The sequence below is a fragment of the Balaenoptera ricei genome, chromosome 16 (assembly GCF_028023285.1).
Source record: "Balaenoptera ricei isolate mBalRic1 chromosome 16, mBalRic1.hap2, whole genome shotgun sequence".
NCBI lineage: Eukaryota > Metazoa > Chordata > Mammalia > Artiodactyla > Balaenopteridae > Balaenoptera > Balaenoptera ricei.
This window is the reverse complement of record NC_082654.1, coordinates 119,153,648-119,225,736: the sequence shown is the minus strand read 5'-3', so window position 1 is coordinate 119,225,736 and position 72,089 is coordinate 119,153,648. Positions and strand designations below refer to the sequence as shown.

Below are 72,089 nucleotides of genomic sequence, written 5' to 3'. Positions count from 1 at the left end.
GAGAGTCTTGATCCTGAATGGGGGTATGGGCGGTGCACCCACAGCGTCCACTGCACAAGCTTCACAATACTGCTTCCTTTTCCAGGGAAATGATTAGCCTTTCCTTTTATTCAATTTTTTTACATCTTAAATAACTTTTTGAGGCTAAAAATACAAAAGAAGACAATTGGAAAAATTGACTAACTTTTCTGTACAATGACTGCTAGTCAAAAAATAAACTCAGTAGACTGGAATAATGAGCCCAAATCAACAAGGGAACATAACAGAAATAAACAACCATCTTTTATTCAACATTAGCTAAAAGTATAACGTGGCCATTAAAAAAGACCAATTCTTTCCTTTGCTTCACTTAGGTTTTCTAAACTCTTTGCATCCCCCTTGGGTGACGAAGTAAACGTTAAGAGCTTCCTCTCTTTCTTTTTCCTGCTAAGTCTGCTTCTTTTGATGTAGCTAACAACAAACACCCAGCATTTGCCTGCACAAATATCTGCTGAACACCTCTTTCATCTCAGTATATTCATTATCTTTCTCCCTCCAACCCAGTCCTCCCTTGTGTTTTCTTGGGGCATCTCCAACTGTTCTCCCTCATAGCCTAGTTTCAGTTTGTGGTCAGGATTTACCACGTCTACCTGCCTCTTGTTTTTATTCTCAATGATACGGACAAAGTTCACATCAATGTCATTTGTTGCCCGGACTAATGTTGTAAATTTCTAATTGATTTCTATATCTGCAATTATTCCTGTCTATAACCAATTATGTCAGCGACAACACCATCATCGCCACCTAGGCTCAAACTCATTGATGATTCGCTATCATTCGTAGAACAATAAAATCTAAGTGTGTTAATATGGAATTCAAAGCTCTGTGCACTCTTGACCTCACCTAGAATTTTGTTCTACAGCCCCGCTTTATTGTACCACTTGCATTCTCATTCTTCTTGTTGGTACTCCTTTTCTATGTATCGTTATACATCTATAAATATAATTCTCCCTCTGTCCCTCTCTAAAGACAGTATATTTATCTTCAAGACTCAGCTCAAATGCTACCTTAGGGAAGTAGTCTTACATTTCCACAGCAGAAATTAATTGTGCATCCTTCTATTTTCCATAGTGGTTTGTTTATGCCACTTTTAACATGCATATTGCTTTATTTATGTTTATAAATATATTTATAATATATTTTATGTGTGTGTGTTTTCCTAACTAGACTGTGTTTTAGAAGGCAGATGTTTATTTATCTCTGTATGCTTCACAAAGCCTAGCCTAGTACGAATCTTCACTGTGCAAAATATATGATTGTGGAATATAATTCTGACGTTTAAAACAACAGGGATGCAGTTCTTTCATTCATTTGGTCCTCACTGGACTGCTTCTAGAGCTAAATTGTCCAATATGGTCACCACTAGCAAAATGAGGCTATTTAAATGAATCAAAATGATATGAAATGAAAAATTCAGTTCCTCGGGCACACCAGCCACATTTCACACACACTACAGCCACATGTGACGAACGGCTATTGGACTGCACGGCTATGGAACATTTCCACCATCACAGAGACAGAGTGCTGTTGGACAGCACTGCTCCAGCACGTTTGCAACAGAAAGCTTTCAGCTGTAAGTAACAGAATATACAACTTGTCTTAATTTGGGTTCCTCGAAAACAGACCCTAGACAAGGTCTTAGACACATGTGATTTATTTAGAAGGTGATCCCAAGGTCAAGGAAAGCAAATTTGAGGGGGAAAAAAAGTGAGACAGGGGGCCTCCCTGGTGGAGCAGTGGTTAAGAATCCGCCTGCCAATGCAGGGGACACGGGTTCGAGCCCTTGTCCGGGAAGATCCCACATGCCGCGGAGCAACTAAGCCCGTGCGCCACAACTACTGAGCCTGCGCTCTAAAGCCTGTGAGCCACAGCTACTGAAGCCCGCGCACCTACAGCCTGTGCTCCGCAACAAGAGAAGCCACCGCAATGAGAAGCCCTCGCACCGCAACGAAGAGAAGCCCCCGCTCGCAGCAACTAGAGAAAGCCCATGCACAGCAATGGAAGACCCAACGCAGCCAATAAATAAATAAATAAATAAAATAAATCTATAAAAGAAAAAAGTGAGACAAGGAAGGGAGACAACCCAGCAAAAGGTGAGTTAATAAGTGGGTTTCTGCTGTGGGCAACTTGGACTCTGTTGGAGCCCTTCGAGAAACCGTGTGGAATGCATTTCAGAGATGGGCCACCAGAGTGGGGGGAGATTTAACCCCCCAGCTCCACTAAATCCCATTCCCTATTGCTTGAGGCTCAGGGGGAAGGGACTTAAATTCCTCCTCACCTACCACGTTTAGCACAGGACCTTCAAGAAGAGAAGAGGTTCAGGCACCTGAGGTGGAAAACTATCAGAGTGCTGGCTACGACCAGATCATCTCAGGTGGGCAAAAGGGATGGGCAGGGGCTTCAAAAGGCAGTGCTACACTCCTAAATAGGGCTTAGGCAATAACTAAAATGGATTGCCCTACATAAAAATGGCTGCAAAATGGAAAAATGAACACTTGTTAATTCAGTGGCTTCATAATAAAGGAGCCCTGGGTTGGTGGTTCTACAATAATCTTGGCTTTCCTCCTAGCATTTCAGGTCGTCTGCAGCACATCCAAACATCACCCCACGGGCGGGAAGGGGTGAAGCCCGGTCTCGGATCTTTTCTAAAGAGTGAAGAGAACTTTTCTAAAGGCTCTCCTGAAGACTTCCTCTTGTATGTTAGTGGCCAAGATTGCATCACATGAAGGTGGCAGGGTAATAAAATTGCCATGATTGACTTAATCAATATTCACCTCTTGGGTCTGGGGGCGGGGCTGCCTTTCTTGAGCAACTACTACTACACCCTCCAATATCTGAACAAAATAGGCCTCTGCTGGCAAAGAGAAGGCACAATTGGAATGGAGATGTGTATGGGCTACGTGAGCAGGAGTCTGTCACAGGAACAGGCACCAAGTTTTGAGAAGGATATTAACAAACTCAAAGGAATCTGGAAGAAAAGGACCAGGATTTCCAGGGCTGGAAAATGCATATTTTCAGTAGAAAATGGAACGAGGTAAATCCAGATCTTGATGTCATTAAACAACCAAATTAACCAACCCTTGAATTTTCCTCTGTCATATACAGAATAGAAACCTTAAAGGGTATTATGATAACTATCATTATTGAAGAAATACCACTGGATAGTAGATCAAGTTTAATTCTGATGTACCAGGGGATATAGCTTGAATCAGTGTGGGAGTTGTATATTTTTTTCATATATTTTACAGTCTTTTCTCTTTAGCAATTAGAGCTGTTCATAATAATATGATAAAGTAGTAATATCCTCACCAATATTTAAATTGAGCAAAAGTTGAGTGATATTAACAATGTACATTCCAATAATGCTTTATGTTTCTAAGTATAATTTCATTTGACTACTCTTAAAATGCTATAAGGTGGTAGTGTGTAGATACTATTACTTCTATTTTCCTATGGAAGGAATGAAGTTCAGCAAGCTTAATGATTGCTCAAATCGTGCAGCTAATAAATGGCATAGATGTGACACACTCAGATTTTCTGACTCAGAAGTATTGACAATTTCTAAAACTTTATAACTGTTAGGCTATTTAAAAAGTCTTATGTAATTAAAAATAATTTCGTAATAGACCTGGATTTGACTCTCGTTCTGCTTTATTTCTTATAACTAGCACTATTTTCCCAGGAATGCCCATCATTAACCATTCTATTTCTCTCTTCCCTTGATAACTTAAACTTACATTTCTTACAGCCCCTGCTGCTATACTTTCATGTCTTACAGATTCCGCCTGTCTTCCCCTTTAGCTGAAGATGCTTTATTTGGTATTAATCATTATGTAGATTTTCCCCCCTTTCCCAGTATTCTATGGGGTCCAGTTTGTGAATAGATACAAACACAGCTAGAGGAAGTGCCCTTGTTTCTCTCCTTGATCAGTCTGAATTTTCTTTCTTTCATGGAGTGGTCTGGTTTATTTCATGATTCGTTGGAACATAATAAACCCTCTCCTTCCCTTCCTTTGTATGACATATGAAGGATTAGAACTGCTGTTCCAGTTACCCTGTCCTCTGTTCTTAACTTCCTTACTGGGTGGAGGTCAGTGCCTCTGTACAGCCAGCACTCATTGAGTTCTCTTCAAATCAATTAGGGAAGTCTAATCTGAGTTGTGGGATCTTTTGATTTAGTTCTGGATGTTGCTTTATGGCTCTAACTTTTATATTAGTGCAAACATACTATTTCTCTAGTTCTTGAGTTGGAATTTTTTAACAATCACCAGAGCTTCAAACTTTGCAGGATTTGAAGCAGCTATAGGTACAGGAAAAAAAAACCAACTTCCCATCTCCAATATGCTTGATGCAGGGGTTCCTTCAACTTCTTACAGGGGTTGCTTTTGAGCTAAGAAGAGTGATTGTTATACTGTACTGGTGATTTTGATATGTGTTATTTGGGGACTAATCCAAAGAGTACCTAAGAATCTTTAACTCCAGGTATATAGCAAAAAACACATGAAAAGATATAGATTAAGTAAATGACTTTCCAATTACTGCAGTGATGCTTGCTTGTTTCTTAATGTTCACTTTGATCTGCTATTTTCTACTAACCGGTGCTTTATTTTACAGTAGCAGTAACAAAAATAACAGTAAATAACAGTAACAGTTACTGAGAGTTTACTATGTCTGAGGCATGATTCTAAACATTTTACATGTATTAGCACAAAAACTTGGTCAACAGAGTACCATTGGTATCCTCATTTTACACATTTGAAAACTGAGGCACAGAAAGATTAAGTAATTGTCCTAAGTCACACAGCTCTAAGTGGTGAAGCCAAGACTGCCAGCCAGCCAATCTAGCTCCAGAAAACCGTACACTTATTCACTATACTATTATATTATTATTATTATTAAACGTACTCACCATGCTGGAATTTTTAGAGGTATGGCAGGAAAGCACAAAAGAAACTTGTGTCTCAGACTGTATTAATGCGTTTTTTATTCCCTTCAAACTCCTGCTGTTTCAACTTGCATGTTTATGCATTGGCCAACTTTATTTCATTTTTATTAATTTCTACACTTTGCTACCTACCTAAAGTGTGTATGTGTATATGTACATATATATAAAATAAATTGTTAAAGGAGATATTCTTGCATAAGTCCTCTGTTTAGACCTCTAAAATCTTTGCGGTTAGAGAGTGTGCCTTGTGAATTTTCTGAAAGGTTGACTTGACCTGTCTTTGAAGGAAGCCCAAACCAGGAAGTAAAAGAAACAAAAGGAGGATTCTCAGTAGTTGTATGGACAATGAAAGCAAGTGAATAAGTGAGATAAACGGTTTAAAACACAAGTACTAAAAAAAAAAATAGTTTACATAGTACCAATATTCTTATCTAGGGAGAAAAAATTGGGAATGTTAGGAAATAAAAGCTAGTCTAATGGGATTAGAAATTTAGGATTAATTTTTATAAATCAGAGAAAAAAGAAAAATTAAATTTCTACAAAGAACTATAGATATATGCAGGAAAGAAATTGGAATCATTACTACGGAGCTTCAGAAAAATAAAGGAGAAAGGAAGGAAAAGTCAAGGAGATGGATAGGAAAAAAATGTGACAAAGCAGTGAAAAAAAAAAACAAGAAAGAAAAATATTGAGGGTGCCATATGATCCAGCAATCCCACTACTGGGCATATACCCAGAGAAAACCATAATTCAAAAAGACACATGCACCCCAATGTTCATTGCAGCACTATTTACAATAGCCAGGTCATGGAAGCAACCTAAATGCCCATCGACAGACAAATGGATAAAGAAGAGGTGGTACATATATACAATGGAATATTACTCAGCCATAAAAAGGAACGAAATTGAGTCATTTGTTGAGACGTGGATGGACCTAGAGACTGTCGTACAGAGTGAAGTAAGTCAGAAAGAGAAAAACAAATATCGTATATTAACACATGTATGTGGAACCTAGAAAAATGGTACAGATGAACCAGTTTGCAGGGCAGAAGTTGAGACACAGATGTAGAGAACAAACGTATGGACACCAAGGGGGGAAAACCGCGGTGGGGTTGGGATGGTGGTGTGCTGAATTGGGCGATTGGGATTGACATGTATACAATGATGTGTATAAAATTGATGACTGATTAAAAAAAAATAATAATAATAAAAAAAAATTGAGGGTGCAATATTTACAAAGACATTCCCGTGATTTTTAATGACTAAAAGCCACAGATACGTAAAATGTGAGAGAAAGGCAGAATTGAGTCATTCCCACAGCTGGCTGCTGAAGGAAAGGCTGCAATGTTTCTTTATTATGACAATTGACCGGCCAGATAAATGATGATTCAGTAACTTACAGGTGTGGGAAATGGAGTGGAAATGTACAAGGGACTCAGCAAACTGTAAACCTGCATTGGCTTTATCAGTGGACTCGTGTTGAGTCCATCTACTTGATGAACATCCTTATCAGCCAGCAAATATAAATGACTTATGGGAATAATATTTCAAGGACTAATGACACAGCTATATCTAGTATTCTTCTAAGATCTGGCTTATTAAATATTAAATATCAAAGCTGTAAATTATAGTAGCAGCTTTATATAACTAAATTAAATTCAAACAAAACCTAATTTCCTTAATCATTGGCTGTAATCCTCCAGGAACATATGCTATTAACTCAACTACAAATGGCACTGAAATTGTATGACTTCAGCTAAGTTATTTGATATCAAATTCTAATCCAGGGCACACTGCTCTGTAAATCTCCTATAGGGATTTTAATACTTCTACAATTATATTGGCTTTTTACAGAGTAATCTTTTCATACTCTTATTTCTCAGTCTTTTATCCCATTTCTTTTTATTTTTTCTCTTTTTTTCTCTCAGAGCATATTCTAGGTCAATTTTTCAAAAGAAACTTCTGTGGAATTAAAAAAAATTATCCCAAGTGATCACCAGAGTTAATATAACCTAAGATTCTGCACAGAGAAATAATTAAACTTAACTGGGAGTATTTATAGATCCAATTAACTGTCTATGGCCATGTATGTCGGGGCAAACCCAAAATAGTAAAAAAAAAAAAAAAAAAAAAAAAAAAAAAAAAAAAAAAAAGTGATCCATATAATTCTGCTCATTGTCTCCATGGCCAAATGTTTACCTTGGAGTTTGCTCAGTGATGAAGTGCATTGCGTCTACTGTAATTACGAACAAATGGCTTAAGTGAATTTATTTTGTGCTCTTCTTGGACAAATGTTACCCATTTTTTGAATAGTCCATTATGGTCACAGAATAAATAATATATGATTAAGAATCTAAAATTGCTTAAAGTAAAAGATTTTGAGAAGGAGAGAAGAATTAGTTCATACTATGAGGATGTACACAGCAGTACACAGATGGCAAAAGTAGATGCCTGGGAGGTTTGGGCTTCTGTTCATAAGCAGTGATGTGATGCATGGGGTGATTGGTCTTGATAGACACTTAGAAGAAGGAGAGTAATTAGTTCAGGTTTTAACCCTAGATGTCAGCCTTCCTCAGCGTGAGGATGGGGCGGTCCAGGACTGCCTTGAATCCAACAAGATGGTAATTCAAGATAGTGGGCGTCAGCAAGAGGAGATGGTTGCCTTCCCAGAGAGCAAGAGGTCATAACTATTCCCCTCTGCATCTAAAGGTTGAAAATTCTTAAATGTTATTTTCTCCAGCTCAGACTTTCCCAGCCTTAAGGTTTTTCCAGACTCATTTTTGCTTGCCTATCTATATCTTCACTCGGATGCCTAATAGGAAGATCAACATGAAGTCGGCTCCTCTGACAGTCAGGGTCTCGTCATGGGATATCTGGCATCCTTGAAGGTTAACTTTTGTCTAAGCAGGCAAGTTTAATGAGAAAACAGTTTACAGAGGTGTGGGTAGAATTAATGGAGCCAAAAGCACCCAAGGATTGGTAACATTGGGAAGCTGTCATCTCCTTTAAGCCTGCATGTAGGGACAAGGGCAAGGAGGCCAGAGAAAGATTTGAGCCACAGAACAGAGTCTATTTGATTGAAGCAGTAATCCCAGAAGGCAGTCACTGGCAGAAATGAGGTTAGACAGGAAGGGATAAGAAGGAATAAATTCTCCTATTTTTCTTTTCTCCTGTCTCCTGCTGTTACCTCACATATATACACATCTATGGAATACACACATTATCTATCTATCTATTGGGGTGGCCAAAAAGTTCGCTTGGGTTTTTCTGTAACATCTTATGGAAAAACCTGAACGAACTTTTTGGGCAATCCAATATCTATCTATCTACCTACCTATCTATCTATCTATCTATCTATCTATCTATCTATCTACCTATATTGATCTCTTATCCATATAAATCATAGAGACAAATTCCTCATTCATATATATTTATATAAGCACGTATATATGTATGTATAAGTCAACTTTGGTCTATATTTTAAGTAAACATAAGAATCAATGTCTGTACTAGTTACTGTAGATATCTAGGCTGGTTGATCTTTACATGCGGCAACTGGCTTTGAACTCTTACTTCTAATAGGGTCCCTCCAATGCCTAACAGCAGAGTCCCCAAAGGCTGAGTCCTCAACCCTCAACTCTTTCTCCTTATGTTCTATTCTCAGAATTCAACTATTGCCTTTATGCTACTGTGGGCTCTGACCTCAAGGCAAGTCATAATTCATAGGAACAGTATTTGATTAGGAGTGCAGAATTTAAAATGAGGTCTCTCTTTTGCTATGAAAAGGTGTAGAATTAAAAATTAAATAGACTCACTTTTGCCCTTTCTTGATGAAAACTGAAGCAACCCAGACAAAACAAACAAAAAAGAGAAAGGGAGCAGGTGGTCCCTCAAGCTAGCAGTGAACGTCTAAATTGCATTCTTAACACCAGCCTTGGTTTGCTCTGGAATCATGAGTAAGTCTTGATCGAGTGTGGTTTAAGTCATACGTAACTCAAATGTTCCCAGGTCTCTCCAGCTTGTGGCTCTCCAGCTGATAGTAAAGTCACCAAAGGAGTCTTTCCTCAAGTCTCCGAGGGCCGATGGCTGTCAGGCATGACGGATACCCCCTCCGCCCTGTCTGGGGGTCAGTGCCCTTGAGACAGACGATCATCTCCGCAAGTGCCAGGACTGCACTCGGAGCTTCACTGCCACTTGCCTCGGACTCTCTGGTCCTCTTCTTTCAGACAGCAGGAAAACGCCTTTCCTTTCTCACCCCTCTGCTTACAGGGCATGTCCCATGGTGGAGTGGCTTGGCTCCCTCGTGACAGCCGGTTGTAATCCTCACCCAAAGCATACAGGTGACTCAGGGCTGCAGGACTTACCCAACAGCCTCACGGCACCCGGGACCTCTCCTTCCTCCCCTCCTTGGGCTGCTCACCTGAGTCTGACCCACAGAGGCAGAATCCTTCATCCAGCTTGGTAAGCGATTTCTCTCAGGGGCCCTCCTACGCTTTGTCTCCGAATTTAAACTCACGACCTCCAACCCCAAGCCGCATCAGGCTACATCCCTGCTGTGGATGAAATTCAAGTCCTTTGAGACTTAGGGGTCCCACAGAAGCCTGGAGCGTGGCTAGGTCTACGAGTTTGGAATGTACAGAGTTGGGGGTGACTGTGGAAAAGAAAGAATGAACAGCCTCTTTCTCTCTGAAGTCAGGAGAGCAAGTTTCAGCAGCTCTGTACAGCGTGGGGTTGGGAGGGGGTGGGGCAGGGGCAGGGGGATAGAGAGGGAGTTGGAGGTGTGCGGGAAAGGGAACATGCTGGCACACTCCGTGCCAGCGTGTCTAAGCCTCAGCTCTGCCCTCAGGATTCCTTGATAGGTTTCTGTGGCCAGCCACGCCGACGTTTCATTCCTTGTAATCACTTTTTAGCTTATTCCATTAAGGATATTTTCATCTGTGACTAAATTTTTCAGCTCTTAGTAGTTTGAGAAAATGGTAAAACTTGTCTTGAATGCCCTTGACTCAAAATTGGATTTGGTTGATTCATAAGAGACTATTTTTGAAACTTAATCTTGAGTTTCTTATAAAAAGTACCACTGTCTATTAACCTACTCCCGACTGTTTCATCATTCATCACTCATTTTTACCAACCCATCTCAGGGATTTTGCTGTTGCTGTTAGAAGGGCATCAATTTGATAGGAGTTAGTAACTTAGCAGGAGCTGTGTTGAGATACGATTTTTCTTGAGGCTCTATGGGAAACAAAGGCAGCATTGGTATAATTGTTGGATCTTGGGCTTGTTAAAAAATTCCTTTTTTTCCCCCCTACATTGGGGACTTTTAAAAAATGCAGCAGTAAGAATTGCAGTCAATTTCATGCTCAATACAAAATGTTATGAACTGAAAAGTTCTGGAGGCTTCAAAGAAAAGGAACACACGGCTCATTTTAAAGGCATAAAGCTTACCTATTCCATTAGGTAACTTGGAGAGTATACCTTCAGCCATTGCTGCAAAGTCTCCACAATTTCCTGAAGAAAGTTACTCCTCTTCAAACCACAAGTGCTGTTCAATAAAAAGAAAAGATGCCGTAGTCATGGTATTTGCGCAATATTTCTGCATTATCAACTTCTGACTCAGAAAGGAAAACAAAAAACAAGAAACCCTTTAGTTTCCCCAAGGAAAGTCTGTACCAATCTATTAAATGAATCTATCATTGCGCCTACTGGAGAGTTTAGAAATAGTGTCGGAGAAAAATTGTGCTGCTTTTATTTACAGCTTCATAGGTCATCTCCAAACGCTATGAAGGCAGTACAGTGAAAAACTGAAACAGTGAGGGATGCCGTAGACCCCACTCTGCTTGGCTTTTCTTTAGGACTTACAGCATAAAGGTGGTATATTAACATTGAAAATATTTCAAGAGCTCTCTTCAACTTAGTCAAAAAAGTAGTCTTGCCCAAAGAATGAAAAACAACTCCTTACAAATATAGGGGCCTTGCAACAAATTAGGGTCCTAGAAGTTGTGTGATTAAAAAACACACACATACACAGAGACACCAGACACTGTGTTTGTTAGTCTAGTTTATCTTCTAGGCATGTGTCGATTGCAAACTCCTTAGACCTAAATCAAATCTTCTACAACTCAGCAGGTAGCACAATGTCAAGACATCAGGATAACCAGGCCGTGGCACCTGCTAGCCCTGCCGACAGCCAAAGATGACAAGTGAAAAAGCGTACACTCTCCCCAGTGAGGGAGGAGTAACCTCCAGGTAAGCCTATATGTATAGTTGGGTTTCTGCTAGAACCTCCAAATAAACTTTTTAAAATCAATGTTTTTTGTCATAACAACCCTAAAGATTCAGAGGAAGAAGTCCCCTAGCCCCACCCTGGAACCTAGGTCACTCGCTAGAATACTACCTGCATCTTTTCCCCATTGTGTCGCAAAGGCTCAGCATATGGTAAGCTTTCCATAAAATGGACTGACCTTCTCCTCTCTTTCCCAGTCATCCCCCTACTATTAGCAACTTTGCCATGCTGCCCCTGAAACAGCATGGGAAGATTCAGCAATTTATAATTTATAATCCAGCCCTCAAAATATCAGGAAGGGTATTTTGGGTCTACGCCCAGCCTAGAAGTTTAACAGAATGGATTAGCACATGCAGACAATTATTGGACTGATATACTTTGAATAAATTCCCTCTTCTGTGATAGTAACAAACATCCTCAGGTAGGGCTGTGGTCATTACATTAGTCAGCTCAGGACAAGATACCACATACTGGGTGGTTTAAACAACAGCCATTTATTTTCTCATAGTTCTGGAGGCTGAAAGTCTAAGATCAAGGTGTCTGCAGGGTTGGTTTCTAGCGAGGCCTCTCTTCCTGGCTTGTGGATGGACACCTTCTTGCTACGTCCTCATGTGGGCTTTCCTCTGTGCATGCACAGATTGAGCGAGAGACCTCTGGTGTCTCTTCCTCTTCTTATAAGGACACCTGTTCTATCAGATTAAGGCCCTACCCTTATGACCTCATTTAACCCTAATCACCTTCTTAAAAGCCCTATTTTCAAACACAGTTACGTTGGAGCTTAGGGCTTCAGTATACAAATTTTGAGGGAACACAATTCAGTCCATGACATTCCACCCTCATAGTACTTAAGTTATGACATATCAGTGAGAAGAGTAAATATCACTCAAGGGTTTTCCGTCCTCTTCTGGCAAAAGGCTTAGTGTGTTTTGGCTGTACAGAGGACAATTGTGTCATGTTACGTATAAGGATGACATTGTTATTTACCTTATTTGGAGATTAAATATGGTTTAAGGAGAAGTATATAGATGACAAGTTGACAAGAGGTGGACTTGTGATGATTAATTTTGTGTGTCAACTTGATTGGACCATGAGGTGTCCAGATACTTGGTCAAACATTATTCTGGGTTTTTCTGTGCAGGTGTTTTGGGTTCAGATAACATTTAAATTGGCAGACTGAGTACAGCAGACTGCCCTCCATAATGTGGATGAGCCTCATCTAAGCAGTTGAAGGCACGCATAGAACAAAAGGCTGACACTTCTACAAAAAAGAGAGAATTCTCCTGCTTGAGAGCCTTCAGAGTGGAACCTCTGTTCTTCCTGGTTCTACAGCAGGCTGCCATTCTTCAGACCCCAACTGGGACACGGACTCTGCAGATTTTGGACGTGCCAGCCTCCATAAGCACATGAGTCAATTCTTTATAAGTAATACATACATACACACATAATACGTACATACATAAATCCTTTTTTTCCTGGAGAACTCTGACTAATAGTCATTCATGCATTTCAAAGGCTGGCTATCGCCCACTTGTCACTTAATCACGTACACACACATTTATTGTAAATGTTTCCCGTGTAGTCATGTTCAGCTTTTGTTGTTGCAAAATTTAGGAATCAGACGATCCTAGCCAGAGTTCCCACAGTTCTATGACTCCTAATTTGAGTCAGAAATTTGAGTGGTTACAAAATATTCAGATGACTGCAGAACATTTCCTTAATTCTCTAACTTACCAGCTGCATGAACTACGATGAATTATCTGCTGTGGAATCCAGTTCCTCATTTGGCAATGGGGATAAAAATACATCCCCTTTCTATACTGTGAGATCACTTTAGAATCTCATGGGATGACTCGTAAAAGCTCTTCTAAAGCTACAAAGTGTCCTCACATCACTGGGTGTATTACTATTACTGCATGACACGCATATGCATTTGTAACTGTGGGTTTATTTTGAATTAAAAATTCCCAAACCTTAGGAAACAGGTCTTATCTCTTATCATGACAAACACCTTAGGTTAAATGAAGGGTGGTTACCAGGTGTCTCAGGTGCTGCTACCCTCCCTGCCCACCGCCCTGGCCAGCATCCAAAGTCTACCGGGGATGCACTTTCCCACTGAGCTTGGGAAGAGCTTTAGAACTCTTCTCATGCCTTGTATTCCTGGCATGCCACTACCAGTGGACCTGAGTAGGCACACAGGTGGATACCTTGTTGTCATCTCTGAATTCGTTATTAATTAATCAATGCTGTGGGCCCTATGGACCTGCCAAAGGAATGTCTAGATTACTGTTAATTTATGAAATGCAACATAGATCTATGGAAGAGTGAGGAACATGTGTCCAACCTTAATTGCTGCATTTAGCAGCCATCAACTTTGCAGCTGTGTCCCACAGCCCCTGTGACCTTTGTGTTCGGAAATACAGACATGTCTGCTCTCCTCTGCAAATTTCTTTACAAATTCTGCAGGTCGTGGGAGCTGTCTTTGTAGAAGAGAGTTTTTTGAAAGGGAACAAGAAATCAGAGACACTGTGGCAAGAGAAGAGAATAGGCTAAGTTATCCACCTTCCTCACCAACCCTTACTCGCCTTCCTCCCCAACTAGAGGCACAACTAGTCCTTCTGGGGCTATTTTCCCGATTCTTCTTCAGATTACACAGAAAAAAGCAGAGTTCTCTGATTAAAGTTAGCCTAAGGTTTTATGTTTCTTTTTTCACTGAGTCATACAAAAGACACAAAACACATTCAGCTCAATCAAAATCTAACCAATCATATAGCGTTATTAAACATAGCGTCGACCGAAAGAAAATATGAACTCCTTGCCCAGGAAGGATGAATGCCAAGAGCAGAGTAATTTTCTGGCTTTGTCTTTCGTATCTATAAATTTTATTTTTGTGCAAGTCACTACGTTCCTGAATAGCTGTTGATGTTAAACATTGGGGGAAACTTACAAATGGGCAGTGAAATGCATTAGGGATTACCAGACCTTAGCTAGCCACACTCCGTGAGAACCTTACTCACATCTGTTTTTGACCTCCAGAGTACATAAAACACTTTCTTTTCTCTTCTCTTATTCAATCTCCTTATTTTTGTGGCCAAGTATATATTGGATGCAAAAACTTTTCAGACCAAAACTTGGCATGTGAACTCTTGATTTGGCTGCAGTTGGGTTACTACCAATTTGCAAAATAAAGTATGAATAATAATCCAAGCTGTAAGAGTGCAAGTAAAGTAAATCTTTACCATCTTATCAGGGAATATAAATCATTCTGGCACATACGTCAACCTTAATTTCTGTGTAAAAGTTCCAGATGTAGTTATGATTCTATTTTATAAACATAACCAACTTGTTAGGAATAATGAGAGCGAAAGACCCCATGGATCTCATGAATGGCCCTTCCTCATGAACACAATCTGAGCCCAGAGCCTTGGAATTCGATTGAGTTCACTTGACAATGTTGCCTCTATACAGGTTTTCCTGGTCTCTTTGTTCCTGTCCCTTACTCAATTAAACGCCTTTTCCCTCTACTTATTTTCTGCCATGTATATGCCTCCCCTTGACCTACAAACAATAGATTAGCCTTCTGGGGTGCAATCAGGGCCAAAAAGGGAATTTTTTTTAGAACACATATCTGCAGTAATGATTTAGGATACCAACCTCCACTACTTTTTGTATTTCAAAGTAGGCTTCAACATGAAACTCTTGCTATGGGTTTTCAAACCGAAGCTCTTGGTCATATCAGACTCCCACTGCAGCTCTCCCTGCCTGGCACCTGGGCATCACCACCTCTCTGTCCACTGTGTGCAGGTCTTGCGTAGACTGGTCAGACCACCTAGGATTCTCAGCCACAGTCAAAGTTGGCTCTCCTTTATTAGGTACCACTTACTGTGGTCCAGGTGCATTACCTTCTCCAGTGCCCCAACAGCCTGTTAGAGCAGAACTCTTAGAATGAGGAAAGGGAGGCCTAGATTCACGTACTTGCCTGTAGTTACATAGTTAGGTCACTCGGTACCTAAGCCCTTCACCGGGAGCTGCTTCTTTCCCGGCCATATTAGAAGCATCAATTCTGACCATTCCTCCCATTTCTGCGATCCTTGGTCATTGAACAAAATGTATTGCCACTCCATCTCCTCTCCTTGGTGTTTTTTTTTAATCCCCTACTGTTCTTCAATTCTGTACCCCTGAACAATCCCAACACCCCAGGTGCATTCTCCTGGCACCCCATCGGGCTTCTGCCTTCAGCTAAGTGTCACCCTCTGTCAAAGTCAATGTCATCTGGGTTGAAGGTCTTCTGCCTCTCTTAACCCTCCATACATCTCCTTTCTTTACTCAGAAGCTTGACGCATGGATTGGTTTTCTTTTCTAACAAATTTAGTTTTAAGAGACTGTGACTTTCTCTTATCCTTACAGGAACATCGGCTTTCATGTCGCCTTTTGTTTTCTTCCAGTCTGCTGACTTCCTCCTTTCCCTGTTTGCCCTGCCCGTGACCTTTACAGCTGAGGTCCGAACAGCAAATATTCACCATCCTTGGTTCTCTTAGATCCCCACACTCTGCTCACCCTGTCTGGGAAAACTGAACCCCAGATGAAGGCTACAACCTACTTTCTCTGTGCCCTCTCTACAGCTGGACAGCTGAAGGCTGCCAGAGGAAGCTGCATACTCCTGCATGTTGGTGCTAATGCTAGCTTGGAATGTTCATTAAGCCTTTACTTGCCTTTGACTAGAGTCCACTCTCTTCTCCCTCAGATACAGGCCCAAGGCTTTACCACACTCCTAAAGAGCCCCACCCAGAGCCCTCCCCTCACGGTCAGCACGCGGCCTCACGCCCTACTTCACTGTGACGACACGTCCTCGACCCTGATCTCTGTCAACTTCCCGTCTCCTTTCAGATTTTGCCTTATCTAAATCCACATGCTTCCTTCCTTCCTTGCAACCTCAGAGGACAAGAGGTCTCTTCTCTTCTCCCTTCCCCCTCTCTCTCCATTTGGCTAACTCCTCCCTCCTCTGTTAAGGCATCTCACATGGTCACTCTTCCAAGACAGGCTCCGGCGAGCTGGTCCCACAGTTGGGTCAGGTGACTCCCATCTACCCTCGTGCTTCTGACGTGCTAGTGTAAAGCTGCTTAGGTGTTTGCTGCCTGGACCAGGCTGGGAGGTCCCCAAGGTCAAAGACCTGACCCTGCTCACCTTTAAATCCTCAATATAGTGCAGGCCTGTCACCTAAAAGGGACACAGTTTTACTGATATGTTTTTGTTATCAACTTCCTTCCTTAACTGAGCTGGATGTGTTTCCGTAACAGTCTAGACAAAAAAAAAAAAAAACAAAAACAATCCCCCCTCATAAAAAACCCACCAGACTAACAGACTCAATAAGGACGTCCTATGCTTTTACATCTCATTTCTATTAAAAAGAAAGATTTTATAGATAATGCAGTATATAACATATATTATGTGTGTGTATATATATATATATATATATATATATATACACATATACACATACATATTCATAATTTTTCTATTACTTTATGTGCAATAAAAAATATCTTTTGTTTTCCATTCTTAACTCTATTATAAACTTTAAATAAGTCACCTGCCCATTCTGGGCCTCAGTTTGCAAAGTGAGGAGGCCGGACTTGGTAAACTCAGTGAACTCTTCAGTAATGAGATGATTGTTTGATGACAATGATAATCAAGCAGAGACTCTAGGCCTGGGCAACAGCAGAAAAATAATCGACTCTGCTATTCTAAAAGTATCTTCAAATTATCACATAATAATTCCCTTACCTGACATTTCTAAAGTGAGCTTTTGAATTTATAAGCTGCTTTCAAATTAAATGAAATAATCAGATAAATTCTTATATTAGTATATCAATTTCCTTTTTGAAAATACACTTTTAAATTTTATAATAATTTTAGATTTACGTAAAGTTTGCAAAGATAGTGCAGACAGTTCCTGTATACCCCTCATCTGGTTTCCCTCCTGTTAAAATCTTACATTACTACCAACCAAACTCTAGACCTCATTTGGACTTCACTAGTTTTCCACTGTCCTCTTTCTGTTCCAGGATCTCAATGAGGACACCACATTCATTCATCATGTCTCATTAATTTCCTCTGGGCTGTGAGAGTTTCTCAGTCTTTGCTTGTTTGTCATGACCTTGATGGTTTCGAGAAGTACTGGGAGGGTATCCTGCAAAATGTCCCTCAATTTGAGTTTGTCTGATGTTTTTCTCATGGTTAGACTGGGGTTATGGGTTTTGGGGAGGAAGACCACAGAGATACAGTGCTATTCTCATCGTATCATATCAAGGGAATGTATACCAATATGACTTATCACTGTAATGTGAACCTTAACCTCAGTGTCCTTTTATGGAGCAATTTCATATTCGTTACCTCATGTGACTCTTTTAAGGATCACGGTGTACGCAAGCCTGGCATCCCCAGCTCCATTTTACAAAGGAAGACCCTGAGTTGGGGGTTGGAGCCAAGGCATTATGACTGTCACCCTATCAATCTCTCCCTAGCCCCCTGACAATCTCTTCTAAGTCACACCTAAAAGAAGCATTTATAGGAAGCATCTTACGATGCTTTCCTGTATACATTCATTTTAGTGCTCCTGTGGTTAAGAATTTTCATGATTAAATGCTACATGGTATCTTCACGACTATAGCTATAATCCTAGGCTTACAATCCTAGGCTTATTCGGACAAATCCAAATTGGATCAACATGTCCAATCAACCAATCAAGTAACCAACTAATCATTGTTTAAATTCACATTTGGAATGAACTTTCTTTTTTCGAACGGATTACTTGGTGTTTGATAGTCATACTTTATTTTCTGAAAGATTCAAGCCTTCTTACCAGACCCCAAAAATCTTTAAAAGAAAGTTGTTTCTTCATCTGTGAAACAGGCTTGTGATTTACATAGAGATACAATATTTTGGGTGTGTATTTCAATATGATAGGAAGGGGGCCTGATAACTGTCCCTCTGGAGACACTCGTAACAATAATAATCATTGGTATTATAATGATAGCAATAATAATAATAGCTAACATATTTAGCTCTTACTGTGAGGCAGAATCTGTGCTAAATGATAATCTCATTTCATCATCAAAATCTATGGGTTAAGTGCTACTTAACCCATAGATTTATATCCTCATTTTGCAAATGAGAAAACTGAGGCTCAGAGAGATAAAGAAACACCAAAGTTTACACAGGTCATATTCTTGAAGCATTTACTTTGCTAGGGCTGCCATAATAAAATACCACAGACTGGCTTAAAGAACAGATATTTGGGACTTCCCTGGTGGTCCAGGGGTTAAGACTCCATGCTCCCAATGCAGGGGGCCCGGGTTTAATCCCTGGTCAGGGAACTAGATCCCACATGCCGCAACTAAAATATCCCGCATGCCTCAATGAAGATCCTGCATGCGGAAACGAAGATCTCACATGCCCCAACTAAGACCTGGCACAGCCAAATAAATTAAAAAATATAAAAATAAAAAATAAAAATAAAAAAGAACAGATATTTACTTTCTCACAGTCCTAGATCCCAGAGAGCAGTTTGCTTCTGTCTGAGGCCTCTCTCCTCGGCTTGCAGACGGCCGCCTTCTCGCTGAATCCTCACATGGCCTTTCCTCTGTGCATGAGCACTCCTGCCGTCTCTGTGAACCCAAATTTCCTCTTTTTATAAGGACACCATTCAAATTGGATTAGGACCCACCTTAATGGCTACATTTTAATTTAATCACCTCTTTAAAGATCTTATCCTGAAATCCACTTACATTCTGAGTTACAGTACTAGGGGTTGGGACTTTAACATATGGATACTGGGAGAACATAATTCAGCCCATAACAGCAATTGTGACTCAAACCCAAGCTGCATGACTCCCAAGCCAAAATCTTAACTATTTAGCTATCCTGGGAGATGAATCTTACACCTTCAGGGTAGCAAAACCACCAGCATTTTTAGACTTACTTATCATCACAGCCAATCATGCAGTGTTTCCACTGATCTGTGATCTCCCTCCATGTGATAGAATGAAGCACTGAGCTCATACCAATAACATTTACTACTTTATTATTTACCCCATCATTTACAAGCAGCTGGCCTTAGAAGAGGACTCAGCTATGATACCAACTGGGGAATAACATATTTCTGTTTTGGGGTGTTGCTTATTCAGCCCTTACTCGTATCTTCATTTATTTATTCAACAAATATTTACTGAGTGTTTGCTATAAGTTGGGCATTTTTCTAAGCACTTTAGAAATATCAGTCAATTTAATCCTCATAATACATGAAGGTATTATCATTATTCTTATCTTACAGATGAGAAACCAAGGCTCAAAGAGGTTAAGCAACTTGCCAATCACTTAAGAGGTGGTGACAAGGCTTGAAGAAGGCAACTTGAAGGCAGCCTCACTCCAGACCCTTTGCCTATACTTCAGATTTCTCTTCCTTGCTAGCTGTTAAAGTGTCTGAAGATTGATAATTACCTCTGACTTTTCCTTTTTTTAAAATAAGAGTAATTATTACAGTTATTAGTAACTTAGCAAAGATCTGTTTTTCCTCTACTATTCTATATAATGTGAAATAGTTGCAATTAGAGTTCCTATTTAATCCTTATGTTTCAGAACAGTAAATAAATCTGTGAGTTTTCTGGTTCAAATTTGTGATCTAGCAGCTAAGACTTCACCTTTGAAATAAAAGAAAAGATTTTTAAAGCCAGAAAGGATGCAATTAAAACAGTGCTAGAAAGCATGGGGGGACAGACCAAGTATTTTGAAGAATTTCAGGAAGATAGAATACAGATAGGATAGGGTCAATGGAGAAAGTAGAGCAGAAGAAAACAGCCTAAGAGAAAAGAGGTGAGCACAGATCTTTCCATGAGAGCTCCTAAGAAGCTGAAGTCATACCAGCAAGTGTAAAGAGTAGCTGTGCTCAAGGTATTTATTCAATAACTATATTCAGACCGTCTATATGGGGGACCATCGCTACTCCTTACCTAGAGCCCTCAATGATCTCGAGTTAAAATCTGAGAAATGTTCTTTAAAGAAAGAGGGGGGTGGGCTGGGTGAGACTCCTAGTAAGGGTGTAAAGAGAATCAGAACACTCTTGGGGGTGGATTTGGCTCTTGCAGCAGCCAGGGCTGGGGGATGGGGTAGAGGAGAGAAGTCAAGGCAGCTCTACCAAGGCCTGAGTGACACGCACTGAGCACTAGCTCTCAGAGGCTCAGGGGAACCCTCCTTACCCTGACACCACTGCCTGCTTCTGTGTGTGTGCGTGTGTGTGTCAGAGTGATGTCTGAATAGGATCAAAATGGGGCTATGGGAGAAATGAACATTATCAGGAGGTTGTGGCTTCTGAGACCAACCTGAAACGTTGATGGCTCTGGATGCAGACATGACTTTGGATTGCATCACTATTGGGAAGCCATAGGTGGGACCATAATTGCATGCACACTATTTGGATAGTATCAGGCAGGGACATCTCTAGCACTGTAGGTGGAGGAGATTTTTTTAATTGCTCAATGCTTTTTTCTTTTTTAAAGATTATTGGACTATTGGTTTGAAGGTTTCAAAATATTTTTCACAGCTTCCAGTTTTCTAAAACGGGTTTAGGAGAAAATTAAAAAGAACTAACCTTAAAGTTCTCGTTAATGACAGTTTTGTTTTTCAGATCCAGAGACAACAGAACCTATACTGAATCTAAACCTTCAAAACAGAGAAAAGAAAAGATGTGGGGAAGGTGTCAGATTGACCTCCTTTCTTTTTTGCTCACCTCTTCCCCTGGAGAGCCCTTCTCAGGAGACCTGAGAAAGAGAAAAGCAACCCCCTAAAGCAGGCAACTGGTCTGGCACTGTCAGCCAGGTCTCGGTCTCCTCCTGGTGAACACAAAAATTTCACGGCACGTCCACATCAAGCAAGGCCACTCTGTGAGCGTGATGGATCAAGACGAAAGTAGGACCACTCTACAATCATGTCTGAACACAGACAAAACATGAACATTGTCCAAACCACAAAGATGACCAAACATCCCCCACCTACCTAAATTACCTTTAAGACACTCAACTGTAGAATTATTAACCCTACTTCCCGATAGCATCCCATTTAGAGTGAAGCCCCACCTTCTTCAGCCCTCTTTAAAATCACCTAACACAAGCCCAGTCCTTTCTAGTAAGTCTTCTCTAAACTTTCTGACAGCTTCTTAGTGAGACACCCCACAGTTCTCCATGGAGTGTGTACTCCCTCCCTAAAAACGTAATAAAACCAACTTGTTCAGCAATAGACGTGTTCCTGGTGGTGTCGGATTTTGACAGGTCTTAGGAATGTCATGTTTCTCTCTGTGCTTTTATTACTACTTGTCTCAGATCATCAAAGAGAAGCTCCCTTGGACTAAGTTTCCTGGTCCAGGCAGTAATTGCCAAGGGTTACCAAGCTCTTAGGACCTGCCAGGAGCTTTATATGAACTAACTCATTTTACACTCACAATGGCCCTACGAGTTGAGAGGCTCAGTACCCCGTTTATAGATGAGGAAACTGAGGTACAAAGGTTACACACAACTAAGTGGCTGAGGCAGGAGTCCAGGACAGCCAGTTGACCCAGTGCTAGGGTTCCAATGTCCACACCACGCTGCTTCCCGCTGTACAGAATCACTGCTGTACAGTCACTGGTCACTGTGCCATCAGCCTACACTGAAGGGCACTATAATAAACAGCCCCAGGATATCACTGCTAGGTTTCCTGTAAGATATGGAAGAATGCACACCCACAGGAAAAAAAAAAATCTCCTTAATCACAGTACCAGAAATAACTGAGTTTCTTTGAAGTAACTGGATTTTTTTCACCTAACGAAGACAGTAATTGTATAATTCAGAGATTTCAACCTAATTTAAGACAGGTATGGGATGATCTTAAACTGCATAAACCTAAGCAAGAAAGATATTCTCTTTTGAGTTTTACTTTCCATTTTACTAATGTGGTCAAGAGAGCATTCCTGCTTGGTAGTAAGAGGACTAGCATTCTTTTTTTTTTGGCCGCATCACGAGGCATGGCGGATCGCAGTTCCCTCATCAGGGATGGGACAGAGCCCCCTGCAGTGGAAGCGCAGAGACGTAACCACTGGACCGCCAGGAAAGTCCCAGGACTAGCATTTCTTTATTTTCCCAGAAAGAGGGAAGTTGAGGCACAGAGGCTTGGGAGGTAATAATTAATATCTAGCAAGATCTCAATAACTTAGCTTCATTTTATTCTATTTATTTTTGGTAATTACCTTCCATTTATAGCCTACTACACTGATTTTCCATTTACAAGTGATAAAAAGATTTCTTTAGAAATTATTTCGGTAAAAAATTGAGTTGGTTTAAGGAAAAATGTTAATAGTGGTACAGGTGGTAGGAGACCAAACAAGGAAACAAAAATCATGAAGGTGCTTTGGGAAACGCTGACTTCAGTTTCCTCCTTGCCTTGGAGGCTGGCAAGTCGGAGTTTACTTCATGAGTCACTGATGTCAAGGGTACAGTTCCCTGCTCCATGAATTTCTCCATCTAACCTAAACCCAGCTTTATCTTCTGTCTCCTCCTCACTGTCCCCTCTGCCCTCTTGTCTTGCCACCCTGCTTCCTTTCAGAAAAAATAGTGGGTGGGTGGGGGGGGAGACATAATAAAGACTATCTCTTTGCTTTAATAACACCTTGTCCAAACAGTGGAAGTGGCCCGGGCTACCCGTCCGCTAAGGGAGGGGCAGGGAGCTCTGGGATAGCCCAGGGCACCTCATTTCCTCTAGTCCTGGGAAGTTTTAATTCTTCAAACTGGGCTGGAACCGTATTTCTAAACCTGCCTGCGCAGCAGATTCTCCGGCTCTCCTGCATCCCATCTCAGAGTCACCATGAGAGCCTGTTCCTGCAAGAAGTGTGAGTGAATTAAAGCACTTCAGTGGAAAAGTAAGGGAACCCCCCAGCCCCCGACGTCCCCCTCCCCCTTTCTGGCTATGCAGCCCCTCGACCTTCAGTCCGCCTCCCTCTTTCCAATTCCTCGGAGCGGCGAGGTTCTCGAGGACCCCACGGAGGCCGGGCAGCGGGGGTCGAGGGCAGGGACGGAGAGACGCCTCCCCACTCCCCGGATGGGACGGGGGATGGGCAAGCGCGGGAGAATAAGGCCTGGGAGCCCGAGCGGCGCAGCCCCAGACTCCCCGGAAAGCCCGAAAAGCTGGGTGCAGCATCTCCTCTCTTGCAAGAGTTCTCAGGAAGTTTGGGGGAGGGGCGCTCCGCTCGCTCCTGTTCGCGGGAGGGCGAGGGAGGGCGACAGCAGCGGCAGGTCTCGGAGCCGTCACGTCCCGCCCTCGGGCGGGCTCGGGTGCTCCCGGCGGCGGGGTCTGCGGGGCGCGGGGCGCGGGCAGAGCGCGCCGGGCGGCATGGAGGGACTGGTCCTGCTCAACGCCCTGGCCACCCGGCTGCTCTTCGTGCTGCACTCGCTGGTTGGAGTGTGGCGAGTGACCGAGGTGAAGAAGGAGCCGTGGTACTGGCTGCTGGCGCTGCTCAACCTCTTGCTTTTTCTGGAGACGGCGCTGACCCTCAAATTCAAGCGCGGCAGAGGCTACAAATGGTGAGCGCCCCCTGGGTGAGGGAGGGCACGCCGAGTCCCCGGGTGCTGTCCCCTGCGGCGCCCTCAGGCGGCCCAAGGGCCCGTCGCCCCGACGGTTCTTTACTGGGATGCGGACCCCCTGTGTCCTCGCTGGGAGCGTCTAAGGAGCGCGGGATGCTTGGGCGTCGCTGGGGCACAACGGAGTGCCCGAGGGTCCCAGGGCAACACGGGGAAGGCTCCAGTTGCAGCCACGCGCCACCCAACCCCAGGTCTGGCAACGTGAACGATGGGAAAAAAGAAGGGAAGCGCTTGCAGGCTCTGCAGAAAGTGCTCCAAAGTGGGAGAGTAGTGGGGCGAGGGGGGTGTCATGTGCTCTGAGTTCTGAATTTGGGGGGTGGGTGTGCACGGCTTAGCCTGAGTGCATGCAGTTATGGGAATGCCCTTCGCCGGGCATCAGCGACTTGTGTGAGGGCTTGCGCACATCGCGCAGCGCTGGGGGCAGCGCCTCCCGGGGTGAGAAGCCACTCGCAGCACGTCTGTGGTTTCAGCCGCTTCGCCGCACACCAGCCCCGGCATGGCACTAGCTTCAGGTGTCCTCCGGGCTTGGTTGCTTCCGAGCCTTGGTTAACGGTCAGCCCATCTTGTCAAAGATGGGTTACGATGCTGGTGAAGGTACTAGCAGGCAGTGGTTCAGCCTTCACCTCAACGTGCCAAACTGCAGACTCTGCCGTGATGTTTTATTTCCTCGCCAAAGACTTGGATGGCAATCAAAGAATTGAGAAAAAGATTCCCTGCCATTTACAAAGAGACTCTACCTCTATGGCTCCACTCCCAGGAAATTTTCATCCCAAACTTATCCGAGTTAGGCCTCTTTCTGTATTATTTTCTAAAACAATGAGTCTGTGTTTTCATATATGCCATATTTAAGAAGAATACCTAGTGCTGTGAGATAGAGGAAAATACTGTTAGCCAATTCAAGAATTATATACATGATGGCATATTAAGAAAAAATAAAAGAAAAAACCCCTCTGGACAGTTTTACATATTAAACTACAAAAGGCTGTGTATTTCACGACAATCCAAGGGCGAGAATGTGTTGTTTCTTAAAATCATGTGAGTCTTGCTTAAATTTTCCGCTGTCGAAAAATTTGTAGAATTATCAATGAAGAAATTATTCAAGTAGAATCTTAATTTAATACAACAAGGATTGGAGGAATGTCACTGCCCCTCCCCCCATTAACAGCTTATTAAGCAAGAGAGATCTGAGGTACTTTCCAGTATGCCTTTCGGAAATCTCAAAGAAGAATAGTATTAGTTCCCCAAATAAGTGTTAGGGTTAAAGAAACAAAAGGGAGAAAAGTGTTCACCCAGCAAGCAGATCACATGAGATTGATGTAGTTTTTACTGAGTAGCTTTAACATGCTAGGGTAAAAAATATCTTCAGTAACATGAGGATGAAGTCTGAGGCTTAAATATGTTCCATGGAAAGTAGTCCTGCCACCAGCCATCATCAGAGCTTCCGGGAGAAATGTCAACCTCAGAAGACGGACCAGCTCACCTGGCCCTGAAATATCCTCCTTCTTCTCCAAGAGTGAGGGCTTAGCTCACATTAAGTCAAAATTGCATGCCAGTTGTGTAGAAATACTGTAGGCAATGGAACCTTCATGTCCGTATCACCATTGACTGCTGATTGACTCAGATTGACATGTAACTTAAAACTGAGAGAGGAAAAAAGGTTAGGCCAAAGACTGGTGATGGTCAATATGGCAAATTAAACAGGAAACTGGGGACATGTTTGTATATAGAGCATGGATTCAAAATCAGACAGATAATGGAGTAAAAATCTGGGCTTTCCTACTTACTTGCTGTGAGGCACTGAATAAGTTACTTAACCTTTTTGAGTCTCAGTTTCCATATCTATAAATACTTATCTCATAGGTTGTTGTGAATTAAATGAAATAATATATGTTGATGATCAATGAATACAAAAGAAATGGTCTTTTCTAGATACTAGAGTTTTTCCTATTTTTCTTCTTATTAAAAAATATTCTGTGTCCAGTGGACATATTTTCTGTCTGTAAAAGTCAAAAAACTTTACTTGAGAGACTGGCCAATAAACCATTGGTTCAGAGCCAAAAAGCAGAAAATAATTCTCATCTTTATTTCAGAACAGGCCCATGATGTATATTGTATATTATAGCACTAACTGAAAAAAATTTTTGCTGGCTCAATATCAAGACTATATTTGAGAGTTAGCAAAAAAAAAAAAAAAAAATCCTTGATAGACTTGGCTATTATAAAATTTCAGGAACAAATGAGTCTTTGTAAAATGATCTAAACAGAAATGTGATTAGTAATTCTTTGTTCTACTGATGTTACCAAATAAAACCGAGTCTACAAATATCGTCATTTTCGTGATGGACAAAGGTCACATGCTGTTCTTTCATAAGTTTGAGAAAAAAATCAGAAAGTGGAATGCTAAAAATGTATAGAAAATTATCCCGGATATAACATGGTGACACTTAAAAAGGGTTTGATTTGGGACATACTTCATTTCTGGATTGAAGTTTTCTGAGTAAGGCAAAGCATAATTTTTTGTTGTTTTTGAACATCAAAAAAAGTTGTCATTAGAAAATCAAGGCTGATGGAATAAAAAAAAGATAAAGTAAAAATGATGGCAGTATCTGTACCTCTAAGTAGGAAAATGTTACTACAGAGATCTTTGTGTAGATCTACATAATATAAAGATATATGTATCTTTTTTTTTGGCTGAGTTGGGTCTTTGTTGCTGCGCGTGGGCTTTCTCTAGTTGCGGCGAGCGGGGGCTACTCTTCGTTGTGGTGGGCGGGTTTCTCAGTGTGGTGGCTTCTCTTGTTGCAGAGCACGGGCTCTAGGTGTGCGGGCTTCAGTAGTTGCAGCATACGGACTCAGTAGTTGCAGCATGCAGGCCCTAGAGTGCATGGGCTTCAGTAGTTGTGGCACGTGGGCTCAGTAGTTGTGGCTCGCGGGCTCTAGAGCACAGGCTCAGTAGTTGTGGCGCACGGGCTTAGTTGCTCCGTGGCATGTGGGATCTTCCTGGACCAGGGATCAAACCAGTGTCCCCTGCATTGGCAGGTGGATTCTTAACCACTGTACCACCAAGGAAGTCCCTATATATGTATCTTTCGATCCATTGGTCTTACATTTTTGACTCTACTCTATAGAACCAAAAGTACCCATATGCAAAGACACACATACAAAAATACTAATTTTCATTTTGTTAGTGGAAAATAAAGCTAAAAGCAACCTGATTATTCACCAATAGATTGGTTGAAAAATTGTAATATACCCATACTATAGAGTATTTTGCTGGTATTAAAAATAATGAGCTAGATTTTATCTATTGACTTTGAGGGATGTCCATGATATGTTGTCAGGAGAATAAAGTTACAGACTTATGTATATTATGGCCTCAATTTAAAAAAAAAAACAGACTTGTCAAAGAACCACCCTTTGTATCAATTGAATACATTGTCTATTTACTAGTCAAGAAGAAGAAGGAGGGGGGAGAGGAGGAGGAGGAGAGGGAGGTGGGGAGGAAGGAGAAGAGAATGAGAAGAAGAAGAAGAAAAAAAAGGAGACGAGAAAGAAGAAGGAGGAGGAGGAGGAAGAGGGACAACCCTCTCACACTGAAAATCAATCAATCAATCAATCAATCAAGGCCTGAATGGTGGACTAAACTCTGTTTACACATGAAGTGAAAATTTCTTTTCTGGAACATCAGATCCATGAAACTCCTTTAGACTGCTCCGGGCTAGTTTGAACATTGTTCTTTTTATTAAAATTTGCACCTGGCCCCAAATAAATCAAATCTATAGAAATCATGGTGCAATAAACAGAGCTATAGAGGAAAATGTGAAAAAAATTTCTTGAAACGTAGCAAACATATTACACGTGTCCAAAGAATGTTTCTTTAGCTATTCTTTGGATAGGAAAAATGGAACTAGAGCTGCTGAGCTCAGCGGTGCAGGGACAGGCAACATTACGTCAACACTAAGAACCTGCCAGTTGGAGGAGCTTAATTTGTTGGAATCCTATAGGATAAAGAGGGTAAGCCAACGACACATTCCTTGTGAAGTCCAACAGATGTGTGCTGGTGGAATTTGGCCCTTTTCCCCTAGTATTTATTAATTTCATCTGCTATTCACTTACATTTCATTAAGATGAAAATTAGTATCACTGCTTTATTTTTTCTTGATTTTGTTTTCTATTGTCTGGGCAACAGTCCAAAGGATCTGTGAATTACCATTTAGGTACAGTCAAACAGAAGATAAGATTTCCAGTTGCTTTCTAGCTAATGCTGATAAAATATTCCTCAGGAGATAGAAAAACGATCAAGATTGTGACAAATTTGAAGCCTGTTCACTTAAAAGCAGGTGGTATCTGAGAATAAGTAGAAATCTAAGTTGAAGTTATTGATAAAACTGTAGAATTGTAAGCACTGAGCTTTCTTCATCAAAATTTCAAGAATACAAGGTCAATATCATTGAGTTAATAAAACACCTCACTTATATGGTCACCTTTCTGCATTGTCTCTTTCCCTTTTCTTTTTTTTTTTTTTTTAATAAATTTATTTATTTATTTTTGGCTGTGTTGGGTCTTCATTGCTGCACGCAGGCTTTCTCTAGTTGCGGCAAGTGGGGGGCTACTCTTCGTTGCGGTGCGCAGGCTTCTTATTGTGGTGGCTTCTCTTGTTGTGGAGCACGGGCTCTAGGCGCACGGGCTCAGTAGTTGTGGCTCCCGCGCTCTAGAGCGCAGGCTCAGTAGTTGCGGTGCATGGGCTTAGTTGCTCCGCGGCATGTGGGATCTTCCCGGAACAGGGCTCGAACCCATGTCCCCTGCATTGGCAGGCGGATTCTTAACCACTGCATCAGCAGGGAAGTCCCCTCCCTTCTCTTTTATTAAGTTGAATCAGACAACTACTTGTTGACCTGCCTACTAAGTAAGCATGACACATGCTAGACACTGTGAAGAAACAGAAAACAGACACATTTGAGATTTTAAAATAAAACGTAGCATTTCAATGAAGTGTTCAAATGTGTGGGAATAAGAATAATTATGAATATTTAGCATTTTGTGATGTTCGGGCTCTTTCAAGTGTTTTACAGAACTTCCCACTTGATCCTGACGGCAGCTGTAGTTATTTTCTGTTTCTGTTTTCTCCCATTTTTAGGTGAGGAAGCTGAGGCACAGAGCTGTTAAACCATTTTAAGATCATTGAGTTGGTGATTGGGAAAGCAGGGATGTTAAGACTCTAACAATTTAGAGGAGAAAAGGATGTGAGAAGGAGTGATGGGGCAGGGTGGGGACGTGGGCAGGGGATGGTGAGTGGGGAGGGGGAGGGGGCTTTACAGCACTTGAGCTGGAGCAGGAAAAGCAGATATGAGAGAGAAGAGTGCCAAGGCTGGGTAAGTAAAGGACGTCCTGAGGGAGGTGAGTGTGGGGAAACGATAACAGATTTCTCTGGAGGAAACACAGAGCCTTATCATTCTTCATTCAGCAGAAATACCTGGAACATCTCAAGTGTGTTAGATGTTTTTTTTTTAGTGCCAAGAATACGGAGGTGAATAAAGCAGGTAAAATCCTGCCCTGAAAGAACTCGTATCTTAGTCAAGGGATCTTAGTCAAGGGAAAATAAAGGAGTAAATAATAAACAAGTGTGCTGAGGGGGAACTGGATAAAGGCAGTCAAAAGGTACAATCTTCCAGTTATAAGATAAGTAAGTACGAGGGATGTAATGTACAACATGATTAATATAATTAACACTGCTGTATGTTATAGATGAACGTTACTGAGAGTAAATCCTAAGAATTCTCATCACAAGGAAAAAATATTTCTTCCTATTTCTTTTATTTTGTATCTGTATGAGATGGAGATTCACTAAATTTACTGTGATAATCATTTCATGATGTATGTAAGTCAAATCATTAATGCTGTACACCTTAAACTCACACAGTGCTGTATGTCAATTGCACCTCAGTGAAACTGGAAGAAAAAAACCAGGTGTGCTGATGAGTAACAATAAGCAGGTAAACAAATGAGTGATCAGAACTATGAAGGCCTAAGTGGGATGGGTTATAGAGGGATGGAGGACCGGGGGAAGGTTCCACTGGGTGGAAAGAGAGATGTCTAGCTGGGGAGGCGACACCTGAGCTGAGTCTGGTAGAGAGAGAAGGAGCCAGGCGAGGGGAGAGCCAGGGAGACGATGAAAGAAGTGAGAGGAAGAAGAGCTATGCGTGCTTTGGGACACTTCTGACATCCTCCCAGAAGACAGAGAAATACTGACTTTCTCTTCTAGTCTTCATTGTCTCTTCTCCCCATGTCCCCTGCCTCCAAGTGAGAAATTCCTTCTAAATTTTATATTTTACCATATCTCATTTTAGAACATTGAAGTATAGTTGATTTATAATGTTTTAGGCGTACAGCAAGTGATCCAGTTATACACACACACATACATACATACATACACATATATGTGTATATATATAGTCTTTTTCAGATTCTTTTCCATTATAGGTTATTACAAGATATTGAATAGAGTTCCCTGCGCTATACAGTAGGTCCTTGTTGTTTATCTATTTTATACACAATAGTGTGTATGTTACCATATCTCATTTGAAACATCATGTGTTTGAAAATGTCTGGCTGGCCCCCAACTAAAAACAGGAAAGATAAATTAAGCATCAAAAGAGATTCCATCCTAAATTGATTGCAAATTCAAACCAATTGTATAAAAAAACTCAGTGAAATCTGATTTGATTAATCAATTGTATTTAGACGGTTCAACAGCAGAAATGAAAAACCTAGACTTGACAGGTATCATATGAAGTCTGATCTTGAACAAGTTTTGAGCAGTGTAGAAGAGCTCTGTAGGATTATAATGCTGTAGTATTTGATAATATGTATCTTCCTCTACCAAAACTGCTTACAAAAACGCCACAGAGGACGTTGGGAAATAAAAGCACTCTTCTCCTGATCTTGTTGGGTATCAGACAGGATAAAATGAAGGCATTTAGAAGGAGACCCTATGATTTCCATATGGCCAGCGTGGGCACCGGAAATCCTCTCAGCAGATAAACTGTTTCTCTTCTTATTCACATTTGCTGTCCAGATTTCCTGATATCTCTCCTTAACTTTTTAGTTATTCCAATAACACTTTCCACTGTGCACTGGACTTATCAGCACTGCCTGCAGTGTACATCCAGAGCTTTATAATATTCATTACCTTCACATGTGTTTGTGTGTATGCGTTTTCTATCCTGAGCCTTGAGCTCAACGCAAAAGGGTGACTTAAATTTGCATCCTTTTTGTAGGCATACACTGAATGTTACCAGCAAATGACTTTGCTTTTAGTGATCCGAGCCATGGTTTAGGAGGAAGAGTCTTAACCTATCTTGAGTTAGTACTATGCTTCGCTCCCAAGAAGAAGTCATATTTTCTTCCTTTATTTCACAATGAACTTGGGATCAAATCAATAATTATGGCTGCATTTAGAATGGGACCCCCAGGAAATTGAACCATTGAATGATGCCCATGTCTTTCTCCACCAGTATGTTCAAGTGAGACATTTAAAAGTGAAAATTAAGGCTATAATATTTTGTAACTTCGTGTACTTGACTGGGAGAAAAAACAAAGTACAAATTAGTGTGGGCAGCTCCTATGAGTCAGTGTATATGTGTATATCCCTACTTCTAAATGTCAAGCATTTCTCCTTCTCATAGCAGTGACATTATTATGCATACAGCATCAAGACGAATCTCAATAGCTTCACTTTTACAACAATGGAAAATTCACCTTTACATAGAGGTTTATTTTCCCCATGTGCATTTCCCTCCCTACTCCAGAAGTTCCTCTAAAGTACCAATATCAGGCGTGTTAGACCTGGAGTGTATAAATCATTTTGTTAAAGAAAACCCGTGGTTTTTAAAAAATAAAATAGTTTTTTTTAATATGCAGGTATGAAAAAATGAACTTTCTTTGAAAGTCACATTAATGATTGTTAACAGTCCACAATTTTAATATAAAATGCCAAGGTGGGCTTCCCTGGTGGCGCAGTGGTTAAGAATCCGCCTGCCAACGCAGGGGACACGGGTTCGAGCCCTGGTCCGGGAAGATCCCACATGCCGCGGAGCAACTAAGCCCGTGCGCCACAACTACTGAGCCTGCGCTCTAGAGCCCGCGAGCCACAACTGCTAAGCCCGCGTGCTACAACTGCTGAAGCCCGTGCGCCTAGAGCCCGTGCTCCACAACAAGAGAAGCCACCGCAACGAGAAGCCTGTGCACCGCAACAAAGAGTAGCTCCCGCTCGCCGCAACTAGAGAAAGCCTGCGCGCAGCAACAAAGACCCAATGCAGCCAAAAAAAATAATAATAATTAAATAATTAAAAAAAAAAAAGCCAAGGTGGGGCTGATTTATTTTTTCTGAATATAAACTTACCACCCATAGTTGTTCAGGGAGAGGGGTTATATTTTATCTTTGGGTTGTCTGACCTCCAAGAGGTAGCTGGTGTATGACTGACTTAATGTTGTATGCTTATTAGAATAAAAATTAGTAATTCTTAGAAAGAAAAGAAGTCCTCTCTATGACGGATGCCTCTGACAGCCTTGGTTGGGTCCTACAAGAGTCCTTTGCTATCTTATTTCCCTGATTGAGCCTCCTATTCCACACACCTATTTTATTATTAGGAATAATAGCCTCTTAATAAATTGGCTGTGCCATTTTCTGACAGTCTGCTAATAATGGGGATGAGGATGATGATGAAAGTGATGGTGATGGTGATAATGCAGGTGGTAACAGTTATTCATTACTGAGTACTGACGATGCTCCTAGCCTGCTTTACATCCGTTATCTCATGTAATCCTCACGATGACCCGATGAATCCGTTTTCATCTTTATTACTATTTTATGATGAGGACGCTGCCGCATAGCAAGGCTGGATCACTTACCTAAGGTCACGACTAGTCATAATAAATCACAAAAACAAGTCCTAGCATATGGTGAGCCCTCACTTTTATCGAGCCAGGCTTTTGCACTGAATGGATTACCTCGTTCACTCCTCACAATAGCCCTTGTGCTACTATTCTAGCTCCTACTTGCAAAGGAGGAAGCCAAACTCAGAGGAGTATTCCCATGCTCGGATTCAACTCCATCAGCCTGTTTGCTGTGCTCTGCATTCAGTAACCAAAGTGGGTTTTGCCTGTGGACAGTACAACTACATACATTTTTGGGGTCAAGGATTCCCTACAGTAGAGAAAGGGTCAAAGTATTTACTCTGTTTCAAAACTGGGTAGGTAAATCTCAGGTGACTTGCTAATGAGTACTAGGATGGTTTTGCTTAGAATGCAGAAAATTTCAGACTGCACATGGCCATGACTCAGAGACACTTGCACAAGCAGACATCCCTGTAAAATCAAAGCAGATGCAAAAGAAAATGGAAGAGGGGAAAAATTCTAGAGTGTCTTCATTTTTGGTCCTGAAGTGAAGAACCAATCTCTTCCACAGAACAGAAATAAATGCCATTGTCTTTTATAGAGTGAAATAAATTAAAGTATTATATAAATAACATCCATAATGCATTTAATCCTCTGAGAGACCATTAAAATTCCTGTAGTCATTAGTGCTTAAGTTCGCTTGTTCATTAAACAATCATTTATTACAGTGGGTGCTATGATGGTGTTCTTGAAGGAATACAAAACATACGCAGTTATATGAGGACAAGACAAAACAATACTCTGAGAACCAAATAATTTTCCACAAATTAAGTCCAAGAGTGCAGAAAGGCTTCAGAATAAAGGTATGGTCTGTATGGTAGACTTGTTGAACATGGAAAATTTCTCAGGTATGTGCTTTATGTCCTAGCCTTTAAAGTGGCTGGTGGTTTTACAAGAGTGGAGAGAAGAGAGAAAGGCTCTTCAGGTTGAGGGAATATCATGATGGTAATACACAGGGTTTCAGTTGGAACCAGTTCATTTATGAAGATGTCACGATTTTCTTTGCCTCAGAAATTCTATGAGAAAAACAGTAATGCAGATCCTAAAATCGATGCATATTTTGTCCCTATAGCTCGTTTAGTCATCCTGAAGCATTTTGCTGAGGTTTGAATGTGAGCAACTTCAATTTTAACAGAGTTTGTTCTTGCTTTAGATATCCTCTTGGAAATTCTTAAGTGAAGTGAAGTATGTAATACTAATTTTGCTAGTGGTTGATATTATAATTTGAGAATGTTACCTTATTGAAAAAACAATCAGCAACAATGAACAAAGAAAGTTATAATTAAGAGCCCTAGTATTCAGCTTCAGAAGTATTCTCCTTTTTACAAAACCCAGATGTGGGCATTCTTCAAGGGCTTTGGAAATCTAAAGACTGATTCCACTGTCATAGGTATTCCTAACCCATTTGAAGTTCCTCCCTGTCTCTTCTGTTCTCTTTATTAGTCTGCTCCCCCATAAGATCCTGGACAAAACAAACCCATCATCTGGTCTTGGTACCTACTGAAACATACACACTCCACATTCAATTTTCCATTTGTGGGGAGTTCTCACCAGCTTACGGCCATTTGGTTGTGGCCTCCCCTCCACCTGCTCCTCCCTTATGGGCAGGCACCGGCAACGGGCTCTAGGAGGGAGGTGACAGATTAGTGATTTCCCAGGCATTTGGGGGTCGTGTGTTCTAGAGGAGCGCTGGGTGCATTTTGAGGGGTGGCAGAGAGGTGGGTGCTATCTGGAGGCTGTCGTATTGGCCACCCTTCCCCCCTGTGCTAACAGAAAGCCCTCCTGAGCAGCCCAGATGGAAACCGTGGCTGTTAAGGCCCACTTCAAGAAACCAGTCTACAAGTAAGGAGGCCAGACAGTCCTTAAGTTGTTAGACACGGTTTAGGGGCTCATGAAAGGATATCTTGACCTAGTTTCTTGATTTCTATGAAAATAAGCCTATTAATATAAAGTGCTCCAGAAATTTTGAAGACCCTCGAGGCTGTTTAACGTGAGATTTTGAAACCTGGGTCTAGTATATCCTGACAACTCCACGCTGCCTTTGTAGAGTAGGAAATACTGAGAAGTGAAATATAAATAAAATCGCAGTTCGCATCAAAGTAATTTTGGAACATTATTTTTGCTCCATTTAAATATTATCTATCTTCAGATTTATGCGTATAATCATAAGATTAGAGTCCTCAGTGTTTGCAGAGAGAAAAGCTACACAGGGTAGTGGGTGATATTATGGTTAATTTTTCTTCTATTTGCCTACTTCTATTGTTGTATGTTTCTAAAGTGAATAAATGTTACTTTTTCAATAAGAAAACAATAATAAATATCATTTTTGGGAAGAGAAAAATGGAATCCTAATTCTAGACTAATGGTGAGTTGAAGTAAATATCCATTGCAGGGCTAAATTGCTAAATGTCATGACATAATCATTTTGTGAAAAACACTGTCATGTTGAAATGACAACTTTGTATGACAAATGATATTTTATATTTGGATGAACTGAACTGAAAATAAAGCAATGTGTATAGCTCTTTAAGAGCTCAGAGCAATGTCAGAGCATGTAGCAAGACCTACAAACATATTAGTGAACAAATAAGTAGGTAAACAAATAGAGAAAAACATCCTTTAAGATGGTGCTCCTGCTGTGTATTTAGAGAGAATTGGTGTGTTGGCTAAGGGCTGTGAAATAAAAAACAAACAAACAAATAAACAAAAATTTCTGTGGAGAAAAATTATCTTTAGGAAGGCTTGAATTTAGAAAAACTAGCTGAGCAAAGGGAAAGCAACTTGGCATTAAAGTATTAATGTTGGGCATCTTCTATATTGTGATAGGGTAGTGATAATTGGAACTGTAATAAATCTGAGTTTCCAAGGGCAGATAGCTCATCAGTAATCAGGTATTATCAATTTTGTAAAAATATCCCACCTGGACATGTCTTATTCATTTAATCATATATGTATCAGTTTTTGTCAGTCTATGAATAATGTAACATAATTTTATAAACAAGCAACCAGAAACCTGATTTATTTCTGAGATGGCTAGACCCCTCTCTGGTATTAGTGCTCGTGGTCGGCATCTACTTACTTTTGATACAATTAAGACATGAAAACTGGAGTAAAATGATTTGTAGCCCCTAAGAAAGGGCATGCAATTTGGTTAATTACCCAGAAAAAGGTGGGCTCAGGCTTAGTTTTTAATTTTTAGAATTCACATTCTCCTTGGTTCCAAAAATGAATTGCACTGACAATGAACTATCAAGAATATGACAAACCTTCAAAATAATAAGTAACAGCTAAATGTCATCTTGAAATATTAAAATACTTCATAGTGGCAAAAAATACCAAATTCATACAAGAACAGAATAATTAGTTTCCTTCAGAAAAACTTCCGATAAGAATCAATTTATGATGATATTTCAAAAAGAGATATCTAGTCAAACCAGCAACAGAGTGTCAAGAAAGTCGGAATTATAAATCAACTAGGACCTTATGAAATCACTAACTGTTTGGGGGAGCCCACCATGTGCCAAGCGCTGTGGAAGGAGCTGAGGGCATAATGTTGAGCAGACCAGACACAGTTCTGTGCTTGTACTAGGTTGGCCAAAACGTTCGTTCATTTAGCAAATACGTTGTTCAACAAAGGTCTTCATGAAAATGAAAAATGTCTTTTATTTTTACTTAAAACCGAACGAACTTTTTGGCCAATCCAGTATTACTCAGAATTGCTGGGAGACAATTAGTGACCACAGATACACATGCATATATATACATATACATATATATATAGTTATAAAATTTGAAACTGTATGGGGTGAAAGTGAAGAGTGCTACATATAGGACAAGCGTAACAAGGAGATCTAATTTAGGCTGGAAGGACAAGGAAGGTTTTTCTGTGGAGCCCTATAGAGCTGACATGAATTTTGAGGAGATAATCAGGTGAAAACTGAGGGAGAGAGGTATTTCAAGGGGGAGAAATACATGTGTGAAGCCCTGAGTTAGGAACTCACTTAGCTTTTTTCCAGAACTGAAAGAAAACACCATTATAGGAGCACAGTGAGGAAGAATGAGAGCAACAGAGACCAAGAGGCAGGCAGGGCCCTGATGGTACAGCATTTTATAAGTCACGATGAGCAAACAGCCCACGCCAACCATGACTGTGTGACAGTGACTGCCTTAACCTTGAACGTGCAGTTAGACATAATGATGTCCACAGCATTGCAAACAACTTCCCTTGATTCAAGGAGTCTTAAGTAGGTTTGGTTTTGAGAACCATAGTTTAAAAATGGGATTGATGTTATTTGAAGAAACAATCTTCTAACCAGGTATCCTGTGGGTCAGCTTTAAGTGTAGGTGCTGAATATGTGGCCATGAGTGTATCTGCAGAGCTGAGCCGGGGTGAGGTAGCAACTCACATGTATTGAGCATGTACAGTATCAAGCTCATAACGCTGTCTTATTTAATCCTCACAACCACCCTATGAGGTGGATATTATTATACCCATTTTCATAGACAAGGACATTCAGTCTCAGGAAAGGTAGCGACTTTCCAAAGATGAATGAATGGAAGAGGTAAGATTCAAGTTTGGGTCTCTCAAGTTCATGAAAATTCTACCACAGTGTCACAGTTCCTCAAGGGACAAAACAAGAGGAGCATACTTCTTACCAGACCCGCTGAGATGGGAATAAAATGTCCTTGTAGATGCCAGCAGCCTCCATTCACTTCATTTGCTCAATCCTCCCTTTATTTATAAATTCAGGCATTCAAGCATTTAAGTATTTGCTCAATAAACATTAATTAAAGACTTAAAAAGACACCTGAGACCACTGAGGAGGGGAAAAAATGAAGGAGAGGGAAGAGGGAAGGGACATAAAGATATATACGACTCAGGATCTGTCTTCAAGGAACTTATATTAGGAAAGCGAAGTCATATATACACATAACAAGAAAACAGTGGAGAATCTGTTGGGTCACAAGAGAAATACGAGTTAAGATTAATTGCTGCCATTAATTCCTATATTTCAAAACACAGGAAGGATGTTGATGGGTAGAGATGTAAGAGGAGGGCTTTCCAAAACAGGTTGTCATAATTTGAAGGGATGTTTGCTCCAAAAAACCATGTCAGAACCTCTCTTCTCAGACGGACCAAGCTGAAGGGGCAATAGAGCCCCTTGTTCTTAACAGGGACCCATGGTCCAATAAAACATATGCGACATATGGTTGAAATGTCTTCTTCATGTCCCAAATAAAACCTGTCATACATGTTTTAATACTTCTCTAGATGACAGAGAATTTTATTTTCTCCATAATTAAAAAAAAAAGAAATTTCAGTTGTACAACTACTACAGCCTGCTACTGGAGAGAGAGAGAGAGAGAGAGAGAGAGAGAGAGAGAGAGAGAGAGAGAGAGAGAGAGAGGAAGTAGGGAAGGAAGCTCCTGATTGTCATTTGCTATTGACCACTTTGCAGACTAGGCATTTCGTTGGTAATTCTACCTGGAAGCCTTTGGAAATTCCAGCAAATCCTCTTCTGTGTAGGGTTAAGAGGGTGGGAAATAGGGGGAGAGAGACTATGGACTCATATGCTCTTGAGCTGAATATGATTAATTCTCGGGCGTTCCATGTGATTCCCTCTTCCCACCCCCTTTTCACTTACATCAAATAGGTCTGATGAAGAGGGGCTGAAGTGAGGGAAACTATCCAAAACATTTTGTTTTGTTTCATTTTAAATACACAGCAGGTTGAAACTACTGAGTTGCTCAGCTTGATAGGATGTGGTAAAGGAAGAGGAAGGGGAAGGAGAGATAAGATTAGATAAGGGAGGCTTTGAATATCAGATAGGGAATTTAGATTTTCTGTAGTAAGCAGCACAGAAAATCCTGGATTTGGAAGTTTTTTGTTTTCTAATATAACTAGATTCCTAGTTAGAGGAAATATGTTGAAACAGGATAGTATTTTTTTCCAGTTATAGAAATAAATCTTATGCATAGAAGATGTTAAGGGTTATTGTTTTTTTTTATTCTTAACCTCTTTCAAGAGCTGTTATGTTCAGTCTATAGCTTCCCTAGATTATTATTGTAACAGTATTGTTAGGGGAGTTAGTCCCAAAATTAATTCCAAGAGAGTCAACAAAACTGCAGTCCAGCCAACGTCTGATGTATCCAAACAGACATTTACATATTCCGACTGTCCCTCCAACCAGAATTCATTTCCTTTCCCAATTTCACAAAGGAAATATTCTCTCCTGATATTTCCCTTGATATGGAAGGTCAAAGCATTAAGTGTTCCTTTTCTTTTTGAAAGCATGTTCAACATGGGGGCTTTTGATATCTTGCTGCAGCCCAACCATCGTCTAAATCAGATTTTAATAATATCATGACCCATACCCCTTTGTTTCAAAATTATTTTTTGCAGGAATTCAAAGGTAGGGTAGTGTCCATTTAAATACTGATTTTTTTTAAACATCTTTATTGGAGTATAATTGCTTTACAATGGTGTGTTAGTTTCTGCTTTATAACAAAAGTGAATCAGCTATACATACTAAGTACTGATTTTTTTAAAAGACTCTCTTTCTTTTGCCCTTTCTCCCTTCTTCTCCTCAGAAGTTGGAAGGAGATATTAATGAAAGGGTTAACAGCCTTTAAAAAGTCCATTCTAAAAATTTTCCTGCATTTAGGTTTGTTCACTTTTTCCCCCACTGGATTATAAGAGTATGAATTTCGTAGCATTTCATCTCAAACAAATCTATTTTTGAGCAATTAACATTTCTGTTTTTCAGGTCATTTTAAACCATCACATATGTGTACTAACAGTATTTTAATAAAATTATATTGACTTACAATTTTGACTTTAAGATGATTCATAAAGCAAGATTCCAATCTAAATTAAATGCAATCGGAAGAAATAAATTTGGAAAGTATGTAATTTTCATCTTCTTTCAAATTTTTAAGGACATGTTTTCATTGCACAATGTTCCATAATTATACTAGTAGTAGCTACTTGTTATTGAATGCCCAACTCTGCCAGGCGCTGCTTTATAGAAAGTACAGTTGACCCTTGAACAGTATGGGTTGGAACTGTGCAAGTCCACTTATATACATATTATTTTCAATAAATACATACTATAGTACTACATGTCCCATGTTGCTTGAATCTGCGGATGTGGAACTGTGGATACAGAGGACCGACTACAGAGTTATATGTGGATTTTCAACTGTGCAGAAAGTCAGTGATCCTAACCTCCATGTTGTTCAAGGATCAACTGTGTAATAAAAATTCCTGTGAGATAAATGTGACAGCTGCGGACTGAACTGTGTTCCCCCCAGATTCATATGTTGAAGCCCTAACCCCCAATGTAACTGTATTTAGAGACAGAGCTTTTAGGAAGTCAGTAAGGTTAAATGAGGTTCATAAGGGTAGGGTCCTAAAATAATAAGATTAGTGGCCTCATAAGAAGAGAAGAGAGGGACTTCTCTGGTGGCGCAGTGATTAAGGATCTGCCTGCCAATGCAGGGGACACGGGTTCGAGCCCTGGTCCGGGAAGATTCCACATGCCATGGAGCAACTAAGCCGGTGCACCACAACTACTGAGCCTGCGCTCTAGAGCCCGTGAGCCACAACTACTGAGCCCGCATGCCACAACTACTGAAGCCCACACTCCTACAGCCCATGCTCTGCAACAAGAGAAGCCACTGCCATGAGAAGCCCGCACACCGCAACGAAGAGTGGCCCCCGCTCATAGCAACTAGAGAAAGCCCGTGTGCAGCAACGAAGACCCAATGCAGCCAAAAGATAAATTAAAAAAAAAAAAAAGAAAGAAGAGGAGAGAGAGAGAAATCTCTTTCTCTCCTTGTGATGTGTATGCACTTAGAAAAGGACATGTGAGGATCTGGAACTTCTGACCTCCAGAACTGTGAGAAAATAAATTTCTGTTGTTGAAGGCATGCAGTCTGTGGTATTTTGTTATGGCAGCCTAAGCTAATGTATGACTGTTCCCATTTTGTGGATTAGGAAACAAACAGAAGTCAGTGGCAACACTAGCATTTGAACCTGATGTGTCTGACTACAAACAAAAGCACTCTCTTTGAATTGCCCTCTGAATTTTGAGTCTGAAAATAATTAATATAGATAGCTCTTTAAAAAAATACCAAACCCTTCATCTGTTGTTTGTTCGTATGGGCATACCTTGGAGATACTGCAGGTTCAGTTCCAGACCACTGCAATAAAGCAAGTCACATGAATTTTTTGGTTTCCCGGTGCATTTAAAAGTTATGTTTACACTATACTGTAGTCTTTTAAGTGTGCATTGTTTTAAAAATCAATGCACATATCCTTAATTAAAAAATGCTTCATTGTTAAAAATGCTAACTATCATCTGAGCCTTCAGTGAGTCTTGGAAGTAACATCAATGATCACTGATCACACATCACCACAACAAATATAATAATAATGAAAAAGTTTGAAAGACACAAAGTGAGCAAATACTGTTGGAGACATTGCGCTGATAGACTTCCTTCACGCAGAGTAGCCACCAACCTTCACTTTGTAAAAAACACAATATCTGTGAAGTGCAATAAAGCAAAGCGTAATAAAATGAGATGTGCCTGTATTTTCATTTGCACTAGGTTTAGCAGAAACACACAAAGCCAGTTGATTTCGTTCAGTCCATATCATCTGATTTTTGTCTTTTTGTACGTTATTATTTGAGCTCTCAGAATTTCAGGTTAATGTTGAAGAATGTAGCCAATCTTCCTGAAAGTACAATGTTCAAAAATCCAAGATTTACTATTGCTGTATTTGCTTTTTGTAAAATGTATTAAATACAAAATATCCAGTTTGGGGCCTGAAACTAACTGGCACTATCCCATTAAACTATATTAAAATTAACATCTATTAATTGGATTAGAAATTCAGTGAGAATGAGAGCTGCTACTGCCTTTTACAGTTACTTTGTTTCTCTATAATCCATATGGCAGGAATCACATAATGCTTTTTCCCCCTTAGAAATAGACACTTGAGATAAAATGATCTGACTCAGTGTGGTCAGGATATGTGCACTTGTTTTCTTTTTAAAAAATTTTGTAAAAGCTGAGCTATCTTTTTTTCCCTCTTTTACAGGTTTTCACCAGCCATATTTTTATATCTGATTAGCATTGTTCCATCATTATGGCTTCTTGAAATGCACCATGAGACCCAGGTATGTCCTTTTGGAAAGTAGGGAAGTGGAACGCTCAGCAATAAAGTACGTTCATATTATAATCCAATTTCTGTCAGAAATGCACTTTTCTAAGGAACTGGAGTTATCAAGATTTGAATAAGTAAGAGGCCTCAGCAAAAAGGAAGTGAATCCATGATCTGTAAAACCCCATGAAAATGTTGCATTCATTTAAGATTTAAGACTATATCATTCATTAACAATTTGGGTTAGAGATCTTGTTCTTAAGACTTCCCCTCCAATATGCTACAGTTCACATGGGGATATACAATTTCGGTTTTAACCCTTGCAGCTTCAACGAGTTATTGTGCTAAGAACGCGCAGGGCTCAGTCATCTAACATCCTATAAAATGACATTTTTAGGAACAACAAAAACAAAAAAGAAACCCCATCATCTGTACTCAGCTATACAAATACAATCAAACTTGGAGGGGCTATTTGAAATAGTCTGTCTTAAAATACAGGCTTTGCAGGTTACAGGAGATTCACTTTTGAGGGTCCTATGAACTGTCTTAGTAAAATAGGAATTTCACCCTAGGGACCCGAAATAAGGGTAAAGGAGAGGAGCCAGGGGACCCACCGTCAGGAAGGGTGGGCTCTCTGTATTAAGACCACACTGACCTAGAAAGCAAACAGTGGCTTCCAATAAGAGTCCCTAAGCTATATTAGGGAGATACAGAGGGAGGTACTGATTTTTAAGTGAGTTGCTTCTTGCCTGGGCAACCCGAGGTAGCAGGCTCTAGGCTGGATTCGGTCACTGATTGTTGTAAATGCTCTTGTACAACACTGGGAGGGCCAGTTGGCGAAGTCCATCGGACTGCAGCCTGGACTTCACATCTTCAGGGTGCAGGTTACAGGTTCATATGTTTTACAGTAGTTATAATATTATTTTAGGACGTTTACTGGTAAAATCTGTGAGACTGTTTCACAGATTTCTTTGCTACAGTTGGTCATTTTATAGCAAAGTTAAGCCTCTGATATATGTTTCAGATATTCAAACCTTATCTGGAAAATGCTCGCTCCAAATTTTAGGTACACAGAGGGGAATTTAGTTCTGTAGACTATTTCTGAATTCCACAAGCATGTACCAATGATGTAGGCATGAAGAAAACATCTGTCTGCCTAAATCTCCTGTTTAAAAAACACTGAAGTCAAAGACTCTCTCTATGTTTGTAGCAAAAGTATTTTTGTCACAGTAGATTGGTTGGTTCAAGTGATCATAGCTTTTAAAAACTGTACCATAAGGATTAGGGGACTGTTTGAATTTCCTTACTACTTACTGCTTTCAGAGGTATGAAAATAAGCTCTGGTGATTTGAATCATTTTTTTCCTTCACATCTATTTCTATGACGTGGCTATCATCCACGATAACAATTCATTTCCCCAAATGCTTTTATAATATAAATGCGTTGCACAGTTAATTGATATACAGGTCCAATCCTATTACAACAAATAGCATGCAACCAAAAGCTCTCTTTTTAAGAAAAAAAAAAGATTTTTGAGCCCTGGGCAGTACCTCTCTAATTTTCATACTACAAAAGAAATTGGACCTTTAGTAGTAATGGATTTGACTCATTTGGACACTGAGAATTAAAACAAATGCCCAGTAATTGAACTGGGCAGGGTGGGCAGAGACAGAAGTAGAAAAAAGTGAGAGGGAGACAAAAAAGTATTGGAATTGCGTTTAAAGAAATAAGAAATGGCAGAATAAAGGGAGGTACAGAAAATCTTAGTCCATTCATGTAGGAAATTTTCGTTATGATAATAATCACTTTTTTCATATAGTCCCTTTATTTCGAAGTATTTTCGGATATATTTTCTCATTTATACACCCAGCAACTCCTTAAGTTAGACATGGTATATGGATTTCTATTTTATAGAAGAGGACCCTGAGACTAAGAAGGGTTAAGTAATTTTCCCAAGGCCACACAGCTAATCAACCACAGTTCTGGGGCTTAGAACCTGAGTCTTGACCCCTAGTGCATTAAACCACACTGCCTTTCTCAATTATGTGTTCTATGTTTTACAGGAATTTGTGTCAAAATCATCTGGATTTTTCATGATGGGAAAGGATAATTGAATTTCCTTTCACATTTTCCCTTTACTCTACACCCTAAATGCCCTATGACTTGGCATTAGAAAAACATCCTGACCTATTTCATGAAAACATTTCTCCTAGATGGTCAATTCTGTACCTTCATTTCTGAATCTGGCTGGGTCTACCTGAATGGAAACAAAATGCTTATGACAACAATTATGACCTTAACTCTTAGTCAAGTCTATTTATGAAGTGGCACAATTAAAGCAATGGAAATTTTCTGGTCTTGATGGTGTCACAGTCTGGTTGACCCAACGGAGTATTTTTGAAGCTATTAAAAGTTTTAAGACATAGCCAATGAAAAAGTGACTTGTTGGTACCCAGATCATCCACATAACTCACTTATACAATGCTGAATGTAAACAATATTACCATAAAAACAATACAAGTCAGGTTAGGTCTTAGGAGTCAAACCCACTGTTCTTTGCAGTCCTAAGGCAGCTGCCACTTAAAGGAAAGTCGCATCAATTTATAATGAATAGAGTTCTAAGAATAAAGAGGGACTCAGGTCTTTATACCAACGTAACATGAACTACAAAACTGTTTGCTATCAAGTTATCTTACGCTGCAGTATAGATGATGATTTTTTAAAAATAACAAGATGTCTATGGATTTTTAGTGATAAGAATGTAAAAAAACCTATCAGGGTCACCATTTTTAATATACAATCTGCTTTCATGCCTGTAAAAGAAGTGGTCAAATTTGTTTCCTATTGCACATTAGGTTCTTAGACAGAGTCACAAAACTCCTCTGCAATGAGGATTTGTTGCTTGGTTCAAAGATTTAATTTGTTATCTTTATTATCTTTTCTCAGAGCCTTAGCTGTACAAAAAAAAAAAAGGGTACAAACAACTGCATTTCTGTTTTTAGAGTTATGGAACATGGCCATTTTTCTTAATTATTCTTGTCATTTCACCTGTAACACTAGTTGTTTTGATGGCAGGGAGGAAAAAAATAGCTTCTTGACAGACTTTCTTTTCTCCTTTTCCAAGTAGCTCATAGAATGATTGATGAAGTATCCAGAATAATTAAGAAAAATACACTTCTCACAGTGTTAGCATTTAAAAAGTAATAATTTCTCTCTAAATCCAAATGTGTGATCGTGTGTGTGTGTGTTTGTGTATGTGTTTCAAAAGTATGTTTGCTCTGCAGATGTGTTAAAAAACATCAACCTTTTTTTTTTTTTTTTTTTTTACCCATTTGTGAAATAATCATTGGCTAGTTACATTTTCAAGTGCCACCCCATTCCTCTCTTATGTACTTTTTTCTTCCTTTCTGTACCTCAGATTCCCAGCATCTGGCTAGATAAAAATCACCTACAGTTCACTTGTAGAAATTTGCATGCAAAATGAAAGAACAAGAAGGGGAAAAAATGCCATTTATTTTAGGGCTATTGCTAAATTTTCTATAAACCTAAACTGACTTCTAAAGTGACACAAGATGTATATGTTGGTGCGTGAATATGTTAATTTATTATTATTTTGGGGGGGGGGTTGTTACAGTGCTTAACAGGCATGATTGAAAGTAATTGAATTATCTATATTAGCAAAATGGTATTTTAGATAAAGAGGCTCTGGACAAGAAACAAAATCTTAGCATGAATGCTTTGACCAGGATCATACATGCTTTCATTGGTTGTTGGTTTGTTTTATAATTGTTCCAGGGTTCAAGGAAGGGATCACAGTGATCAATCCATAAATTCTACAGCTCTCCACAATGAACTCAGAGCATCTATATCCTCATAGACTTGTGGAAAAATAAGACATGTACAGTTGACTCTTTTCTCATATTAACTGAAAAGTGGTTTTCTATCTCAAGCCTATATTCTGATTTTCAGAAATGTTTATGCATACTATAGAAACGTCACATATTTGCTCATAATCTCTTAGACACATTGAAGCCATCTTAAACTCTACCTACTGTGATATTTTTTGACATATTGCCTTTTAAAACACTTCTTAGTATTGCAGTAGCCAATCTGAAGGAATGTCAAAGAACACCAGCACCAAAGAAGACTTCAATCAAACTCTGTTGTCAACTGAACAAACCAACAGAGCGGATGATCTCATTGAGACGGTGAGAGCTTTCTCACTGTATATTAAAGGATCTAGCAGATCACCTTTTCACTTGGTGAGGATAACATACTCTATACCTTTCAGCTCATTCTTTCCTAGGGAAATTTGCCAATTGTTTGGCTCAGGAATTCACAAGATAATTTGTATTCAAAAATATTATTAAACATATTTAACTTGCATAATAGGCATATATGTCTTACATACATTAATAAATATATTTAACCCGCAGTATTAAGGAACCTTTAACACTTAGATCAGACAATCTATGTACAAAGAGAGATACATACATTTGTGAAGGAATGATATAATGGAAAGATTGGGATCTGCCCTATATATTTTTTAGGTGTTTATGTTAATAAATCAGGGAAGGTTTCCAGCCAAAATAGAATCACTTGTTTGTTCTTCTCATGCTTGATATTTGGCAAACTAACCATGACCTATTAGAAAATGATATACTGGAGAGACTCAAGGCCAAGGCCCCTACCACTGAACCATGTTGTCAACAATAAGACAGGCTACTGATTCTGTGAGGTTTAATAGAACTACTTCAAGCTTCAATCACAGCTTACCCATATCACTTTGAACAAATCAATCTCACTGTCTCTCAGTTTATCATCTGACAATTGAAAATATTAACCCTGCTAGTATGCTTCCTCCAAGAATTAAATAAAATGTGTGAGAAGTCTCACAGAAGATATACAAAGAAGTGTGCAAATGAAAGGTTATTGATCTTCATTCATGGCTTCAATAAGGTTAGCAAGCTGCCTTGTCTTTTATCCTCCCTTAACCTTTACACTTGACATCAGCACGTGATCAAGAGGGGTAAATAAATTTTGCACAAATATAGTTAAGTCACTTGTATACATCAGTTGGAATCACTATCCAATCCACTTGAGATCTACACCCTTGTAGTCTTTAGAAGATCATAACTGATAGGGCCAATAATATACTTTAAAAGTTATTTAGAAGTTAAGAGGGCAAGAGATGGCATCCAGAACACATGAATGGGATGTAAATTTTTCTCGGAGTCCAAGAATAAGGGCAGAATAAAATTTGGTTGCTAGCTTATGAATTTTTGAATAATATGTTAAATGTTCAGAATAAAAATAACCTTATAGTTATTCTCTTTCTTTACTTTTAGGTAATGAATAAACACTATTTTATATTTTCTCCTTTGATATAGTGTTTTATAGCAATAAAAATCGGAAGAGAAGATTTGTACCATGCTAAAAATATTACCAGATTAGTAAATTCCGATTTGAAATCTATAAAAGAAAAATACAGGAATTTTTAAATTTTAATATGGAATTTTTAAAATGTTGCTATGTGTTATACTGGTTACAGAGACTGATGAAATGATAAATTATCTATAAAACACTGCAAAACTGGTTTTTAAAATATCATATAGTACAATGCCCCTAGTAAGCGAAAGGTTTAAATTACTTTCAGTTATAAGGTTGCCCCATTTTAAGGACCACATTAGCTTTTTTTTTTTTTTTTAGAGTGTTCAGTTGAAAAGAGTTTTACTTTCTTTATTAAGTGAAGAATCATTTTCTGAAAATGACCTTCCACAAAAGCTAACTCTTGATTGACAGCCATGGTGAAGAAGGCCTCTCTCTCTAAGGTGGTAGCTCATAATCCTTCTGTCTGTATGACATTTCTGTTAAACAGGCCAAAGTTTTTGTAAATAACTTATCTACAGTATGCGAGAAAGTTTGGACCTTGGGACTCCATCAGACATTCCTGCTAATGCTAATAATTGGAAGATGGCTTCTACCCATTGGAGGCGGGATTACTCGGGATCAACTCTCTCAACTTCTCCTTATGTTTGTGGGGACAGCTGCTGACATACTGGAATTTACAAGTGAGACCCTGGAGGAAGCAAATGTGAGGTAAGAAGGCCCTGCAATGAAAAGACCTTCTTTTCAAGGTCAGACCCACACACCTGTCTTTTTGTTCTATTATTTATATTCTGCATGAATACGGATTTTCAGTAGATCATATATCCAGTGATAGAACCATAGAATTTGCTGCTGTTCAGGTACATGTTAGGTACCAGCCCCCTAACACCCACACACACACACACATATATACATATGTATATATATATACATATGCATGTATACATACATGTATATACATATATATGTATATACCATATATATATAAAAACTTTATATATGAATATGTAAAGGATGTTGCTGCTAGAGAAAAGGGGCAAATAATATTACCCATAGGTAAGAACAGAGAAGCTCTGCCTGTTTGCATGACCACAGATTAGGTGAAGCCGTGGTTATCTGAAAACCTTCTGGGGGTGGAATGACCATCCCTAGCTTCTCTTTCACATGCTGAAGTGTCCAGGAATGTAGCCAATCATAAGAGTCTCTTCTAGAGCAGAGCAAAGCTACCATTCCAGGGAAGAACCTAGAGGTGACATGGAGAAATCACTCCTCTAGCCAGTTGGGGAATTTATATTCCCTGACGTGAATGCAGAATGGGGCAGATTAGGTTTTATTTTACTAAATTTTATTTTTAGTCAGTTTTGTTCGAAGTGCCCAAAGGCTATCTGGTGTAGATGCCTATAAATTAAAACTTACTGAGTTGGTACTTTTATTTTTGCCACAAGCAAATAAACTCAGAATTCCTGATCACAGCTGCTTATGGAACTACTTTCTTACCTTTAGGGATTTAAGTCTCAGTGCCTAAATGTACTTTCAGCTTTGGCTGTTTTGCACTATGCTATAAAAACAAATTACAATGAGGCTGGCTTTTAATTCTACACTTTATGCTGTGTTTCTCAAACAACGAAACATAAAGCTGAGCAAAATACACTAACTTACTGAGTAAACTTAATACCCCAATTGTAGCACAAAGTGTATCTGTAATCATAGCTTACCTTCACATGATCATTTCCTGTTCCATTTCTACTAAGTTTTCTTATACCGTAAGTAGATGTAGAATTTTAGAAAGAATCCAGTCTAAGTTGACCCACTGTCCTCAAAATGTTGACCTTAGCTTTGTAGCTTTAATACCAAATATTTGGTCAGTGCTTCACATTGTATAACACATTTTCAGATACGTTAGACTACTTACAGTACAATGAGGTTACAAGAAAATCATGAAGAGGGCTTCCCTGGTGGCTCAGTGGTTAAGAATCTGCCTGCCAATGCAGCGGACACGGGTTCGAGCCCTGGTGCGGGAAGGTCCCACATGCCGCGGAGCAACTAAGCCCATGCGCCACAACTGCTGAGCCTGCGCTCTAGAGCCCGGGAGCCACAACTACTGAGCCCGTGTGCCACAACTACTGAAGCCCACGTGCCTAGAGCCCATACTCCACAACAAGAGAAGCCGCTGCAATGAGAAGCCAGCACACTGCAACCAAGAGTAGCCCCCACTCGCTGAAACTAGGGAAAGCCCACGTGCAGCAACGAAGAACCAATGCAGACAAAAATAAATATAAGTAAATAAATAAATAAATAAATTTATTAAAAAAAAAAAAAAAAAAAAAGAAAGAAAATCATGAAGAAATCATGACCGAGCACATAAGAACGATAAATAACTATAGGCACAGTGATATGGACATGACAATATAAGGATGACTAATTCTACCTAAATAGAAGTAGACACATAAATGCCAAATATCTAGTGAGATGCATGGGAAATAGGGTAGGAGAGGGGGTGCAGGAGGAATATGTTTTGAGGGGCTGGTTATAAAAATGTGAGAAATGCCAAACTCAGCTACCTTAATGGCCTGTTTATGAGGCCCATCCACAAGTGACACCAAGAGGCATTTTATAGATCAGTGTTTCCCAACAGATGTTGAATATTAAATAAGTTAATGATTAAAGTGTCAATCACCCAGGGGGGGAAATACCTTGAAAATTACAAGGGATCATTTATGCACCAACTCTTGACTGATCATCTAGTGTGGGCCAGGCAGTGTGCTTGTGCTAGTGCTAGTGGAGATTGGGGCGCAAATGGTGAGCAAGTGATGAAATAAAGGACATACAATCCTATCCCAACCCAGGTAATTTCAGTTCAGCAATTTCTTCACCCACCAATACATTAATCTGAGTGTTTTATGAATCTTTTTTTCTCATTTTAAACTTATACCATGTCCTGAGAATAGAACTGAATAAACTCTGCCCAGGTTGTTGTTTTTAAGTTTCTTTTCAGGTTTCATGATCTCAGATGAAATCATTTTATTTTTAATATAACTGCATTGTGTCAGTGACCTTCTGTGGTCTCCACTAGACTTCTACATGTCTCCATCATGACCCAAAGACTCCAAAATCAAGGCCCAGAGAGAACTGAGAGTTTTTAATTCCCTTCTAAGGCCCACCTTCCAAGTTCTGATTTCATCTCAGGCCCCATCTATACAGCAAGAATTAACACTGCAAATTTCCATCTCTTCAAAGGAAATATTAAACCCCTCTCACTGTAGTGTAGCTTTCCTCTTTGGCCTCAAAAAGACAATCATGAAGCATAAATTTAATATACATGTAAAATATGTTTACATGTAATATAGCAAAGGGGCTTACTTCATTATAACCTACTTAGCATCACTTATTATTAAAACATTTTCTTTTCCTTTTTATTTTATTCCATAATTTGAGCTGATAGGTTTAGGAGAAAACCTGCAATAATGTCTACATCACAGTGATGTCTACATCTTTCTCCTGCATCCTGGTTAATACCTCAAATCCAGTTTTGTTTTGTTTTGTTTTCTTTTAACCTAAATCAACTTCCTTCCGCATGCCCACATGAAGTTCATCTTCCTAATTCTTATGAATTTACATGCACTTGTGAGATATGGCAAATTTTTTGTAACAGCTTCACTTTACACACCATATAATTCATCTATTGTAATTCTACGGTTCAATGATATTTAATAAATTTATAGATTTGTGTAACTATCACCAGAATCCAGATTCCTTGTGTCTGTTTGCAGTCAATTCTCACTGCCACTGCCGACCCTAGGCAACCACTGATATGCTTTATGTCTCTGTAGAAATTCCTTTTCTAGAAATTTCATGCAAATGGGATTGTAAAGTTTGTGGTCTTTGTGTCTGGTCTTTTCACGTAGCATAATGTTTTTTTGGTTCATTCCGTTGTTGCATGTGTGGGTAGTTAGCTCCTTTTTAATTGCTGAATAGTATCCCATGCATATACCACATTTTATTTATCTATTCAGTAGTCAATATACATGTGTATTTCAATTTTCTTGCTATTGAGAATGATATGGCTATGAACACTCAGTTACAAGCCTTTGTATGGATCTGTTTTCATTTCTCTTGTATAGATACCTAAAAGTAGAATGACTGGGTTTTATGTTAAGAAAACTGCCAAACTGTTTTCCAAAGTGGCTATACCTTTTTATATTCCAATCAGCAATGTGTGAGAGTTCCATTTTCTCAACATCCTCACCAACACATTTTTTTTTTCAGTCTTTTTGATTATAACCATTCTAGTGGGCTCACAGTAGCATCATATTGTGGTTTTAATTTGCAATTCCCTAATGACTAATGACGTGTAGCATCTTTCCATGTGCTGATTAGCTATTCATATATCTTCCTTGGTGAAGTATCTGTTCAAATTTTTGCCCATTTTTCATTGGATTAATTTTTATTGAGTTGTAAGAGTTCTTTACATATTCTGGATACAAGTCTGGTATTAGATACATAATGTAAATATTTTCTCCCAGTATATAATTTTTCATTTTTTTAATGTTGTCATTTGAATAACAATTTTTTTTTAATTTTGATAAAATCCCATGTATCATTTTTTCTTCTATGTAGTGCTTTGGGAATCATAGATTCTAAGAAATATTTTCCTCATCAAAAATTAGAAATATTTTCCTCTGTAATGTTTTCACTTAATTTTTGTGTAGCATGAGGTAAGGGTCTAAGTTCATGTTTTGTCTTGTTTCATTTTGTGTTTTGGCATTATCCCAGCAGTGTTTCTTGTCCCAGCTAGGACCAACTGTCTCAGCACCTTTTGTTGAAAAGACTATCCTTTCCCTATTAAATTGCCTTGGTATCTTTGTCAAAAATCAATTGACCACATATGTAAGGAGTTTTTCTGGACTTTCTATTGTGTTTCATTGCTCTGTGTGTCTATCTTATGCCAGTACTATGTTTTTGAGATTACTGGAATTTTATGGTAAGTTTTGAAGCTGGATACTGTAAGCCCTCTAACATTATTCTTTTTTCAAAAATTGTTCTGATTTTTCTAGATCCTTTGCATTTCCATGTAAGTTTTATAATTAGCTTGTCAAATTCTACCAAAAAAATCCTGCTGGAGTTTTGATAAGGATTAAATTAAATCTATTAAATCTAAGCATCAATTTGTGAAGAAGTGGCATCTTAATAATATTAAGTCTTTCAATTCATGAACATAAACTATCTCATCTTTTATTCAGATGTTCCTTAATTTCTCACAGCAATGTTTTATAATTTTCAATGTATAGGTCTTGCACCACTTTTCCTAAATTTATTCCTAAATATTTTTCTTTTTGATAGAATCATTTTCTTAATTTCTTAATATCATTTTCATGTTTTTTATTACCACTATGTAGAAATACAATTGACTTTTGTGGGACAATCTTGTACCCAGAAACCATGCTAAACTTGTTTATTAGTTCTGTAGACTCCTTAGGGCTTTCTACATATGGGATAATGTCATTTGAAAGCAAAGATATTTTTGATTCTTTCTAATCTGTACACCTTTTATTTCTTTTTCTTGCCTATTGCACCAGCTAGAATTTCTTGTGCAATGTTCAACAGAAGTGTAAGAGTGGACCTTTCAATCTCAAAGGATAAGCATTCTGTCTTTCACTATTAAGGATGATGTTAGCTGTAGGTTTTGCACAGATATTTTTAATAGATGCCCTTGATCTGTTGGAGGAAATCCCTATCTAGGTTACTGAGAGTTCTTTCTTTTCTCTCTCTTTTTCTATGGACACTGAATGTTGTTAAATGTTTTTCTGTTTTTCTTATGGTCATTGTGTGGTGGCTATCTTTTATTCTATTAATATGGTGTATTACATTAATAAATTTTCAGATGTTAAATCAACCTTGACTTCCTGGGATAAATATCACTTGGTTATGGTGTATAATCCTTTCTATATGTTGCTGAATTTGGTTTGCTAACATTTTGTTAATAATTTTTACATCTATACTCATAGAGCATATTGATTTTTAGTAATATTTTCAAATGATATTTTTCCTGGCTTTGATGTCAGGGTAATATCCTTCAATGAATACCTCAGGAAGCATTCCTTCTTTATTTTCTGAAAGACTTTGTATAAGACTGGTGTTAGTTCTCCTTTAAATATTTTATAGAATTCACTTAGGAAGCTATCTAAGCCTAGGTTTTTCTTTATGGGAAGATATTACTAATTCAATATCATTATTTCTTATAAGTCTATTCAGTTATTCTATTTCCTCTTGGGTCAGTTTTGATTATATTTTTCTTTCTAGGAATTCTTACATTTTATCTAATTTTATTTTTTATATAAAGTTGTCCATAATATTATTCCTTTATACTTGTGTCAATTTCTATAGGGTCACTTATTATGCCCCCTCCCCCTTTTCATTCTGAGTTTGGTCATTTGTGTCTCCTCTATTTTTTCTTAGACTTCTCAATTTAGTCAGTCTTTTAAAATAACTAATTTTCAGTTTCATTGATTTTCTCTATTATTCTGTTTTATATTTCATTGCTTCGTGTTCTTATGTTTAATTTTTCCTTCCTTCTGCTTGCTTTGGATTTAATTTGCACTTCTTTTTTCTAGTTTCCTAAGATGAAAGCTAATTGATTTGAAACCTTTCTTCTTTTCTAATATGGTATTCAGAGTTATAAGTTTCCTTCTAAACACTGCTTTATCTGCATATCATAAGCTTTGATATGTTATCTTTTTGTTTAATACAGTTCAAATTATTTTCCAGTTTCTCCTGTGAGTTCTCCTTTGATCTATGAATTGTTTAGAAGTAAGCTGTTTAATTTCCATATGGGAAAAATTTCCAAATTTCTCCCTGTTGTTTTCTATTTTAGTTCTGTTGTAGTCTGAGAACATACAAAATTATTTTAACCCTTTTAAAATATTGAGACTGATGGCCTAGAATATGGCCTATCCTCGAGAATATTCCATGTGGGCTTGAAAAGAATGTGTTGTTTGGTTGAGTGTTCTGTAAATGTAAGTTATGTCAAGTTGGCTTATAGGGTTGTTCAAGTCTTCTATACCCTTACTGATTTTCTGTCTAGTTGTTCTATCAATTATTGAGAGTGAGGCATTGAAATCTTCAGCTCTAATTGTTGAATTGTCTATTTCTTTTTTCAGTATTGTCAGTTTTTGCTTCATGTATTTTGAGGCTCTGTTTTTAGATGTGCAAACATTAATTTTTTAAACTTCTTCCTCATGTAGTAACTGTTTTTCATCATGAAATGCCACTTTTTCTCTAGTAATATTTCTTGTCTGAAAGTCTATTTTGTCTCATATGAATCTAGGCACTCTATTTTATGATGACTATTGACATGGGATATCTTTTTCAAACTCTGTATCTTTACATCTAAACGGTATTCCTTATATACCACATATAGTTGGATCTTGCATTTTCCTCTCAGTTAGACAATCTTTGTCTTTTAATTGGAGTGTATATTAATTTCCCAGGGCTGCCATAACAAAATCCCACAAACTGAGTGGCTCAATACAACAGAAATTTATACTCTCTTACTCCTCAAGGCTGAAAGTCCAAATCAATGTACCAGCAGGGTTGGTTTCTGTTAGAGGCTCTGAGGGAGAATCTGTTCCCTCTTGTGGCTGTCTTGTGGCTTCTGGTGGTTGCTGGCAGTTCTGGTGTCCTTCAGCTTGTGGACACATCACTCCCATCTCTGCCTCTGTCTTCACATGGCATTCTCCCCTGTGTGTCTGTCAGTGTCTCCAATTTTTCCCCTTCTTATAGGGACACCAGTCACTGGATTAGGACACAGGTTAATCTATTATGACCTCATCTTACCTTGACTACTTCTGCAAAGACCCTACTTCCAAATAAGATCACATTCTGAAGTCTACGCAGACATGAATTTGGGGGGACAATTTCCAAGCTTTTGCAATGTGTTTAATCCATTAATATTTAATGTAATTATTGATTTGGTTTGTTTGTTTATTTATTTATGGCTGCATTGGGTCTTTGTTGCTGTGCGTGGGCTTTCTCTACTTGCAGCGAGTGGGGGCTACTCTTTGCTGTGGTGCATGGGCTTTTCATTGCAGTGGCTTCTCTTATTGTGGAGCACGGGCTCTAGGTGCACGTGCTTCAGTAGTTGTGTCATGCAGGCTCAGTAGTTGTGCGGGCTCTAGAGCGCAGGCTCAGTAGTTGTGGCTCACGGGCTTAGTTGCTCCATGGCATGTGGGATCTCCCCAGACCAGGGCTCGAACCCATGTCCCCTGCATTGGCAGGCAGATTCTTAATCACTGAGCCACCAGGGAAGTCCTGATTTGGTTGAATTTATATCTGCCATTTTGCTATTTGCTTTTCTCTATGTCTCATTTCCTTTTTGCTCTTGTGTTAATTATTTACTGCTTTAAAAATATTTTTAATGAACAATTTTAATTCCTCTATTGATTTGTGTATTGTTTTATTACAGTGGTTACTGTAGGGAATACAATATGATTTTAGATCTTCACACTCTATTACAAGCTAATAGCTCCATTCCCTCCCCCTTTTTTGCAATTATTGTCATATACATTACATCTTTATATGTTACAAGCCAAACAGTACAGTTTTATAATTATTGTTTTATAGACTTGTGTTTTTTTAAGAAATTAAGAGAAGAAAAGATATGACTGTATATTTATATGTTCTCTTATATTTACTTACATATTTGAAGATGCTCTTTATTCCTTCTTGTGGATTTGAGTTACTTTCTGGTGTCATTTTCTTTCAGCCTGAAAGACTTCCTTTATTGTTTCTTCTAAGGCAAATGTGCTAGCAACAAATTCTCCTAATCTTTGTGGAGAAATGTGTGTATTTTTCCTTCATGTTTGGAAAAATAGTTTTGTTGTATGAAGAATTCTTGCTCCATAGTTTTTACTTCAGCATTTTATACGTATCATTCCGCTTTCTTCTGGCCTTCATTATTTCTGATGAGATGTTAGCCATTGTTTTGTCGTTACCCTGTACAAATGAGTTGTTTTTCTTTTGCTGTTTTCAAGATTTTCTCTTTCTCTTTGACTTTCAGTAGTTTGTGATGTGTCTAGGTGTGGATCTCTTTGTCTTAAACTTACTACAACTTTGTTGATCTAGGATCTGTAAATTAATGTTTTTCCTCAAATTGAGGAATTTTCAGCCATCATTTCTTCAAACACTTTTTCTGACCCATTGTCTTTTCTTCCTTCTGGGACTGCTATTACAAATAGAAATGCTTAATTGCGTTCCACAGGTCTCTGAGACTCTGTTCATTTTTCTCCTATCTGTTTTACCTACTAGTCTTCAGACTGGATAGTTTTCACTGATTTATTTTCCAGGTCACTGATTCTTCTACTATCTCAAATCCATATGTAGAGTCAAATTGTACAGTTCACCTAGTGAATTTTTCATTTCGGTTCCCATATTTTCAAATCTAGAATTTGTTTAATTCTCTTTTTAGTTTATATTTCTTATTTCAGTTATTTATTTGTTGAGTCCCTGTCATCATATTTTCTTTAGTTTATGGAACATCGTTTTCTTTCATTCTTTGAAAATATTTAAGATAGTTGCTTTGATGTCTTTATCTGCTAAATCCAGTATCTGGACCCCATTAGAGTCAGTTTCTATTGATTAATTGATTGTTGTTGTTTTCTCCTGAGCATGGGTCATGCATGTTTCTTTGTATGTCTCATACTTTTTCGCTGAAAACTGAACATTTTGTATTATGTTTTGTAGCAATATATTATCCTCAGGCTTTCCCCACATGCCTCAGGAGTCTTTTTGTCGTCTTTGTTGTCACAATAAATTGCCTGAACTTAATCTGAGGACTCTATCTTCCCTTGGATTGCAGTCATTGATGTTTCTGCTCGGACTTGTTTTTTGTTTGTTTTTTTAATTCTTATTTTTGTCTTTAGCATGGCTATTAGGGTCACACCTATAATTACATTGTTTAATGGTCAGCCAATGATTTGAGCAGGGTTTGTGATCAAACACTCTGAGCCCTTTTGACTTCCACCCCCTGCTGATAGATCTGTGTATGAGCTGGGTCGCACATTCAAGTTCAGAAAGTTTTCATATATAACCAGTTTTAAATTTCTACTGGGCCTTCTTGGCTCGTCCCTGCACATGTCTGGCATACTTGGAGACATTATCTAGCCCTTCTATGGCTCTCTTATTTTTGGAATCTCTCCATTAAATTTTAAGTTAGTCTGCCCCTCACCCACCTGGGACCGCAACCTCAAAGTAGGAAAGCCATGGGCTTCCCCATTCATTTCCAACTAAATGTGTTAGTTATACTGACCACACCTTTAACCATGGATTTCACACTCCACTCCAAATTAAGTCAGCATACTCTGGTCACAAGGGGCCTCTGGTTTTCATTGCTAAGCTCTCCCTGGTAAAACCACCACTCTGACTGACCAAGGCAGCCTTAACATTCCCCTCAGCTTGATTAAATCTTAAAAAAGTTTATGCCTGAATATAAGCCTCTGCTCCCCCTTTCCTCAGAGCATTGATTTTAGAAAACTTGCAACTGTAAATTCTTTTTATGTCCCTTTGAGATGCAAGTCTTCTCTTAGACTCTTTCCAGCTTTACAGCGCAGGAATATCTTTCTCAAGGATGTGAGAGCCATCCCTTTGAAATGTGATCATCAAGAAAGATAACACTCCTATCTCCTAGTCTCTCTGGGACGACAGGAACCTAAGTTATATCAGTGCCAATTAGCAAACATAGATGGCCTAATCACATTGACCAACTTTCCTCTCTAACAACCTCTAGTACTGTTCCACTAGCTCACCCCAGTGTTTAAAAACTCTTCTGCTTTTTGTTTCAGTGGGGGTGAATTCAGTCTCTCTCTCCCTTACTGTAGACTTCAATAAAGTCTTCATTGCCTATTTAACTGTCTGGTGCAATTTTTCCTTCAAACAGCAAAGCTGGAGGTTTAAGGGAACATCCCATGGGCAAGAATGCCTTAGACGCTCACTGTTCTTAACTGAAGTTCTACCAGGTTTTCATGAATAAATGTTACTCAATTTGTTATTTGCCTTTGGTTTATTTCCAGAGATCTGAAGTGGTTGTTTTTGACAATTTGTCCAGTGTTATGTATGTTTGCTGGGGAGAGGATTTGCTGACCATTTCATTCTGCTACAGCCACCCTCCAACATTTTAACAAGTCTGAATTTCAGTATAATTGCCAGGAAGAGTTAAGTAGTTACTTACACCTTTGGAGATCACTCTCTGTAGTCTTTTTTTGAACACAGATCATTTACTAAGAAGAAAAAACACACTTGGTAAAATGTTCCCCTAGCATTACTGCTACTTCACTGTGAGTATCTGACCAAACAAAGGAGAGTTTTTCTATGTTTACACTGTGTGTTCTTTTAGTTTAGCTCTTTTTGCTTGATGAAGCATTTCTTCCAGGTTAGCTTAATAGCTCATTTGCTTTCTTTCCTTTCTTTCCTTTTCTCTCTCTCTCCTTAATTTTTTCGCTCCTCTGAAGAGGTTTGTTGGATGCTTTTTAAAAAGCTAGAGCAACTCTATCCACTGATTATCTCTTATTTATAGGAGTATTTACACTTTCAAAAAGAAACAGTTAAGCAAATTAGCAATGCATGAGAACACACCCTCACACCATGCACAAAAATAAACTCAGACTGGCTTAAAAACTTAAATATAAGACAAGACACCATAAAACTCCTAGAGAACATAGACAAAAAATAAATCTTACCAATGTTTTCTTAGGTCAGTCTCCCAAGGCAATGGAAATAAAAACAAAAATAAACAAATGGGATCTAATCAAACTTACAAGCTTTTTCACAGCAAAGGAAACCATAAACAAAATGAAAAGACAACCTATGGAATGGGAGAAAATATTTGCAAACGATGTGACTGACAAGGGCTTAATTTCCAAAATATACAAACAGCTGATACAACTCAACAACAAAAAAACAACCCAATCAAAAAGTGGGCAGAAGATCTAAATAAACATTTCCCCAAAGAAGACATACAGATGGCCAATATGCACATGAAAAGATGCTCAACATGGCTAATTATTAGAGAAATGCAAATCTAAACTACAATGAGGTACCACCTCACACTGGGCAGAATGGCCATCATTAAAAAGTCTACAAGTAACAAATGCTGGAGAGGGTATGGAGAAAAGGGAACCCTCCTACACTATTGGTGGGAATGTAAATTGGTGAGGCCACTATGGAAAACAGTATGGAGGTTCCTCAGAAAACTAAAAACAGAATTACCATATGATCCAGCAATCCCTCTCCTGGGCATGTATCTGGACAAAACAATAAACAAAAAGATACATGTGCCCCTATGTTCATATCAGCACTATTCACAATAGCCAAGACATGGAAACAACCTGAATGTCCAGAGACAGATGAATGGATAAAGAAGATGTGGTACAAATGTACACTGGAATACTACTCAGCCATAAAAAAAGAACGAAATAATGCCATTTGCAGCAACATGGATGCAACTAGAGATTATCATACTAAGTGAAGTAAGTCAGAAAGAGAAACAAATACCATATGGTATCACTTATATGTGGAATCTAAAATATGACACAAATGAACCTATCTATGAAGCAGAAACAGACTCACAGACATAGAGAACAGACTTATGGTTGCCAAGGTTGGGGGGGCGGGGTGGGATGGACAGGGCATTTGGGATTAGTAGATGCAAACGATTATATACAGAATGGATGGACAAAAGGTTCTACTGTACAGCACAGGGAACTATATTCAATGTCCTGGGATAAACCGTAATGGAAAAGAATATAAAAAAGAATGTATATTTATGTATAACTGAGTCATTTTGCTGTACAGTAGAAATTAACACATTTAAAATCAACTATACTTTAATTAAAAAATTAGCAATTTATGACTTTATTTTTACTTTTCACCCAATAGTTGTGGTGCACTGATTTACCAAATGCCAGTCTTGTATCCTCCTAGTTTTCCAAGCAGAGAAGTGATACTCACATCTATAATTATACTTCAAATGATCTTTTGTCTCTGTATGAATAGAGCCCGTTGTCTGCTTACATGCTTCTCAGTTGACATTTATGAAGACAGATTACACATGAGAAAATGGGGCAAGACAAGTTGGGGAGACAATTACACAATAGAGACAATGCTGGAGAAATTCACTCTAAAATTCCTTCACAAATTTGGAGTGTTTGCCATTTAAGCTCAGTGACTTATTTATATTCCAGCGTTTAACCTCCCTGGGTAAATTTTCCTGTCTGAATTAATAATACAAATTTGTCTGCTCCAAAGATTTTCTGGCCATCTTTTCCCAAGTTATTTTTGATAACTTTAGTAATATGTTTCTCAACACCGACATTCTCCCATATTGTGTGTGTTCAGATAATAATACTTGTGAATGCAAAAGACATATATTTGGTATTAGAGGGTTAGAGTTTGACTTACTTAGGGCTAAGGTCAGTTTATTATTTATCCCTGTTTTGTATAATAATAAAATTAAAACACAAAGAGTTTAAGAAATATGTTCACATAATAAAAATAAAAATACTATTACTAAAAAAAAAAAAAAAAAATACTATTACTACTACTAACAGTAGTAGTGGATAATATTTATTTATCTCTTGCTGTGCTCCAAGCACTGTTCTAAGGGTTTTAGTTGTGATAAGTTATTTAGTCTTTACAACACCACCATGAGGTAGATAACTGTCATTACCACGATATTATAAGCTGAACAATGGCAGGCAAGAGAAGTTGCAAAAGTCTCAAGGTTACGTGGTAAAAAATAAGAATACTTAACTTGTGGTAGTCTACCATGCTTAGTCTTTATCCAGTGCTGTTCTAAGAGCTTTATATGTTTAACATATTTAAACAATATATTTAATAAAAATTATCATATAAAATCCAATAGCTATTATTACTGTCATCCTCACATTGAAGGAGGGTAAACTAAAGCACATAGGTATTAAATTACTTGTTCATATTCGTGTAGCTGGTAAATGATTAGTCTGGGACTGGAAACCCACATCCTATCTGTCTGGTGAGGGTTAGAGCTGGTATTTAAACTCTGGCAACCTAGCACCAGAGCTCATGCTTTACCACTTCTTTCTGCTGCCTTGCAGACAAATTGCAGATGAGTTTTTCGTAGAATTACTGAAGTTTGAGATGAGAAGAAACTTCAAAAGTGACCATCTATTGAGAAACCTATTTTACATCTGTTACAAAATCCTCTCCAAAATTTTCTCAAGTTTTTGTCCAGACTTTCTTTGAAAACTTTCACTAATAGAGAATATACTAACCCCAGGAGCAACGTGTTCTATTTTGAATTAATATTATTAGAAAGTACTTTCCTCTATTGTGATGAAATTTGGATTCTTACAGGTGCAACTCAAATCCTCTGAACCTGAATTGGCCCTCTGAAGTCATAAGAAATAAGTTTAATTCCTTCTCCGCATGATAACCCTTTAAATGTATGAAATAAAGTTTTAAAGCAATCTTCTCTAGTTTTTAGTTCCTTGAACTATGCCATGTCTAACATGGCTCTGAGTCCTCTCACCACCCTAGTCTCTCTTTTGGACCAAAAATGTTTTCAGTGTTCCTCCTAAAACACGAAGAACAACACATAATATGTCAGATACACTCTGAATATTGTAGAATAGAGCAGGGCTAAAACTTTCCATTTCCTTCATGGAAATACTATCATGGAAAGGTTAAAAAGATGGATGCTGAAATCACTGGCCAAATAGGGATAATAAGTGTACGTACTTTGTCGAGCTGGTATGAAGATTAAGTGTGATCGCAGAGTTAAACACTTAGAAAACTGCCTGGCACATAGTATGAGCTCAGAAACTGCAGGTAAGATTATTTAAAAATTCAGGCACTTATTGAAGGTCTACTATATATAGACATTGACTTTGCAAAGAGGGAAAAGTTATAGACTGCATTCCCTAGGCATTTTTTTTTTTAAAGGAATTCCTTTATTTTTATTATTTATTTATTTATTTATTTATTTTTGGCTGTGTTGGGTCTTCGTTTCTGTGCGAGGGCTTTCTCTAGTTGCGGCAAGCGGGGGCCACTCTTCATTGCGGTGCGCGGGCCTCTCACTATCGCGGCCTCTCGTGTTGCGGAGCACAGGCTCCAGAAGCGCAGGCTCAGTAGTTGTGGCTCACGGGCCTAGCTGCTCCGCGGCATGTGGGATCTTCCCAGACCAGGGCTCGAACCCGTGTCCCCTGCATTGGCAGGCAGATTCTCAACCACTGCGCCACCAGGGAAGCCCCCCTAGGCATTTTCACTTAAAATTCTAGACTTCAAACTTCTCGGGAAGTGACCTATGATTGCATTTGATTTTGGAAAATCATAAATCATGTCACACTGTGGACTCATATTTAGATAACAGGAAGGGAAAATCCTTGAGCCTTTTTTTTTTTTTTTAAACATCTTTATTGAAGTATAATTGCCTTACAATGGTGTGTTAGCTTCTGCTTTATAACAAAGTGAATCAGTTTTACACATACACTATGTTCCCATATCTCTTCCCTCTTGCATCTCCCTCCCTCCCACCCTCCCCATCCCACCCCTCTAGGTGGTCACAAAGCACCGAGCTGATCTCCCTGTGCTATGTGTCTGCTTCCCACTAGCTATCTATTTTACATTTGGTGGTGTATATATGTCCATGACACTCTCTTACCCTGTCACATCTCACCCCACCCCCTCCCCATATCCTCAAGTCCATTTTTAATGGCTGCTGCTGTGAAGTGCTACCTCTTCCATCCTATTCTAGGTCATCCAGTTACATCCTGTCAAGATCTTTGGGGATCCTGATTATGTCTTCTGGGGTATTGGTTTCTCATCCAGCCCCTAATGTCATATGTTCATATGAGAAGCCTTCCATCAATGTCGGCAACCAACTCAGTGATGAAATGTGAAGTAGAACAGAATCAAAGGCAGAGCCTGCAGCGACCCTTGGAGAGCTCCCTTTACAAATCCCTGAGTCATTTACACAGTTAGGAATCCACCTAACTGTACTCACACTCAGAACATTTCTTAATCTTGCTAATAAGAACACTATGGGAGGCTTTTTTCGTGAGCTTTGTTTAAATCCAGTGTCTATTATTATGTATGTATCATTACCTGTTTAGTAATCCTAACTCTATTTTAAAAAAAAGGTGGGGGGGAGAGAGAAAATAATGCTAGCTGAGTGCTGTTGTTCTCAGGTAACCTGTGCTGATTCCTAGTAATTACTGTCTTCTTCAATAAGGGCTCTCAGAAATCTTTCAAATAATCAGTTATATAATCTAACTAGGGATTAATAGTAAATGTGCCTTTATAGTTGAAGATCTACTTCTGCTTCATTTTGAAAGTTAAGACTCCATTTTTTTGTCACCAACCTTGTCTTCACCATTAACTGCCAGGACAGATAATGATGGCTTAGAAATCTCATTTACAAATTCTCTCAGAGTTTGTAAGATCTAATTTTTCAGGGCCTCAATACTCGAAGCATTTAAAGATATCCCTTTCAATCACCTCATTGAGTTTGGTTTCAATTACTCTTCCCTGATGTTTTTCTATCCCTCTCCATTCTGGAAATCCCTCTTGACAGAGAAGTTGGCAACAAAATCTGTTATTACGCCACTAACCTCAAATTGATAATTTCCTTTGGGTTTTTGCTGTAAAAAAGTGACTTTGAGACTTCTTTCGGATCCTTTGCATTTTTGTAACCTCTCTTCTTTCTGACTTTAGTCTTCAAGATCATTTTCCTAGGTCTATGACATTTGTATTTCTTCCAAGTACAGATCCTTCGTTTATTCGTTCAGCAATTCCTTCCACAAATATTTGTTGAGTGACTGTTATATGCCAGGCACTGTTATAGGCACTGGGGAAATCCAATGGTGAATGAAACAATCACATTCTTTGATTTACATCCTAGTGTCCAATGTATATCTTTGATTATTGGATTTATCTCCCTACTTTGTTTTCAACTGAGGATAGCTTTCTTTTACATGCTAAGCTCTTAATTTTACTCTTTACTTAATTTAGCTCTTTACATGCTAGCCTCATCTAGCCCTTTTGAGATGTACTTTTAAGCTAGAGTCTTGGGATCTTGGAATAATTTTCACTTTCCCTCCTTGAAGTTTCTTGAAATCAGTCCTCTGAATTTCCAGGTTAATGTCTAACTTTTGTCCTAGCATTTCCCTCCCATAATGTTTCCATGATTCTGTAAAACTAAATACAGCAATATAGGACCAAGAGGCTTTGCCATAATTGACACAGATGTTGGCACATGTGGAAGTTGGGTTTTAAGTCCCAGAATTTTTTAAACTTCTTTTTCATTATTCCATTTTAATCATGCATGAATTTTTCATGGATATCTTATATTACCAAGATATTCTGACAACTCTCAAGAGGTTTATTAGGATATAGTCAAATATGAGAACAAAAAGAGACAAGATTCTTCTGCATGTGTTCGTATTTTTCATCACTAATTTAAAATTTTGTCTGCATTCTAGGAATAGCCCTGCTCTGGTCTATGCCATCCTTGTTATATGGACCTGGAGCATGCTGCAGTTTCCACTTGACCTGGCAGGTAAGTGTCTGATGTTTGCTCAAAGAAACAGAAAATTACAGCTCTTGATTATGAACTGCAGTGAAGCTAAGGAAACATTTGAGAGGATTATCATTTTTTTTTTATCACTTCGATATCTCAGTGTTAGTTCCAGTTCAGTTTAGAAGAAAACTAGGTTGAAACTTAGGAAAGCCATGATCCACTCTGGTACATGGTGAGCCTGACACAATTAAGTCGATAAGAGCACAGCTTTATGTTCATTTCATACAATGGTTCCATCACTTGCAATTTGTAAAAGCTTCTGCAAATTAGTTAACACATCAGCGCCTCAGTTTTTCATCCATGCAATGGGGATGATAATTATTCTAGCGAGGATTGAGGGTCCTTGTGATGACAAAAATAAAACATAGGTTGTAGTGATTGTGCTTCAGCACACTTACTGGCATATAAATGTTATCTCCTGATTTTTTAAGGGGCCATTTTCATTCCTTTGTCAGACCCTTGTATTAGAACTTCAAAGGGAATAAGAGCAGTTTCAGGGCCACATGGGAAATTAGATTTTTCCTCAGTATTGGCTCTTATACTCCCATTGGGCTTATTTTAATAAAGACATAAACCCCCAAGACTTTGCAAGAAGTAAACAGTTTTCTGGGCATTTCATACTGATGATCTAGAGCTGCATTATCCAGTACAGTACCCACTAGCCACATGCGGCTATTTAGATTAAAATTAATTAAAATTAAATAAAATTTAAAGCTCAGTTCCTCAGTCACACTAGCCTGCTCCGTGGCTGCATATGGCTATGATGTCAGACAGCACAGATACAGAACGTTTTTCCTAACACAGATGGTTCTATTGGACTGCATTGACCTGGAGTTATCCCATAACTTCTGGGAGCCCTGGAATTTTGATTTGGAAATTCTCCTGGATGCCACTTTACTCTGAAGAAATTCTAGGATTGAATAGTTACGTTTTCCTGAAGTCTGACTCCTTTCTTATGGTACCCTACCTGATGGCCTCAGGGTTAGAATTAATCTTTGTACAGAGATATTTAATTTTTTTCTGCATCATCTTTTTTTGGTCCACTTTGATAGGTCCAGAGGTTTTAGAGGCCATTTTAGACCTCAGCATCCACTTTGCAAAACAAAATTGTCAACAGAAGGAAAGAGTGGCTGTGGCTTTTTGGAAATGCCCCAAACCTAATTACTAGTTAATAATTGCAAACAAATGTATGCCAATAACACACACACAGATTTTGTCGTAATGTGCCCCAGAAGGTACTCTATACCATTAATCAGCTGGTGTCCTCTGAGAGAATATTAGGTACCTTCAGTTTAGATGTCAAATAATACTTTTAGGAGGCCCTCTGGGAGCCATTTCCCGACCCTAACTTCTTAGGAACGGTGACTATTGATCTTACGTTGGTTTTTCTTTTGTCATTCCCTCCGCTGGTCCTCACCCTCCCATATCTTGTGGTTTACCGCCTTGCTTAGCAAATTTTCATTTAAGAAAGAAATTCTGTAAACTTTCAGGGGTGATAATGTTATGCAGCTGTTTGAAAAACAAAGACCAAATGTTACTTCTGACTAAATCACTATTGTATTTTCCAACAAACGGTACATTATGTGCGCCCATATCAAAGCAGCTTCAGAATATTTGCAGGCTCCAGTAGACGAAGGCATTCTTTGTTTGAAAACTCCAAATGGAAGTCTTCATTATTATAAAAGGATTATTTTCTGCCCTTGACCCTGAATTAAATTTACATTTTAGAAATTAAAACAAAAAAGGTTCATTTGTGGATTGGACCTCCTTTTGTTCAACTGGAAAATCAGTAATTATATCCAGCCTTTCTTGTAAACTGTGAAACAAAACCATAAGGAATTAGACAAAATAAAATAACAATGGCATTTATTTGGGCTTTTTTTCCCCACCCCTGTTAGAGAAATATGTTTTACGTGACTTCAGTTTGAATTTGAAGATAAGTGCTTGAATTTTCACAACACAATTTACATAGAGGGCCAAGTGAGTCAACCGGTAAATAGGCAGGTACCAACCAGAGGATGCAGACAGCTCTGGGCCACTGACACTCTTGTTTCACCTCCCAAATTTAGCAGCCAGGTAAGTCATGAATTATCCTCAGGGAAAGACAGTGAGAAAGGAGAGGTGCCAGGGGTGTTAGTCTAATGGAAACAAAAACAGTCAGGGAATAGGGGCCCCTCTCCTCAAAGATGTCATTGTTCTCCAGCTTTCAAAGGAGGAAACTGAGGCCCAGGCAGCCTAAGGAACTTGGCCTGCATCTCGCTGTTAGAAAATGAGGAAGCCAGGAGAGGAAGGCAGGCTCCCTGACTTGAGGCTCAGAGCGCCCTGCTGGGCTGCCTTCGGACTCTGCAGACTTCAAAGACAGACAGGGCGGCTTCCTCTGCCCTTTATCCTTTCTAGCCTGGTTAATTGTGCTTTCCCCAGTGTGAGTGAGGACTTGAAGATGAGCTGATTTTTTTTTTACGTGGATGGAAACTAGAGGCTGGCTTTTTCTCATGTGTTTCATTGGACTTCTAACAGATGATCCGTTTTGAATATAAAATGACCACGGATGTAAAATGGCAGGGTGGTTTCACTTGTTCCCCTCCAGAATGAAATTACAGAATCACTCCCCATTGTGAACGAGCGTGTGACCCCCATGGCTGATGACCTGTCCCCGCTTCACGCTGTCTTACTTTTCCGCATTTCAGGGAGCTACGGTAACTGGTCTCTCTTGCGTTTTCAGTACAGCATGTTGTGTGCCCTGTGTCTATGACAACAAGGGGGTTCCCCAGCCGGTTCTTTTGCCAATACAGTGCCGACCTGTGGAACATTGGAATCAGCATCTTCATACAAGACGGTCCCTTCCTTGTTGTGCGACTCATACTGATGACCTATTTCAAAGTGATCAACCAGATGCTGGTGTTCTTTGCTGCCAAGAACTTCCTGGTGGTGGTGTTACAGCTCTACCGCCTGGTGGCGTTGGCCTTGGTTGTCCATGCTTCCTTGCGAAGTCAGCAAGAACGCCTGAAAGGAGAGCACAGACGCCCAGGTGTTCCAGCTGAGAGTGGGGTCTCACCTGGGGCCTGGGCAGCTGGTTCGAAGGAGGGCTTGGCTCTTCCTTTACAGGCCTTGCCGGTCACCTGCAACGACTCTCCCCTGACCCCATAGTTAGTCACCGAGAGCAGCGTGCCGCCAGAAGGCTTGACTTTCCGGTTCCTACAGACAGAATCTTCTCTCTCTCTCTCTCTCTCTCTTTTTTTTTAACCTTGGCATATAATAATTTTCAAAAGAACAACATAAAAAATGATCTTAAACCAAAGCCGAGGAACTTCTTTTTCAACGGAATGAAAAGAACTTCGATTTGTGGCTGTCGCTACAACGTCTGTGTGATGGCATCAGATGCTACAGTTGTTCAACCGCTAAGTGATTTGTTTGTCTTGAACTGTTTGAAAAGCTGTGGACAGGGTTACAGTGACACATGCCCTCAAGACATTTAATGCAGACAAACTGTCCCGGCTGTTACCTGAGAATAGAGAAGCTTTGAACTTTGGCTCTATTGTCAGACTATCTCATCTGATCTTTTCTGCAATGTCCCTCTGACATCAAAAAATGTACATTCAGTGAATGCAGAATAAATGAAGGGAAAAGTGCCTTTAAAATTACCTCACTGTGGGCTGGAAGCAGTGAAAATCTCTGCCCAGCCGCCATAGCATCAAGAGCCCTATTCATCGCTGCACAGACCTTCCCAGGAAAAATCATTTTTCTGGGCTGCTGTAGTCTTCTGTCATGGCGCATATGCTCTTACGGAAGTGTTACTGCTTTGGCTTGGGTGCTGCAAAATTCACAGCAAGCCATTCTGGTTACGGATCTATTGGTTGGGAGGCAGGAAATACTTGTAATGCTAGCAAAGTCACAATTTCCATTCTAAACATGATTTGCAGTATTCGTTAGCATTTTCCTTAACTCCACTTTACCATTTTCTATATTGCCAAGTCGAATTGCGTGGGTTGATGCAAGAAAGCACTGCAGCAGTGACTAAAGGTGTTTCAGGCCCTTTAAGTGTTACCATAGTCGCTGGTGTCTGCCAGCTGTCAAGGTAGCTCCTCTGAACTGCCACATCTGGAGCCGGCCTTTGGTCTCAGGGAAGAGGTTGGTGATGGAGACTTGCATTAGCCCTACTCACGGCCAACAGCCCTGGATTAGTGATGGGGATCAGAAAATGCCCCAGCATCGTGGAAATCAGGAAATGTGCTTTTCTTCCCTGCATTACGACCACATTTCCCCAGTATTGAAATAGCCATACGTCCCCTTTATATGCCTCTGTACTTTCCAGATGGAGGCGATTCAGAACCTTTTAAAATGATTTTTTGCTTTTAAAGACACAGTGTGAAAATCTACCTGGCTTTATAGCAGTAATTATGTAAAGCAAACAGCTCCAAAACTGTTCCTTTAGGGTTCAAAGCATAATTCCTCCTTGCTATTATGCTCAGGAAGTGAAAGGGACATTAAAGATAAGGCAGGGTATGACCTTAAGTTGGGTGTGACCTACCGACAACCAGTTGGACAATTTCAACTATAAATCTGTGTGAGAGGATATCTGTTCAAACCATTTAATAAAGAGTTGCATAGGCAAACTCTGTTTTTATACAGAAATATTAATATTTTCCAATTAATAGCTTCTCCAGTACCTGATAATGTTTCTATTTCTTTCTTTTTCTTCCTTGTGCTTCTCATTTTAACAATACGATGATTGTAAAATTACACGTGAAGCTAAAGGAATACATTTATAATTTTTCATAATAATTTTATGAAAGTTAAGATCAGGAAATTATATTTATATAAAGAACTTGACAACTTTTAAGGGCATGCTATTTAAAACGCTTAGCAATTGAAAGCAAAATAATAACTGCTATTTACAAAGACGCCTCAGCAGAATCTGTTTTTATGTTGACTGTCTTATGTTGAATGTTTTCCTCCACAACATGTATGTGCTGCTTATTATTGCAGATTTGCTCCTGGGCATACTTTTTATGTTCCAATTTTTTTCTTCCAGCCAAACAAATATTGGGCCTCTAAAAATAGATGAAGTATAAAGTAGTACGGCTGTTACAAGGATATTTTTTAAATGCTTTCACATCCGAGACTGGGCTTGGCTCTGTGAATGAGTTCCTAGTATTTAAGTATTTTGTAATTAGCACTCCTCCAAAGGCCTGGGAAATAGAAAGTTCAGAGTCTAGCTTTACTATAGTGCCAGGAAGGCAAAGAGTGCCCAAGACCATCTCAGCAAGTGCTGGTGGCAAAACAGACACGCGCTTTGCAAGGTTTTCCAGGAAAATCTGCTAAGGGCAGCATTTGTTAACCCCACTGCCAGTACTGCCACTCTCTTGGACCCTTTTTATAGCTGAAAAAAAAATCTATATTCATTTAGTTTATTGAAAAATAAAACCTAAGTCCAGGTTGTATGCCTAGGACCCCTGATGAAAGGCTCAAAATCGATTCAGTTAACTGTACGTTTTTATTGTAGATTGCTAAATATTGTAATGTTTGAAAGCCTCCAAGTGTTTGCTATAAAGTGCCCTGGACAGCTGTTACTTCCCAGAGGCTGACATTCTGGGACTGGCTTCTATTTTACCTGTAATAACATAACGGACTTAGATCATCTATAGAATGTGATGCGGGCCATACCTCTCTTCCAGCCTCCACAGACACAGAACATGCATATCCCCAACCACTGAAGAAAGTGGCTTATTTGTGGTTGCTGGTGCTATTGTTATTATTATTGTTACTGTTGTTATTTAATTGCTTGATTAAAGCTCAATCAAATGTGCTTCCTAAAAACCTATTGTTCCATTTGTGAGAAAACACAGTGTGCATGTTTTAGTGATGCTGTGTAGAAACACATCTCATAACCATCTTGTGGGCTTTCTTTACTTATTAGAGGAGTCTCCAAGGACGTGACTTGACACTGCAAGATTAGTGAACCGTCTTTCTCTTTGACTATTCTGTTAATTTTTATTTAAACTGGAACAGGTAACATAAGAAAATGGAAATTTTTATTGGCCAATAACATTCTTTCTAATCTTCCAAAATGAAGATTGTTACACGAATTCATCAATTGGCTCTGTTGTAGTTCCGCTAACATGTAATAGCACTTCAGGCCTTTTAAGACCAAAAAGATGTGGCCAATAACTATCAAGATTCACTATCATAATATTAATTGTTAACTTGTTATTTCATAGACTTTTCAAAGCCCTGGGAAGGCATGCATTTCAGTGCACGTTTTAGGATTTCCATACAGGTTTCAGAGATCCACACTGACTCTTATTATCTTTGGCATTTGATCTCAATGACTCAATCACCTCTCCTGTTAAAAGAGAGAAAGGATTGCATAGGGCCACTGCCCACCTTCACTCTACTCCAGTGCCAGGAATGTGACATACATGCTGACGTACATCTAGAGCCTCAGAGATGTAAATGAAAAATCAAACCGTCTAGAATGAGAAGAACAGAAGAGACTGTTACTTTTTTTCCCCTAATTTCAGACTTTGCTTTTTACTTAATGGACATCCTGATCCACTCTCAGAAACATCTGATTTGGGGTTAAACTAGGCAGCTGGACGATGTTTATGGCTTTGAGGCTTAAATAACTTTCCATAGGATGGGAGTAACTCTAAACAATGTTTGAATAATCAACTCCTGCAGTCTTATATTTCATGGGCGTCCATCCTCTGAATCTTTCTTACAAAAGTATTGTATAAGAAAATTTTCTCTGAATTATTTATATTTATACTATTTTGCTATGAATGACATTTGTATTATATTATATACATTAAATAGTTTGTGTACAACTTTATCTTAATGTCTGTTTTTTGCCTGCATTTCCTGTCTTTGTTCTCTACTGTAATTCAGTTTATTTATTTTTTAAGCTCTGGTTTAAAAAGAAAACTGATCTACTTAGAATATGACTAAAGTGGCATTTCAAACTAGTGAGGAAAGACTGACCAATTTTATAAATGATGTTGGGATATTCGGCAAACCATCTGGAAAAAATGAAGTTAGATTTTTATCTC

At 39.1% G+C, this 72,089-nt stretch overlaps 1 protein-coding gene across 1 annotated transcript; it reads left to right on the top strand.

The window, feature by feature from the left end:
* Window positions 1-23,678: 23,678 nt before the first annotated feature.
* Window positions 23,679-68,250, top strand: TMEM26 (transmembrane protein 26). The gene is made up of 6 exons (XM_059900299.1): window positions 23,679-23,869; window positions 41,985-42,063; window positions 46,142-46,255; window positions 47,926-48,146; window positions 64,943-65,019; window positions 67,763-68,250. Exons 1-6 carry the CDS (start codon window positions 23,679-23,681, stop codon window positions 68,185-68,187), a joined length of 1,107 nt encoding a protein of 368 aa, XP_059756282.1. The 3' UTR covers window positions 68,188-68,250.
* The last annotated feature ends 3,839 nt before the right edge of the window (window positions 68,251-72,089 follow it).

Excerpts from the sequence above, each read along its gene's own strand:
- TMEM26 (XM_059900299.1), top strand. The coding sequence starts at position 23,679 with ATGGAGGGACTGGTCCTGCTCAACGCCCTGGCCACCCGGCTGCTCTTC. Across the intron at positions 42,064-46,141 it reads AAATGCACCATGAGACCCAG|TATTGCAGTAGCCAATCTGA; the intron begins GTATGTCCTTTT and ends AACACTTCTTAG. Across the intron at positions 46,256-47,925 it reads CGGATGATCTCATTGAGACG|GCCAAAGTTTTTGTAAATAA; the intron begins GTGAGAGCTTTC and ends TCTGTTAAACAG.